The following is a 72,089-nucleotide window of genomic DNA, read 5'->3' on the forward strand; positions in this document are numbered from 1 at the left end:
TGCAGTTTGACCCTTTAACCAAAACTAGAAACAGACCTCCAAGCCCAGGAGGTCACAGAATCATACCCAGTAAAGTAGCTAGCTAGCTTTCAGCTCAGTAAACCATACAATCAAATGTCCACCAAGCATTTAAACCGCAAGCATTTAAACCAGTAGATACAGCTAGTTACCGGCTGCACGGTTAACAGTGCAAAGCCATTACCAAGCTACCTAGCTAGCTAGCTAGCTACTGACTTTGCACTGTTAAAAGTGCTTCCGGTAGCTAGCTAGCTAGCTAGCTAGCTGGCAGCTCAGTAACCGTACAAATTCGCCTGCTGCTGAAAACTGTCAAGTTGTATTTATAGCTTTCGTTTTAGTTCTCTCAGCTTACTTATTTGTTTTTTTTTTTTGTGTGTGTGTTTTTTTAGGGAAGTTCAATAATTTCTTAGAAATTTTGGAACATTTTGCCAGTTGGCATCTAGGAAAGCCTTTCTGCCCACAGACAATAAACACAAGCCAGAATTCCTCAACCAGGAATGAATCTACTAATTTACAACACGGTTTAGTAACATTTCAGGCACATGAGTGGAGGAACTAGCAAATTCTAAATGATGAAATCGAAGCTGATAAAAATCCATGAAAATTTAAGCTGGTCATGAAAAAATGCTTGTGAATTGAAAATGTAAGTGATAGTTATCTGGAAAAGAAAGGATTAAAACAGTCTTGATTTGATATATTTTTAAAAATCAAATATCAAGTTTGATCATTCATGACCAGGGGAGTTTCTATGAGGGTGTAAACAACAAATGCATGTGAACTAAATACTACAGTGGTATATAATTAAATAATTCGAATAACTTTGTGTCACGTCATTTAACGTTTAACTCAAGCCGTTTGTGTTACCGGACTCTTTTATCACTTAACATTAGTAACTGTTTCAGTTGCCTTGTTTATCCAATAACATTCATTAATTAATCAATGGTTTAACCCAAGCAATTTTCGTTACTTCCGCCTCTCGAGGCAAAAATGTCAATCAGAACGTTGCGCCCGCAAACTTCAAATAAACGATAAATAATAATAAGGCAAGTAATAAAAATGGATAAAGTTGAAAGATAAGTTGATTAAACTTGAGTCAAATAAAACTACTTATCAGTCAAAACGTCAATTCATATGCATTTTATTGACCCTAAATTTAATTTACGTGCATTTTAATCAGCCATATTTTTGGTGTATAGACCTGAGTTTTGTCGTTGAAGAGAATAAAAGAATCCGTCGTGTAAACTTACGCCATCTGCAGGCTGAGATGGTGTTGGGGTGACCCGGATGTGACATTTGCCAAGCTGATGACATATCGCGATATTAATTGTGAGATTTCCTTACCATCTTTGCTCTTCGCAGAAGGGCACAGTGCGGCCGAACAGCGTAAGGAGTGGACTCCTTTGGTTAGACGTTTCGATCAGTGTTTCGCCCGATTTTACTGCAGGCATGCTGTCGAGACTTGTACTCGTTTCAGGTTGCTTGACTTTATTAAGAAATTCTCAGCTATATCACTATAGTTTGGACATGTGTGAACAGGAAGATTCGGCAAGTGAAGTTGAAGGGTAAAAGAGCAGGCCTAGCTTTAAATACTGCTTATGATTGTTAAATTAGTCAGATTAGCTAGCTAGGACAGAAGCTCTGGGCCTGGGCACACTTCAGGCCATTTGACCTTTTATATAATGGAAACACCAGACCTCCAGGCCCAAGAGGTCACACAGTCATGCCCAGCAAAGTAGCTCTGGGCCTGGGCACACTTCACGCAGTTTGACCGTTTAAATAAAACTAGAAATAGACTTCCAGGCCCAAGAGGTCACACAGTCATGCCGAGCAAAGTAGCTCTGGGCCTGGGCAGACCATGCAGTTTGACCCTTTAGATAATACTACAACCAGACTTCCAGGCACAAGAGGTCACAGAGTCATGCCCAGCAAGGTTGCTTTAAACGTGGGCACACTTCAGACCGTTTCACTCTTTAAATCATTCAAAGCACCACATTTCAAGGCCTAAGAGGTCACAGAATCATGCCCATCAAAGTAGCTCTGGGCCTGGGCAGACCATGCAGTTTGACCCTTTAGATAATACTACAACCAGACTTCCAGGCCCAAGAGGTCACAGAGTCATGCCCAGCAAGGTTGCTTTAAACGTGGGCACACTTCAGACCGTTTCACTCTTTAAATCATTCAAAGCACCACATTTCAAGGCCCAAGAGGTCACAGAATCATGCCCATCAAAGTAGCTCTGGGCCTGGGCACACTTCATGCAGTTTGACCCTTTAAATAATACTACAACCAGACTTCCAGGCACAAGAGGTCACACAGTAATGCCCAGCAATGTAGCTCTGGGCCTTGGAACACTTCATGCAGTTTGACCTTTTAAATAATACTACAACCAGACTTCCAGGCCCAAGAGGTCACACAGTCATGCCCAGCAAAGTAGCTCTGGGCCTGGGCACACTTCATGCAGTTTGACCCTTTAAATAATACTACAACCAGACTTCCAGGCACAAGAGGTCACACAGTAATGCCCAGCAATGTAGCTCTGGGCCTTGGAACACATCATGCAGTTTGACCCTTTAGATAATACTACAACCAGACTTCCTGGCCCAAGAGGTCTCACAGTCATGCCCAGCAAAGTACGTTTAAACCTGGGAACAAATCAGACCCTTTCTGTCATTCAAAGCAATGGGCCTCCAACTCACAACTACATGCCCAGTGAAGTGCACCCTCACCCAACCACACTACGCCACCTTGCCCCTCCTGGAACAACCACACCTCTAGTGCACCACACACCAATCTCTCATGCCCAGCAAACTGCAACCTCACCCAGCCAGGCCACACACCGTCTCCCCTTATACGGTCCAGGGACACACCCCTCCACAAACCTGGCGCACCAGCCAAACCTTTTGGGCCCAGACTTAAGCACCCCTCCTCAGACAAAACCATTTAAGCCCACCCCGCTCAAGCTGCAGGCCACTGGTACATGTCCAAAGAGTCTAGCCACTGTTTCATTTTGTGAATTGGGTTCTGGCAGGCCCTCCCTTGCTACCACCGTTACATTCGCTCATTGGCAAAAATGGTGGGGAAACTCATCCCACAGGGTTTTGGATTTAAAAACCTGTAGCGTGAAAAGGCTAGGTCCGATATGGATGCCGCTCAGACAGGCTTAAACTCGAGATCCAGACCTTTCCAACGAGCCATCGATCGACTTTCTACTCCAAAGGAGCCCAGAGATATTAACCGATAAAGCGTTATGCTCAAGACAGATGAGCGAGAAGTTGTGTCACCGCGAGTCACACACACACACACACACACACACACACACACACACACACACACACACACACACACTCACACACACACACACACACACACACACACACACTCGACATGCATGCGCAATTACAACGAATTGGAAGAGAACTTTGAAACAAACACGCTGACTCCGAATACTCACATCTAGGCCGGGCCAGGTCCAAATGGCCTGCAACTCGGTGCACATCACCTCCATGACTGTCCCTGACGAACGCCACCTGCCACGCGTTCGTCCCGTCCCTGGCGGTTTTAAAAAATCGTAGCATGAAAACGGTGGGTCCGATCCGCGTGCCACTCGAAGTGGATTACAGGGGACATGGAGCCCTTTCCAAAGAGCCCTGAACAGAATAAAATGCATGTCGGTTTTAAATTCGCAGGCTACCTGCGCTGAAGGCGTGGAAAACGAGCACATGATGGAAAGGCTTTCGTACCCAATGGGTCCAGCTCTCGTGGCCAGTTGGTAGCTCGAAGGCCATGCACATGCGATGCCGCACGTGCTGATGACCGGCAACCTAGCTCCATGCCTGGGCACAATTCGGGCACTTTGACCCCCTTCAAGTGAATGGATAGATGGGAAAAAACATACTTCCAGGCCCACCGTGTCACATCAACCATGCAGGGCAAAGTGGCTTCGTCCCTGGGCACACTTTCATGTGATTTCACCCTTTAAACAATACAGGATCCAGACTTCCAATGCTCTCTAAATCACAACCACATGCCCGGAAAAGTAGCCTTAAACCTGGGCACAAAATTGAGACCATTCGACCCTTTAAATCATACTACAACCAGACTTCCAGGCCCACCAGGTCACATGGTCATGCCCATCAAAATAGCGCTGGGCCTGGGCACACTTCACGAAGTTTGACCCTTTGAATCAAACTAGAAACAGCCTTCCAGGCCCAAGATATCATACGGTCATGCCCAGCAAAGTAGTGCTGGTCCAGGGCACACTTCATGCACTTTGTCCCTTTAAATAATACTACAACCAGACTTCCTGGCCCAAGAGGTCACACAGTCATGCCCAGCAAGGTTGCTTTAAACCTGGGCACACTTCAGACCATTTCACCCTAACCCTAACCCTAAACCTTAAACCCTAACCCTAACCCTAACCAAACCCTAACCCTAACCTTAACCCTAACCCTAACCCTAAACCCAAACCCTAAACCCTAACCCTAACTCCTATCCTTAACCCTAACCCTAACCCGACCCAACCCTAAGCCTAACCTAACCCTAACCCTAACCCCTAACCTAACCATAACCCTAACCCTAACCCAACCCTAACCCTACCCTAAGCTTAACCCTAATCTTAACCCTAACCTAACCCTAACCCTAACCCTAACCTGCATGTGTTTGCGTATATTTGTGTGTTTATATGCGTTTGTGTGCGTGCTTGTGTGTGTATATGTGTGTAAGTGTGTGTGCGCATGTGTGTGCATGTGCATGTGTGTGTGTGTGTGTGTGTGTGTGTTGTATGTGTGTGTGCATGTGTGTGTGTGTGTTTGTATTTGTGTGTGCTTGTCTGCATGTACGTGTGCGTATGTGGCTGGGCGTGTGCGTTTGTGGGTTCGTGTGTATGTGTGTCTGTGCATGCGTGTATATGTGCATGTATATATTTGTGTGCATGTGTATGCGTGTGTATGTGCTTGTCTTTTTGTATGTGTGTGTGCATGTCTGCGCGCATGTATGTGTGTGCGTGCGTGCTTGTGTGCGTATTTGTTTGCGTTCGTGCATGCGTGTCTGCATGCGTGCGTTTGTGTGAGTTTGTGTGTGCGCGCATGCCTGCATGTGTGTGTGTGTTTGCGTGCGTGTGTCTGTGTGTGGATGTGTATGTGCGTGCGTCTGTGTATGTGTGTGTGTGCATGCGTGTGTGAGTAAGTGTATTTGTGTGTGTGTGTGTGTGTGTGCGTGTGTGCATGCGCGTGTGATTGTATAAATGTGTATACGTGCGTTTGTGTGTGCGTGTTTTTGTAAGTTTGTGTATTTGTGACTGTATGTGCGTGTCCATGTGCGTGCATGTGCATGTGTGCGCGAGTGTGTGTGTGTGTGTGTGTGTGTGTGTGATTGTATGTTTATGTATACGTGCGTTTGTGTGTGCATGTATGTGTGTATGCATGTGTGCAGATATGCACGCACACACACGCAATCACACATGCATGCGCACACACACACACACACACGCACAGACACACACAAATGAACATAAACACATATACGTACATATGCATGCACACACGCATGCACACAGACATGCACAAGCACAAACATGCACACACATACACAAATACGCACACACATGCAATCACAGGCATACACGCACATACACACACACACAAATATGCACGCACACACACACACATGCATGCACACAAATACACACACAAGTACACACACATGCACATGCATGCATGCACACACACACACACACGTGCACACACACACGCACTCACACATGCATGCACACACACACACACACACACACACGCACGTACGCACATGTACTCCCTCACAGACACACACATGCACACACCTACACTCACACGTGCAAATGCACGCACTCTCACACACTCATACAGACGAACACATGCTTTTGCATGCACACACACACACACACACGCAAACACACGCGTGCACGCACTCACACACACAGAGACACACGCGCACATACACACACATATACACACACAGGCACACAAATGCATGCGCACACACACACACATGTGCGCGCACACACACACACACACACACACACACACACACACACACACACACACACACACACATATACACACACACACACACAGGCACACAAATGCATGCGCACACACACACACGCAAGCACGCTCACACACATGCACACACAAAACCCATACAGTTTGAGTCTAAAATGAGAAACCCCAGGACCAGTGGCAATGCTTACCAAGCGCCAGCCCGTGCATGACCCTTGACCTTCTTACACAACCATGCCGTCTGATGGACGACTATGGGGGAAGTCATTGAAGATTTACAAAACCTAACCCTAACCTTAACCTAACTCTATCCTAACCCTAACCCAACCATAACCTAACCCTAACCCTTAACTCTAACTCTAACCCTAACCCTAATGCTAGCTCTAACCCTAACCCTAACGCCTAACCCTACTAACCTTAATCCAAACCGTAACCATAAACCCTAACCTAACCCTAAACCCTAACCCTAACCCAACCCGCAACCTAACCCTAACACTAAACCCTTACCCTAACCTAACCCAAGCTAACCCTAACCCTAAACCCTAACCTGACCTAACCCTAAACCCTAAACATAACCTAACTCTAAACCCTGACCCTAACCTAACCTATCCCTAACCAACCCTAACCCCAACCCATCCAATGATTCCGAGGTACACTACTGTCCTACAAATTTCCCATACATTAACTAAAATGACCCCTTGACCCAAACCACAACTTCACACCTGCCCAACTTCTTGTCAAATGAGAGTAGGGAGGATGGGTATGTGAGTGGAAAGTACCCAGACAGGCATGGGTGGTGTCCCGCCAAACCCGGTGGTGCACCTACTCCTTCTGCAAACCTAAAAGCCACCCTGAAATCAGGACACAATTCACCCTAACAATCCAGCAGTGCCTCGTCATTCACTCACACACACACACAAACACACAGACAAACCTTCTAGCTTGTCAAATGAGATTAGGGAGGATGGGTATGTGAGTGGAAAGTACCCAGACAGGCATGGGTGGTGTCCCACCAAACCCGGTGGTGCACCTACTCCTTTTGCAAACTTAAAAGCCACCCTGAAATCATACTGAGTCACCCAAGTCCTTAACTTCTGACAGTCTGTTGAGACACCCCAAGACAAAAACCATTCAGGTTGAGTCAAAAATGAGTCTAAAATGAGAAAAATATGGAAATTCTCTAGCACTCCATATGAAGACTCTGTAAAGGTTCTGCCAGTGTACAGAAAAAAAAAAAAAAAAATTTATCTATAAAGACAAAATACTACATAACACTGCCACTTGGTGGTGAGAAATGAGTCCTGCAACAAAAATATTAAAACACATGAAAATACATAATTATGTCTTCCCTTTAGAAATAATGCATAATTTTCCACTTATGCTGATGTAATTTCTATCATTTATTTTGGTGTACAACACTTGAACAGAGGAGTTATTTAATGTTTACATAAAAAAAACCTTGATTAACCTAATTTTTGTGCCAAATATTAATTTATGACAAAATATTGCTGATATTCTAGTGACATTATGAAATTTTGATGTATACACATAAATCTAACAGAAATTGTCATTGCAGGCCCTCTGTTTTACCACTTGATGGTGCTCTTGGATAAAGAAAAAAAAACATTCATTTTTTTTCCTATTAGACCATAAACCCTGTCAGTACAAATAATGTTATTGAAAAATTACATAAATCTTCTAAAAATTAAACAACTATTCTGTTTATTTACAAGGACACAGATACATTCTGCAAAAGTTCTGTCAGTGAATAGAAAAATGTCAGTTTTCTAGAACTCCATAGAAAGAGTCTGCAAAACATCTGTAATACAAGACCCACCTTTATCTAAGCCCCAAGGTCTCCAATGGGGCAGGTCATACTATCTGGATCCTTCCCAAATATTGCGGGGTAATTAGTTCCCGTTTACAGGAAAAAGGTTTAAACATTAAAAAATATGTATATTTTCTAGAAGTCCATGTAAAGATTTTATAAAAGTTTTGACAGTATATAGAAAAAAATATATGAATTCTCCATCAGGACACTGTAACGGACACTGATCTGAGCTCCTGTTTCTGCAGGTTATCTGTGTTGTACCCAATTTGAGTCAACAGAAAGAAATTACATAAACCTTCTAAGATTGAATTTTACAATATTTCTGGAACTATAAAAAATTATGAAAATGTTAACAACTAAATATAAATTACAGAACAGTTCTATGATTGTAGATCATTTATGTAATTGTTTTTAAACACAATAAAAATAATTAAATATTACTAAGCTTTCTATTCCTGTCAGGCTGGGGCTACAAAGTGAAACTCTTGTTGTGGTTGGAAGGCTAGAGGCTTAATTTTTTGAGTCCCTGGCCATAGATAAGTGAGGTTAGGCTAGCTTAGATCCAATACTAGGGGCAGGATCTCAGTTGGGTTATTTCCTTCCAGTTGGGTTTCATGGATGTGTAGGGGTGCATACTCTCTGGTGCATGTGCATGTGTAGACACACATACACATATTTAAACTAGGGTCTAGTTGGGGTTCCAATAGGTTCTGGAAAGCAGATTAGACTTTGAAGAAACACTGGGTATGGGTGCCCTTATGAGGTCTTCATATGTCATAATGTGCCCCTCTAGAATTTAGATTTTTATATTATTATTTAGTTTTATATCTGTTTATTTTATTTTAGGAATTAATACAATATGAACAAAATATATCTAACAGTGTAAATAAAATATGTTAAACATAACTATTTACAGGAGTCTTCAGTAAAAATCTAAATTAAAAATATTACAAGAAAACCATTAAAAAGTGGGGACTTTTCATATAAGTCCATCCCCAGATCCATTACATTTCTAGCTTGACTTCTTCCTGCTTCATCCTGTCCATTCATATAGACCCTGGGGGAATTCACACTGAAGTTTTTTTAATCCAGTATGGGGTTTTTTGTCTTTTCCTTTTTGTCCAGTTGAGACTGTGGTGCAGTGGCCTTGATGGTGAAGTGGGCTACCAGGTAGGTCTGCCTTTTCTTTTTCTTTTTAATGTTGTAACGGTGTGTATGAAGCTTGGTCTTAATTGAAGTGCCAGTTTCGCCTAAATATTGTTTCCTGCACCAGTGCAAGCTATCAGATAAATATAGTTTTGCCTATTTAAAGGTATTTTTCTGGGCAGGGTGTAGGCAGTTTTGCTCAGGTAGTCTTTTACTATATCTCCAGGAGGTAAACTCCCCCACTGGCGGTTAGGTGGGCCTACCCTGCTTTTGACTAGGAGGTCTTTGAGGTGTTTGTTTCTGACACAGGCTGGCATTACAGGCTGGCATTATTCGATAATCTTGTACCAATTTGGAGTTTGCAAAGGTTAAATCAAAGTTGCTTTTCAGGGCTCTGGTTAGTTTGAAGGATTGTTTGGAGAAGCGAGCTATGAGGGGGATGATCCTGGTTTTTTGTGGATCTTGAAGGATACCTGGCTGGTTTTTGTTTTTATTACAGTCTTGTTTTCTTCTGCGTTTTGGTCTCTATGTTGGTATAAAGTCCATTTATATCTACAGAGAATAGCATGGTTTCCTATTCTAAGGTCATGTTCCTGACCTTTTGTTAGGGTTAGGGTCAAGGTTCTGCTCTTATTATTTCTTCTGTTGTAACTGCAAATTTCCCCAAGACAGAAAAAGGTTATGTTGTTATTTGTTATCTCTTAGCTTAATTTATAGTTCAAAAAAGTTCATTTGGGAGCCACTGATGTACAAATATTTACCCCCCCCCCCCGCAGCACCAAGGCAAATGAATTTAAAAATACATTCTTTTCACAGCACTCTTTACATTAAAAACTGAACCATTAAATCAGTACATTTCTAATGAAATGAAGTAATTTGACAGCGCACATCACACTAACTTTAGAACCATCACTTGACCGTCACAGAAAGTGCAGGTAAACTTTTTAGAATGTATTTTACAATGAATCCAGTATGATTCTATTTTCCACAATTTCTTTATTTTATGTTTGACACCTTACCTTAGACAAGGATATTTGGAACTTTTCAGCTAAAAGCATTTTGTATTCAGATACTGGTCCCTCAAGCATTGTTATAGCTGCTGTATCTAACAGAACAAAGGTGGGACCTTGCTTGGCTACACTATACTGCACTGCCCTCTACTACAAACACAAAACTTGAAGGCTTGTTCTACTGGTTAGTGTCCAGAAATGTCAGAATGCTCATCTCAACTTTGCCACTAGATGGCACAGTAGACCCATAAGTTGTTCTCTGTTCTTGCGATGAACAGAGTGTAGGGTGATGTGCATTGGTGGGGTGGTGTCAATTATTTGTACGTTTTTTAAATTTTTTTTTATAGCATGTTAGATGCTTAAACATTTCGTTTTGCTGTAGAGAGAGACAGTCATAGAGCTTGTTTATCAGTTCATCTTTAGTGATAATGGCCATTTTCCCCTCCATTATCTCCCTACAGCAATGTAGAGAGTATGACTACACAGGTGTAACCATCTATTTAACCCCGACTCTAACCCAGTATTAATAACCAACCAATCCTACTGGGACTGCTTTGTCAGTGTAAACAATAGTAACTTCAGTTTCTCATTGCAGTGCTCTACCTGTCCAGCTGATACAATGTTGAGCACAATGTCAGTGCCAAGGTCGGGGTGGCCAATTTTTAAGTCTCACTACAAACTCTGTCAAATTTTGGAGTCAAACAGTAAAGTCAGATAAAAAAAAAATTTATTACAAAAATATTATTATAACAGCCTTACATGAGCTCCAAATGAAAACTGCAGCATGTGCACAACAGTACATGCGCTTATAATATTTCAATGTGCACATCATAGAGCAGGGCAAAGAATGTGTGGCATCCTGATGCCTTTGCTATTTAGTTTGTCTATTTCACCATGCTTGGTCAAAATGAATGCATTTGTAAAATATTTGTTATGCAAATATTGCAAATAAATGAATATGGCTGTACATTAAACTTTTTTTCAGCATACTGCAGGCATGATGCACTAATACTGCAAAATATCAGTCAAATAAATTCAATACATACTAGACAATAGAACTGATTAGTAATACAAAATAATGCCTTTTAATTTCACCTTTTCTTTGCCATTTCTTGCAGATGTGAATGATCCAGTTTTGGCAAAGTCTTAATAATAATAATAATAATAATAATAATAATAATAATAATAAAATGTAAAAATCATGAACACCACAGTATTTGTTGCTAATATGTAAACAGAACTGCCCATTCTATTCCTATCATTCAATATTCAAACATTTGTAAAGCACATCTGCATTTATTTGCATGGCTTTTTTCATTCTGGTAATGTAAAATTAAATACGATATTATTTTCTGTGTTTTGCTTCATGGTGTTGCCTATATTGTGTACTTGGTTTCCAGGTCCTGTCCTGTTTGATTTATTGTGTGTGATGGATTGTACAGTTTTGCCAATTTTAATACAAAAAACATTTATTTATGCCTATTACAAATACACACGCAAAGACTGTTTCCATCCTGAGAGTTTTTAAAGTGAATGTGATCTGCCAGAACAGGTACAGTCACAAATGCTTGTCCATGCTCTACTTGAAAATGCCATTGTCAAGCTACATATTCATCACTATTTGTGTGTAATGCAGTTCAAACTCAAATGCTCGGTCCACAGTACATCTGTGATCCAAAGCAGAGGCCCTTTGCCCATATGTGGAAGGGCAGCAGCAGTGGCCTAACGTGAAGGTGCAGGTTAACCAGTTAGCCAGTTAGCACTTGTAGTGGAAATGCTGGTGCACTTTCCCCTCCATGTAAGCATGTGAGTATGTGTGTGTATGTGTGTGCATGTCTGTGTACACCTTGGAGTAAATATTTGAGGGACTTCCAAGACCAGCAGCACCCATAGCTAGGTACCTCTGGGTGGGGAACTCAGGATTACAGCTGCCAGGGGATCTTGGGTCTTTGTCAAAGGCAGGGTGGTCCCGCTGGGGCACAGGCCTACGTGGGAGGCCCTGCCGGAGTTGGCTGTGGCACAGCCAGAGTACTATGGTGCCCATCATGAGGAGAGCCACTGCTGGGATCCCAATAATCAGAGGCCAGGGGAGGCCTGAGTTCAAGTGGGGAGGAGACACTGGTTTCTCAGTCTGGGGATCTATACACACACACACACACACACACACACACACACACACACACACACACACATTTTTGAGTCAAATTTATGCTAAGCTATTCACCTTTAGAATCAAGCTTATAATGTGCTTTAAAAATATTTGGAAAAGCAGCAATCACTAGCAACACCCTTAAAACAAAACTGACAAAGGCACATAAAAAACACACACACACACCTGGAAGTACAGTGAGGTAGGCACTGCGGAAACTGTAACCCATGGTGTTTGCGCCGAGGCAGATGTACATTCCTGCATCCTCATCACGGGCCTTTATAATGGCCAGCTTGTTGAGGTAGGAGCCATCGGGCCTTGACCACACATCTCCTGTGGGCAGCACCATGAAATGCTGACCACCGACCTCCAGTGTGGAGTTGTAGTGACCCTCCATGCCTGGCTCCACCCGCTTCAGCCACTGGATGACAGGCTTTACGTCACTGTGGACCTTACACTGGAATGAGGCAGTGGCGCCAAACTCAACTGTGGTGTTGACTGGGTGAGTACCTGTCAGGACAGGCTTGGAGTTTGTGCGTTCTGAAAACAACCAGAACCAACATTCATGCTTTCTATAAAGAGGCTGCATATCTGAAATTTACTGCAAATGAAACTCAACACTCAGACAAAGAATACTGATCTAGGGTCGTCTTTTACCTTATATACAAATTATTATAGAAAGAAAAGGAGAATGGTGAGCCTCTTGGTACTCTAACTTCAGAATGTCTAAGTATGGCCTAGAGTCAAGTCCCATATGTGAGTTAATTTACCAACACACTCACCGATAATGTCCAGCTTGTAGGTGGCATTGATGTGTCCAGCTGCATTCGACACACGGCAAGTGTATCGGCCGCTATCCTGTGGCTGTAGGTTTTTCAATGTGAGTGTCCAAAGTGGGCGACTGCCCCGCTCAGACAGGGACAGTTGCACCTGGTCCTTCCACCATGTGATGACTGGGGTGGGGAAGCCACTGGCCAAACACTTCAGCCGAACTGAGCTGCCCACCGGTTGCTCCAGAACGCGCCGTCTCATCTTCATTGGTTGGCTGAAACGGGGCTTCTCTGTGGATGCAATTCAGTCACATTCAGTACCATTTATCTCATATGAATTTTATTCAGTTCACTTCAGTTAATTTAGTCCATGTCAGTACACTGAAACAGCACAATATACAATGAAATGTAATTAGCTTTTCCCATAGTAGTGAAACATACTACTAATGCCAGCAGGAATGTATGTAAATGAGAAATGTTACACATACAGTATGTAGCAGTGAACATTCTACAGCTAATACACTTTGTAAGATGAAAATATTGATATAACAGCTGTAATCAGTAAAGAGGGAAGTCAGCATCCTCTAAAAGCAGGCAACAAGAAACAGAAAGCCATTCCTTTTGTGAAGCAGAATAAATGATTATGTAACATGTAAACATTAGTGCAGGCACCAAAAGCTGAGTTTCTGCACTTAAGATTCAAGCCCTTCATTGTTACTTCAGCTCTTATAATTTCAACTACCATGTTACTACACACACCTGTCTCATATGTATATTCACAGGTGAATTTAAGTGTTTGGAAAATGTTCTTTTTGCATGATTTTGAACATATGATGGATCTAAGATGCAAGTATTAAAGGCAGTACTTGCTCCAAATGCAATGTGTGTGTGAGGTATAAGTGAGAATGCCACAAACATTTGATGTTGTTTTGAAAAATAAGATTAAAATGAGTAACACCTTTTTGCACCTTATGACTAGGCCTTTAAAATGTGTGGTGCTTCAGTTTTGTCCTCATAAAAGTTAATTCTGAGATTGGGATTTCTTTGCTTAGGGCTTGTTCCACTTACATACATGGTTTGTCTGTCTTATTGGGCTTTATTTAGCTAAACACACTGGACATTGTTACATATTTCATTATGTAGTGAGTGAATTCAGCATAAGTTATTTCTGAAAATCTGAAAATTGGAGCTTCAAGACTTCCAAAAATTTAAGGTTTTGTAATGTTATTTTGATTTTGTATGGTTTGTTTTTCCTGTAAAATTCAGGGAGAAGGGAGAATACATTTTTAAACAAGGCAATGGAAAATTGAATGAGACTGATTGAAAACAGGTACTTTATTTTTGTAAATACTTTCATTTTAATAGTGGATTCTCTACCAATGTGAGGACAGAAGGTTTTTTCAGTGTTGTACTTCTGATTTTGAATAATGAATTAAAATCTTGGCAACTCTGACAGCTGGTTGGCGATATGTTGATGTGCTGAGTACTTAATAGGATGGATACATTCATGTTGAATGTCAGGATGGTTGTTTTGGTCCAGGTAATAAGAGTAGCTGGAGATTTTGAAATATTTTCAAGGTTTTTGGATCTGGTACAGAAAATGAAGGGCTATGAAGAAAGAGTAACCTGTATACAAGCTGATTTTATGCTCTTCAGGTGTCTGAGTATCTTTTGATATTTAGATTTTGGTGTATAGCAGCAGCCAGGAGTAGGGCAAGACTAGACATTCTTGCCTAGTACCTATGTGCAGTGCAGAATTTCTCTTTTTGAAAATTATTTAAGTTTCAAGGTTTTAAAAAAAATAAGCATACAAAAAACCTTTGAGTACTTAAAAATCATGAATTAACTATACTTTACTATTAATTACTGTGGCACATCATTCATTATAAGCAATTACAATGTTTTGAGTTTTTCTTATAAATGAATGTAATGTAATAACATCACCCATCACTCAAGTGAGCAAATGCATACAAATATGCAAACAAGAAATTGTAAAAGTAAATGAAACAGAAAGTAGATCAATGAAAATACATGAAATAAAAATGTGTGCATATATATCTATTCCATGAAAATAATCTATACAAACCAGAATATTAAGTCAAGGAATAATAATAATAATAACAATAATAATAATAATAATAATAATAATAACTATACAACAAACAAGGGTTTGCTAAATTATAATTTACCATCAGTCATTATTTTGGTTGCAAATGTAAAAGATAACCAAGGACCCCTTTTTTTGCTTCTGGTTTGCCTCTCAAATTATGTTATTTTCTCTAAGGATATGCATGCACCCATTTCTACAAAATGGGTGCGTAGAATGTCAGACCTCTATTTGAATAATATACAACATTTTTGAATAATATACAACAGTCACAGCTAGATTAATGAAGTCCCTAGCGCTCTTGCAGAGTTTTGTAATAGCACAATAACTGGAGTCAGTTTTTTGGTATTGTGAAGGAACTCATGATCTGTTCTATGCCTTCCACCAGTTCTGTAGCTTTGGGCTTGCCCACATAATGTCCACAACAGTGGCACAGGATGCCAAACCTTGTAGTGACAAAGTCTGAATCTAGTGTTTATGTATGTATTTTGAGATAAATCACAGGTTTAGTATTATAACTACAGTGTTCTAATAGTAAACAATACACTTCAGATATACACTTCAGATGTTTGGAAGAAGTGGGTTTAATTAATAAAGTCTCAAGGTGAGTAGGGATTAAGGTTTAAGGTTTTTAGGTTTTTCCAAAGTGCCATCTTGTTTTGTACCAATATAGTGTTGAAGATAGAGACACCTGAAAAATGTACAGTCAGAACTTCAATAGCTAAGTTCTTCAAATGAGATCAATCTGGATTCTTAATACAAATATCATATTTGGCTAAACCTTTTTCTGCACACAGAAACTCTCATATTTAATGACTACAAATGGCCACTAGATCTAGCATGATTTAGCATGTTAAGTACATTTTGGGCTTGCACGGCCAAAAAATAAAGCTGTGGGTCTGGAAAATTCAGATGACCCTCTGGTAGGCAGATGAAAAATACAAAAGTTCTTCTCTTGATATTTGGAATATTACCATTCCACAAAAATCTTCCAAAGGTCTGAGAGTTAGGGTGTGTTTGTGCACTGGGTTATGGTGTGTGTATATATATATGAAACGGTGCTCTGTGTTAGGGTGTGTGTATATGTGAGACGGTGCTCTGTGTTAGGGTGTGTGTACATGTGAGACAATGCTCAGTGTTAGGGTGTGTGTGTATATGTGAGACGATGCTATGCGTTAGGGTGTGTGTATATGTGAGATGGTGCTCTGTGTTAGGGTGTGTGTATATGTGAGACGGTGCTCTGTGTTAGGGTGTGTGTATATGTGAGACGGTGCTCTGTGTTAGGGTGTGTGTATATGTGAGATGGTGCTCTGTGTTAGGGTGTGTGTATATGTGAGACGGTGCTCTGTGTTAGGGGGTGTGTATATGTGAGACGGTGCTCTGTGTTAGGGTGTGTGTATATGTGAGATGGTGCTCTGTGTTAGGGTGTGTGTATATGTGAGACGGTGCTCTGTGTTAGGGTGTGTGTATATGTGAGACGGTGCTCTGTGTTAGGGTGTGTGTGTATATGTGAGACGGTACTGTGTTAGGGGGTGTGTATATGTGAGACGGTGCTCTGTGTTAGGGGGTGTGTATATGTGAGACGGTGCTCTGTGTTAGGGTGTGTGTATATGTGAGATGGTGCTCTGTGTTAGGGGGTGTGTATATGTGAGATGGTGCTCTGTGTTAGGGTGTGTATATATGTGAGACGGTAATGTGTTAGGGTGTGTGTATATGTGAGATGGTGCTCTGTGTTAGGGTGTGTGTATATGTGAGAAGGTGCTCTGTGTTAGGGGGTGTGTATATGTGAGATGGTGCTCTGTGTTAGTGGGTGTTTATATGTGAGACGGTGCTCTGTGTTAGGGGGTGTGTATATGTGAGACGTTAATGTGTTAGGGTGTGTGTATATGTGAGATGGTGCTCTGTGTTAGGGGGTGTGTATATGTGAGATGGTGCTCTGTGTTAGGGTGTGTGTATATGTGAGAAGGTGCTCTGTGTTAGAGTGTGTGTATATGTGAGACGTTGCTCTGTGTTAGGGTGTGTGTATATGTGAGAAGGTGCTCTGTGTTAGAGTGTGTGTATATGTGAGACGTTGCTCTGTGTTAGGGTATGTGTATATGTGAGACGGTAATGTGTTAGGGTGTGTGTATATGTGAGATGGTGCTCTGTGTTAGGGTGTGTGTATATATGAGACGGTGCTCTGTGTTATGGGGTGTGTATATGTGAGATGGTGCTCTGTGTTAGGGTGTGTGTATATATGAGACGGTGCTCTGTGTTAGGGTGTGTGTATATGTGAGATGGTGCTCTGGGTGTTTACCCCATGGAGGCCCGGTTGGATCCTGCCCAGTTGGTTGTTTGGCAGCTGGCGGGGGCTTGTTCTGAGCTATTTCTACAGCATCATCTGAAACACCAGAAAGCCTCGTCACTGAGCCTGTGTGTGGAATGCAATTTCAGCTCAGAAAGACTAGATTGTTGGGCGACTGCTGGATAAATCACAAGGCAGATGTTGTTCTTTCATCTACAGAGACTCTTTTAAATGGCCTTGAACAATGTAAATCATGCAGGAGGAGTGGGGCGGTGCAGACAGTCTTCTTTACAGCACAGACAAACTTCTTTACAGCGCAGATAGACTTCTTTACAGCGCAGATAGACTTCTTTACAGAGCAGATAGACTTCTTTACAGAGCTCCAGCAGCTCTTTCCAGTGTGCGAAAGGGTGAGACGCCACTAGGTGCTAGGTGGCCTGGGAGCTTGTCAATTAGGGTTAGAGGTTAGGGGTTAGGCTGAAGAGGCCTGGGAGCTTATAAACGTCTATATTTCTATAGGAATGATAACCAGTCTAAGCCACAGTGTTATTCTAATGCGAATGGTGAGCTAGACGAGAGCAAACACTGCCATATTGTTTTTGCTCCACAGTTTCCACGGTGAATAAGATACAAGGGCTGATCTAACTCTGAGCAGGAAACTAATTAGCTGCATTTAACCCAAATGGCACAGCATGACTTGATGCTTTGTCTGGGCTACTGGAATGCACAGAGCAGCACTAAAAAGTACATTACTGCCAGGACACAGTTTCTCTTTCGCCCTCTCATGTGCACACACTTGCTCATAGACACATATATACACAAACCTTCTCTCTCTCCCTCTCTCACACACACACACACACACACACACACACACACAAACACACACACAAGAAGAGTGTGTAGATTACACACTGGTCTGCAAAAAGTGCTATCTGTAGGGTGTGAGAGTGTGTGTGTGTGCAGCTAATTATAGTGCATTCAGCGCAACACTATCCCTGGAATATTTGGTAGCTATGGAAGAGCTATTCTGACTATTCTGGGGGTCTTCTGGATACAGAGCAAAAGGGACCCCACACCCCCCCAAGCCCTCACACTGCCACACCCTTCACACCCTTCACACCCTTCACGCCCCTCATGCCTTTTTCACGGGGATGGTGTTTAAAAAGCCCTTATATTATTTTTTCCTACTGGGATGAACTTGAAAGTTCTAAATTCAAAAAGCCTCATTCTCCATTCATAGCGGTGTGCAAATACACATGGCAAGGATTACATAACCCATGTGCCTGGGGGCAGGAGCCAAAAATCAACTCTGAACAAGGTACTAAATCAATCCTAATTTTTGTCTTGAAGGTGTGTAATGTTATGATGTTACATAATAACTCAAATAACAACACTCTGCATCACTATCACTCAAACCATGTACAATCAAATCATAATACGTTTTCAGGACAGCTGTGCACTATAATATTTTAAATGATAAATAAGGAACAGAAGGTGCAGCAGCAGCACAGCCAAACTAAACTGGTACCATATTTTTGACAGCAATATTAGAACATTAACATCATGCATTACAGTACTTCAAATATCCTGCCAAACCACCTGGAAAGGGATGAAGGTGAAACATGAAAAACATGAGTGTCCCTGCCAGGCACAATCAGCCACCTAGATCATTTTAAAAGTGAATGTTAAACTATCAGGTAATCTGGGACCGCATAATGACCCCAAAAAGCCCCTCTAATTCATCTTTCTCCATAATTTTCTGAATTTTTCTGAATTTCTGTTAGTGCCTCTTCAGTCCTCATGAGCATTTAAAGTAAACAAGGAAAATTAGAGAGAGGGAGCAGAAGAGAGAGGGAGAGAGGGAGCAGAAGAGAAAGGGAGAGAGGGAGGGACGGTAATTAGAAGCCTGCCCATGTGTGTTACAGAGCTGTCAGTGTAGCAGTAGCAGGCGTGGGGTGGTCCACCATGAAATAGAGCACTGCGTGTACAGGGACAGAATGTCCTCCAAGGACATGGCCCAGGCAATATCTCCCTAATTAGCGCCATCAAAGCCTCTTTAATGTGGCGCTCCCATGAAGGTGGTTAATTTGCATCCCCCCGCCTCTCCCAAGGAAAATTAAAACCTTTGTGCCCTCCCAGAACGAGAGACCATCATATTGCCAAGGCACAGAGTGAATCCTGCACGACCTCAGTACTCTGTACTTTATCTGCACCAGATAAACTATAAAATGGGTGAATATTCTCTCATGTATTCCATGTGTATTCACTGTACTCCCATACCGTCCTGTAAAATGTTAAGCAGTAGAATATGTAATGTTAAAATTTGTGTAGTACAGTAGTAGCAAATATGTTTGCTATAAAAATATTAATAAGGCTCTAAAATATGTTTACTGGAAGTTGATATAATGTGTTGGCAAACTGAGACAAGTTTATTTTTGAAGCAATTTTCATACAGAGGCAATTTAAAGTGCTTAACATAAAAGAGGTACTACATAAATAAATAAAACCATTAAATAAAATGAAAATATAAAATTAAAAGCAATTTAAACAAAAAAATAAAAAAGTAAACTAGTAATTTATATAGATGTTACAGTGCTAAGAGTCAAATTTGAACATTTAAATTGTTGAGATAAAAGAAAGACATAATAAATTAGGAATTAAAAGAAATATAAGTGCATTATAGTGCTGAAAATTAAAAGTGCTAAAAGTGCTGTGCTACAGGAGCTAAGGGAACAGTCTTCATCCAAAAACCTGGTCAAATAAGAAAGTACTGGGACTGTTTAATATCCTCTGTCAACTGGTTTCATGTACAAATAGCATAACAACTAAGCATTGCCTCTGTATGCTTAGTCTTGACCTTGAGCAGGACTAACCAAAGTGTTCCATAAAGATCAGTGACAATCATAGTGACATTTTTTTTGTTTTTCTTTTTCAGTATTTATTCGTCTGCAGCAATGTGAAGCAGTCCTCTGTGTCTCACTTCAGTGTGTGCTTGTGCTTCTTTGCGAATGTAAAAGCCTTCATCTTTGTAGCTTTGAGTTCAGCCTAATCTCATGTGAGGCCTGAATGGTTTCAATTGCTGCAAGCAGCCTTTTATCTTTACTTTTTTTCAGCATCTTTTTTTCTTTCTTCTGCTCCTCACAAGCATGAATTCATTTGTGCCCATATGCGAGTGGCCTTTGAACTCACCTCATCTGCGTTCTCTGCCTTGGGAAACAACAAAAACAAATATGCTCTAGAATTCTTTAGCTGCAGTGCTCAGTGTCACAATACCAGTCATCAGAATTACCAGTTACATTACCGTCACAATGCTAAAAGCATGATCAAAGAAGATATCTCTCTTAGTGTGTTTATTTGTATATAGCAGTTACAGTGACGAGTCAGACAATAAGTAAATACTAAATGTTGTTAGCAGCTAAACCACCTCTGTGTGGTACTGGTACCGTAAATGTACTGATTCACATGTCTGGCCCTTTAGATGAGGTATGAGCTAAAGAAGACCTGTCAAGGAAAATGTTCAAATCAGCCTGAAATGTAAATGCTGGCCTCCTACCTGCTGATTGATGTTAACCAGCCTCTGCTATTGCACTAGAGCTCAAATGCTTAGGTGGCAAAGGTTACGACCATACACATGTTTATTAATATTAATCCTGAAACTCTACTAGTCTAGCAGCTCTGGAGAAGAGATCTACGGTCTAAGCCCTTAACCCTCTGCGCTCCTGCCCTGTGTCAGACCCCTGTCCCCACTGCTCTGATACAATTATATGTTTAGGTGAGGGTGAGGGGTTAGGGATTAGGATTAGGGTGAGGGTTAGCGGTTAGGGTTAGGGTGAGGGTCAGGGGTTAGGGTTAGGGTTTGGGGTTAGGCTTTAGAGTTTAGGGGCTAGGGGTTAGGGTTAGGGGGATGAGGGGGATGTAGGCTAAACTGCAACACATGTAGCTCTCAGCCCACAAAGAACAAAAGGGTTAGGCTTTCTGGAAGCTCTTCAGCAAGGCCTGTAAGAGCTGCAGGTGGTGTCCCCAGTCTCTCCCACTACGTCTCCGTACAGTGGAGGCTCCCAATATAATAGTGAGCAGTGCAGACGCAGAGCTGCAGGGTCTAAAAATATAGCCCAGTGGCTATGTGGCTGCACAAAGTCTCAACATTGAACAAAAACCTAACTAAGGGCTTGTCAGTCTCAAAGTGTTCATGTTTTGTGTTAATGACCAGCTTTAAAGGGGCTGTTTAAAGGGACATTGGTCTTATACCAGACCTGCACCTTGAGGTGAGAGTTAACCCATGGTACAGGGTTAGGCTTAGGGTTAGGGTAATTAGCTCTATTATTAATATTGGATATTATCTTGTAGCACATATTAGGTGTTACCGAACAATAATAGTGTTCATAGCATGTATGAAGAGTATAGAATTGTTGGGTACGGGGACTCTGGACACTATAGGGGTACAGCATGAGAAGAGAAGAGGACAGCGTGGAGAGACAACGACCCAGGTGGTGTCGGTATTAGAGTCACCCCTGTGCTACATAGCAAGCTATAAATGGAAAGAGAGGGTTAACAGGTCATAAAAGCTAAGTGATTCCTCTTGAGCCTCCCTCAGTTACCCTATACATTCCCACACATACCCTATACATTCCCACACGTACCCTATACATTCCCACACATACCTTATACATTCCCACACATACCATATACATTCCTACACATACCCTATACATTCTCACACATACCCCATACATTCTCACAAATACCGTATACATTCTTACAAATACCATATATATTACCACACATACCCTATACGTTACCACACATACCCTATACGTTACCATACATACCCTATACATTACCACACATATCCTATACGTTATTTTCTAAGTAGCATCTTCAACTGCAATAACGTTAGATGTTATTTCCCCATATAAAATCAGCATCTGGAACTGAAATGACAATATGTGACATTATGTGACATTAGAGAGCAAGTTAATGGCTGCATTAAAAACCAAGTTGTACAGCTAATACTTACTTACATATAGCAACTATTTCCATATAATGTGAATAAGTGAGAATGTAATGTGGGGAAAACGTATTTATTTTCACATTTGCATGCCAAATGTAAATGTACAGTGGTTTTTGTAAGACAGGCTGAAAGGTGAAAGATGAAGTTAGGGTCATGACCTCACCCTTGATCAGTGCAAGAAATCACACCAAGCCAAGCTTGATAGGAGCAGAATATTATCTAAGCAGGTAGAATTACCCCTTTATGACAGATGCACATATTTGTTGCTGCTGCTAACCCTAACCAAACCACTCAACAGGAGATGAGCAAGCAAGAGCTCTGCCTGAACATGCAGAGGGTGGAGCTGCACCAATGACGAATGCTATCGAATGACACCAAATTCCTCTTGTCCTTATTTAATCACGTCTGCCCGGAGTTCCCCCCTGCAGTGTGTTTGGGGACATAGATGTGCATAAAGTCTCAGTTTCATAGGAGGGCTGCAAACAGTCTACCTGTTCAGTAATTCTGCAATTCATATCAGCTGAGATCAACTCTTAACAAGATGAGGCTCTACAGATTACAGAGAGGAGAAAAAACTGCTTTGGGTCATTATGATGAGCCTGAGCTCAGCCAGAATTCACACTACATACTGCACCTCTAATAGGCCTTTTGTTCTGAAGCTGCCTATTATCTGGGTTAATGACTTCAGTAAACCCAGGAAGTGTAATCCACAGAGTGCTGTGTGTCCTAACTCTGAGTTCTGCAGTCCTCTAAAGGAGGAACAGGAAAGCAGTGGGTTCCTTGCCTCTGTGTGCAGTAGGCCCAGAACAAGCAGGAGGGTGGAAGACATGTCAGGCCCAGTCAACTAAACAACTCCAGCAGTCAGTAGAGCAATCGGTGCTCATCAGCCCACCACTTTCTCAACTAGCCACAGGGAAAGAACCAGAGGGTGCTGTGTCTCCTCTGTCATTGTGTCCTTTCCCTGCAGAGACGGTTTTGGACAAAAAGCTCCCCTTACTGCACAGTCCCCAGACAACCATCTGGAGAAGCAAACATTCTTATCAGCATCATGTCCCCAACAACCACCCACCAAACTCTACAATCCCATATTCCAAAGAAAAATCCACACAACTCTCCTGATGCTTTACAATGAAAACTGCATTAATTTTGCAGTCTGTCAGGGTTGAAGAAAAACAATCCCCCATTGTTGGGATAAACCAAAGAAACAGCATATTAGATTACAGACTTCATACACGATGGCAGTCAACACAAAACAGAAGGTGCGAGGTAATGAAGTCCTCCTTTGTTCTCTGGCCTGGATAATGAAATTTGGCATTGCAACTGTAAACCACTTCAACAACTAGTTATGCAACCAATGTTGCATAAATGATTCCATACATGTTTAATATGCCATCTCCTGTCAGTCACAGCTGTTGCATCTAATAAAGCTTTTCCTACTCCAGAAGTGTCCAGAACACTTCCTGGGACACAATCAGCCTTGTGTGAAAGCAATGGAATGTGGTCCAGCCGAACAGGCACTGACGGCTCCTACACTGATTGGCTGCCAGCATTAGTTGCTAAAACAACATCTATCTCACACACACACACACACACACACACACACACACACACACACACACACACACACACACACACACACATACACACACACACAGTCTCACTCTTTCTCTCACCCATATACATAATCTTTCAGACACATCCACACACTCTCTCTCTTACACATGCAAACCCATACACTCACTCCCACCCCCACACGCTCTCACATACCCACACACACACTCTCTCTCTCATAACCCCACACACACACTCTCACATACCCACATTCACATACTCCCACACACCCACATCTACCCCCACACACTCTCACATACATCCACATCTACATACACACACACTCCCACACACCTACATCCACACACACTCTCTCTCTCTCACACATCCACACCCTCATACATCCACATCCACACACACAATCTCTCACACACCCACATCCACACACTCTCTCTCACACACCTACACCCTCATATACATCCACATCCACAGACAATCTCTCACACACCCACATCCACACACACACACTCTCTCTCTCACATACCCACACACTCCCACACCCACACACTCTCATACATCCACATCCACACCCACACACACCCACATCCACACACACACTCTCTCTCTCTCTCTCTCTCTCACGTACCCACACACTCTCATCCACATCCACACACACACACTCTCTCACACCCACATCCACACACACACTCTCTCTCTCTCACATACCCACACACTCCCACACACACACACTCTCTCCTGCACCCAGCCACACAGCTAGCCTCACCTATGACAATAAGGGTGAAGTTGAGGGACACACTGCCAAAACCATTAGCTGCATGGCAAGCGTAAATGCCGGAATCTTCCACCTCCACTTCCATGATCCTCAAGCTGTGCCTCCGGACATGGAAACGGCCCCAGCCTGCGTGCACGGTCCGGCCATCCTTCACCCAGACTACCAGTGGTGCAGGCTCTCCCTCTACAGGGCAGGGCAGGCGCACTGTATGGCCCAGCCGAACTGTCTGTCTCTCTGCCACCATGCGACTCACCCATGGAGGATCTAGAGCCAAAAGAAAAAGTCACAGCTGTCATACAATGAGCACAACTTTCCTAACCCAGTTCAACACCCTAATCCATCCACACAAACTAACAATGTCTAACAGTGCAGCAAACTAACCTAACCCTACCCTAACCCCCTAACCCTACCCTACCCCCTAACCCTACCCTAACCCCCTAACCCTACCCTAACCCCCTAACCCAGTTCAACACCCTAACCCATTCACACAAGCTAACAATGTAACAATGACTAACAGTGCAGCAAACTGCCACCAAATAGCAGAACTTCACTGCTCATAACTGATGGGTGCACAGTTTAATTCATTAGCACCAGCAACAGCATTTTACAGTGTGCTCTTCCATTATAAGATATTTCATCCAGAAAGGCTAATGTGTTGATCAGTGACGCCAGCTAGCCATGAAAACCAGCAGAGGGAATATGGCCAGGCTGACTGCCAGCTCCCATGTCTTGTTAGCAATGTTTGCATTTCTGGCTGAATCAGCCCTTTATCCATAAATGAGCATTAAGCTAAATGCTCCATGAATAGTTTAAGTGTCAGGGTCTGCCTGCACAGGGCATGTCTGAATGAGGGCGGGAATACGTCCGCAGACAGAGTCCCCATGCCCATTTACTGAATAACCCTATTGTATACTCATTCCCTAAAAGTGGGGTTAAAAATACATTTCATATCATGGTATCAGCAAAGAGGATTTTTATTTATTCTAGGTCATTTATTTAGAGTGTGGCAAAAACAGTCAGAGAGGTTACAGACATTGGTGAAAGAAATATATGGAGCCCAAAACACTGAATGAACGACCTCGAGTCTGTCAAGGCTCCACACACCCTTTTTGTGAACTGTTCCCTGAAGTGACTATTACAATAGACTACACTTCCTCAATGCTGTCGATGCAGCCTTAACCATAAAATAAGACTTAAATGGGAAAATTTATCTTAATAAATTCTTAATAAATCTTAATAAATTAATAAATCTTAATATCTTTCTCCAACCCTAACCTTTCACCAACCTTAACCTTTCACCAAGCCGAAGATGTCAGAAAGCTTTTTTAGGAACAAAGGCTCCTTGGTCCGTGTGTGTGTGTGAGTGTGAGTGTGTGTGTGTGTGTGTGTGTGTGTGTGTGTGTGTGTGCGCGCATGCCCCAAGTTGTTTTTTTATTATTATTATTGTTGTTGTTGTTGTTGTTGTTGTTGTTACTACTACTAATACTACTACTATACTACATTGTTCCAAACTCCCACTTAAATATCTCTGTTGGAGTGAAGTGTTTTCACCTGGAGCTTCTGGTTGTCATCCAGGAAAATGCCATGAGGGCCATGAGAGGGAAAAAATGGCTGTTTAGGTGCTGGAATTAAATTTCAGCGGATTCCAGAATGTTTCACTAAGACGTCCTCACTGAAAATATTGCTCAATGCTCCAAGAATGCATTAAAAATTCCTCATTGAAAAACAGAGCACAAAAATATTAATTGAAGTTTAATAAATATAAATTACTAAAAAGAAAAGATGTTTAATCTTACCTCTATTACAATAATGCACATTTTCATTATGATCACATTACCATACGAAGAATTTAGAAAAAAGTTGTCAAAACCCCAAAAACTAAAAAACAACACCTGACATGTAGATTTAGAGGTAAGAAACTGTACTATTCTGATTCTCTGTAAGCCTTCGGTATGCAGCCACACTCATGGTAGAAGGCTTATGTCAGATCTCTGGGTATCAGAACCCATAATACAGTGGCAATCAGTGGAACTTTTCTGGTTTAGGTCTGTGCTGGTTTAGTTTGTTGCTAGGCTTTACAATTATGTCCTGGGTTAGTTCAATGGCCTGTCTTAGAATTGTATAAATAGAATAGATAAAAAGGAGTCACACAGAATACTGGCTTACCATCAGTTTAATTTGAAGCTCTGTCTAAGGCGTAGGCTGGGCATAGACTTCCTGAACATTTCATGAGTGTTTTGTGTGTGTGCATGTGTTTGTGCGTGTGAGTGCGTGTGTGTGTGTGTTTGTGCGTGTGTGTGCGTGTGCGTGTGTGTGTGTGTGTGTGTGTGTGCGTGTGTGTGTGTGTGTGTGTGTGTGCACGTGTGTGTGCATGTAAAGAGAGGCTTCCATATGGGTATGGGCATATGGTCTAAAAGAGACTTTAAAGCTGCCAAGCATGCGTGTCTCCTCTCACACCAGCCGCCCCCGGCCTGCCTTGTTTCAGACATCTTGATTTGAGTTTCTGGGGAGGATTTATAGACAGGAGGCCTCTGAGCATTCAGTGCTCAAAGAGCTTTGAAGCACAGGAAGCCTCAGAAAGCCGGTGTCATGGGCCGAGCTTCAAACAGGTCTGACAGCACACGGCTTCACTAAACAATAATGATGGAGGAAGTGGCATGGCCATCAAACACATACCGAGAGAGAGAGAGAGAGAGAGAGAGAGGGAGGAAGAGGGTGTGTGCCAGAGAGAGAGGGAGAGAGAGCCCAGGAGAATGCTTTATAGTGGATGGTTATCACTGGATGCCTATAGCAAAGAGCCCAAAACAAACAGTCCAAAAAATTGGGGGGGTGAAAGTTCTGGCAGGAGGCACATGAATGACCAGCAGTGTAGAAGTAGAAGTGTAGACTGTAGAAAAGTGTAGACTGGAGAAAAGTGTAGACTGGAGATGTGTAGACTGGAGAAAAGTGTAGACTGGAGACGTGTAGACTGGAGAAGTGTGTACTGGAGAAGTGTGTACTGGAGAAGTGTAGACTGGAGAAAAGTGTGTACTGGAGAAGTGTAGACTGGAGAAAAGTGTAGACTGGAGACGTGTAGACTGGAGAAGTGTGTACTGGAGAAGTGTGTACTGGAGAAGTGTAGACTGGAGACGTGTAGACTGGAGAAGTGTGTACTGGAGAAGTGTGTACTGGAGAAGTAAGAGACAGCACCACGCTTTGCGTAAATGTGTTCTATGATTGAACAGGAATTTAAATGCTATGATCTGTGGTTTTACAGAAACAAGGTGTTGACTCTGACACCAGGTGCAATATAAAGCTGTAAAATCAGGTTAGAGATACATTGATACCCAAAAACATTTATAAACAAATAAAAAATGCAATAAGGAAAAAGCAAACACAATCTGAAATCTCCATAGAGTAGCAGGTGATGAGCCAAGAAAATTGCATTAAACCAGGGTTAAGGTCAGGATTAAGTTTAGGGTTATGGTCAGGGTTAAGGTCAGAATTAAATTTGGGGTTAAAGTCAGGATTAAGTTTAGGGTTATGGTCAGGGTTAAGGTCAGGATTAAGTTTAGGGTTATGGTCAGGGTTAAGGTCAGGATTAAATTCAGGGTTAAAGTCAGGATTAAGTTTAGGGTTATGGTCAGGGTTAAGGTCAGGATTAAGTTTAGGGTTATGGTCAGGGTTAAAGTCAGGATTAAGTTTAGGGTTAAGGTCAGGGTTAAGGTCAGGATTATGTTTAGGGTTATGGTCAGGGTTAAGGTCAGGATTAAGTTTAGGGCAGAAGTACAAAATACATAAGGTCTAGGTATCAGCATTGATCCCTGTATTCTAGTTCAGTATTCTAGTTCATTATACAGTATTCTAGTTCATTGGTATGTTGGACTCTAACCTACTGTGCTGTACTAGGATATTCTATGAATAAATGACAAAGCACTTTTGTAAGTCACTCTATTTAAGAGTGTCTGCTAAATGTCATAAATGTAAATGTAAATGTTGTGAGGGTTAAGCTTAGGGTTAAGGTCAGGGTTGAGGTTAGGGTTAAGGTTACTCCTAACTCTACAGGCATACAAAATAAAAAATATTGTAAAGAACACGTACTATAAGATGAACAGTATTAAAAAAGACAACTAAGCTAATAGTACATATAAGTAAAATAACTGTCAGTAGAAACTAGGCTTGTAAATTAAGTACAAAATTAAACATATTATTATAATCTCCAGAATTACAGCATTAAATTATTTTATCATCATGTTGCAAATTCAGTCATGGCCAGGGTCAGGGTCAGGGTTAGGTTAGGGTCAGGGTTTCAGACATGTGACCCTTTTCTTGCAGCTGCTGTGTAAGTGATGTGTTGTCTGTCACTGAGAATGCAATGGAGAATTAAAATCTTAATTCTAGGGAACAATAAACTATGTTAAAGAAAAAAAAAACTTCTTGATTCGTGTATAGGCCCCTAGTATTAACAGTCTTTTATAATGTTTTAAAATGACATTTTGTATAAAAATGTATATTTGTAGTTGGTTGTATAGTTTTGTGTAACCAAACATTAAATACACCCATATTATTATATAACTAACCACAGATTAGTCATCTTGTATTAAGGGAATGGTTAAAGATAAGACATTTAAAAATGATGTGGTCATGGTATTTGACAGATCACAACAGAATTCAACTTTTTTCTATATTGTCACTAATTTAAATTACTACAATATTTTAGAATATTGTTTATTGGCCTAAAGCTAGTAGAAACAATAAAAGTCAGTCTACAGGCAGTGGTAGCTCAGAGGTTAAGGTATGCAACTAATAATCAAAAGGTTTCCTATTCAAGCCCCACCACCACCATACTGCCACTGTTAGGCCCCTGAGCAAGGCCCTTAACCTTCAAGTTGTTTTTCATCATAACTATGAGGGTTTTTTTGGATAATAGTCGTTACATTTCACACATCTTCCACAGAATGTCTTGTCTATACACATGTTCTGTTCCACTGCTGTTTCCTACCAGGTCTTCTAAAGAGGGCAAAGGTCACCAAGTCATCTAGAGCTTAAACTCATGCCATCATGAGGGCTGATATAATAGCCTAACCCTTATCCTCCTGCACCCCTGACTCCCAGTGCAGCAATCCACAGTAGGGTCATGTTTGTTTTTCAGTGACATGACAGTTAGAATAAACACTACTTGTGGTGTGGAATGTGGCTTCTTTATCTAGGAGATGATAATACAAAAGACTGAAGCCTTGATAATACTAAACACTAAACCCTATGGTTGTTTTTGTTGCAGTGATGTTTATGAAACACACTTAGAAGACAATCGTAAATAGGTACCCCTCATACTCCCCTCAATAGCTCCAAAAAACAAACAAACAGCATTTTAACGTAATTTCCCCTCCCTTCGTCCAGGTGGGTCAGTGAATGTTTGCCCGCATTCTCCACAAACATTCACTGACCCACCTGGACGAAGGGAGGGAAAATTATGTTAAAATGCTGTTTGTTGACTACAGTTCAGCATTTAACACCATCATCCCCTCCGTACTCACTACTAACTTGGAGGATCTAGGACTGCATACATCCCTGTGCGACTGGATCTCCTACTTCCTAACAGACAGACCACAATCAGTACGGGTGGGCAACTGTGTCTCATCCACCCTCACCCTCAGCACTGGAGCTCCTCAGGGTTGTCTCCTAAGCCCCCTGCTCTACTCACTGTACACCTACGACTGCACAGCCAATTCCAGCTCCACCATCATTGTCAAGTTTGCTGACGACACCATTGTCATGGGCCTGATCTCGGATAATGATGAGAGGGCCTACCTGGAGGAGATTAAACACCTGGGAAACTGGTGCCAGGAAAATAATCTTCTCCTAAACGTCAGTAAGAAAAAGGAGCTGATCGTGGATTGCAGCAAGAAGCAGGAGCAGCACTACCAACCTGTGAGGATCAGTGGAACCACGGTGGAGAGAGCAGATAGTTTCAGGTACCTTGGTGTTCATATCTCGCAGGACCTATCCTGGTCCCTCCATACCAACTCCCTGGCAAAGAAGGCTCGTCAGTGTCTTTACAACCTCAGACGCCTAAGGGACTTCAGACTGCCCTCCAAGGTACTGTGGAACTTCTACACCTGCACTATCGAGAGCATCCTCACGGGGAACATCACAGTCTGGTTTGGGAATAGCACCAAGCAGGACAGACAAGCACTCCAAAGGGTAGTGCGTTCAGCAGAGCGCATCACTCACACGGAACTTCCTGACCTGCAGACCATCTACTACAAGCGGTGCCAGACCAAGGCCAGGAGGATTGTGAAGGACCCCACCCATCCCAACAATAGGCTCTTCTCTCTGTTGAGGTCAGGGAAGCGCTTTCGCTCCCTGAAGACCAAGACAGAGAGACTGAAGAGGAGCTTCTTCCCACAGGCCATTCGGGCCCTGAATCAGGGAAACTGATAAACTGTGGGGACCACCACCACCACCACCATGTAACATAACTATATATATATAGATATTCTATTCCACCATGTAACATAAAAACTGTAAAAACTGTAAATGCCATTTTACAAATAGATCTGTACATTCTGTACATTGTGTACATATACATACACAACCATATACATTGTACATTGTGCATATAAACATAATATACATATATTGTACATACATTGATAATATATTTTTGTACATATATAGAATATATATTTCTCTATGCACCCCTGTTTTCTTTTTTCTCAGTTTGGACAGAGCACTCTCAACCATTTCACTGTGAGTTGTACTGTGTATGACTGTGTATGTGACAAATAAACCAAACTTGAAACTTGAAACAAAAAAGATCCTGGTACATCTGATTTTTCCAACCTCTTTGATGCTTCTAATGAACTTAATCTGGTTAGCTGTTGGAGCCAAATTGACTAGATTAGCCTGACTAGCTTTAATACATCTTCAGATCACCTGCTGATTACCCCCAGTCCCATTACCCCATACATTATTACCCTGATACCCCATTACCCCAACACCCTATTATCCCACACATTGTTACTTTGACACTCTATTACCCCCATGTCCCCCTACCCCAACATAAGGTAGCTATGTTTACATTTACAGCATTTGGCAGCTATTCTTAGAGAGAGCAGCTTACATATTTATCAATAAAACAGTATGTATGCTCCCTGGGAAATGAACCAGAGATCTTGGATTTAAGCACCTTGCTTGATCAGGTGAGCAACAGGAACCAAAGGAAGAGTTAACAACTGTCCCTTGGATCATGGACATCATCACAGGGGTGCACAACCAGCAAGGCCTGTATCCCCAGCAGGGCTGCTTGTTATGTTATGACCAAACAGTGCTACCCAAAAATGGCATTTGTTTCTGGGACAGTGCAGGGGTGTACACCTCTGCTCTTATGTTTTCAGTACTTGCCTGAAGCTCTTATCCAGAGTGATGTACATATTCATCAGTAATACATTATCTGTGTTTGCAGCTACAACATTGGCATTGTTAACACCTTACTGTACTTGCTCTATCAGGCTTGTTACAGGAGCACTGCTCTGAAACCTGCTAGTCATCTATTCACCTGCCCATGTGTCCATGTGCCCGTGCACATTTGTTGAACATTCCTGCTAAAACTTGGCAACACAAAGCTCAACAGAAGATCTTGCTGCAGAAAATCACTGTGTATCAGTCTAAAGTAAAATAGTCAAACCCAAGTCTGTAAATATCTCCTTTTAACCTTGTCTGGGTAGAATCACAGAGACTCAGGATGCCATGGACTGGGTGTTCAACATTTCAGGCCCACAGCCTCCAGTCAACCAGTGTAGGATCACACCATATATGTTCATCCTGCAAACCACAAGTGGCTGAATCACAGGGAAAGGTCTAACCTGGCCTCACAAAGCACCTCAGCATATCAGGGATTTATGCCAACACTGGCTAACTTGCACTCCACAGCATGAGCACCTGCTATTTAAGATCAAACTTTAGGTCCACAGCTTAGCTGGCAGGCACCACATGCAAGTTCTCTAATGCTGCTTATGCTCCCTTTCTTCTTCACTGTTTTCACCTCCCCTCATGGTCTTTCACTCTTAATGCCTCTCTATCATCGTCCTGGTGTCTCACTCCCTCTCTCTTACTCTCTCTCTTCCTCTTTCATTCTTCTGCCCTACTGCTCTCCCTTTGTGAGTAGAGTTAGAGGGTTAGGGTAAGGGTTAGGGTTAGAGGGTTAGGGTTAGGGTTACAGGGTTAGAGGGTTAGAGGGTTAGAGGGTTAGAGTAAGGGTTAGGATTAGAGGGTTAGGGTTAGAGGGTTAGGGTAAGGGTTAGGGTTAGAGGGTTAGGGTAAGGCTTAGGGTTAGAGGGTTAGGGTAAGGGTTCGGGTTAGGGTTAGGGTTAGGGTTAGAGGGTTAGGGTTAGAGGGTTAGAGGGTTAGGGTTAGAGGGTTAGGGTAAGGGTTAGGGTTAGGGTTAGAGGGTTAGAGGGTTAGGGTAAGGGTTAGGGTTAGAGGGTTAGGGTTAGAGGGTTAGGGTTAGGGTTAGAGGGTTAGGGTAAGGGTTAGGGTTAGAGGGTTAGGCTAAGGGTTAGGGTTAGAGGGTTAGGGTTAGAGGGTTAGGGTAAGGGTTAGGGTTAGGGTTAGAGGGTTAGAGGGTTAGGGTAAGGGTTAGGGTTAGAGGGTTAGATTTAGGGGCTCTGAGTCGGCAGTGTGCCTTAAAGTGGTGTGTGTTCAGTTCCAGTGTGCTTGGACAGCTTTAATCTTCCCACCTATAAAAAGGAGACAAAGGGAGCAGTTCCATAGTTCCTGGGAGAAGGACCCACACCCAGCAGGGTGCTCATGGAGGGCCAGGCCCAACCTGCTCCCACAGGCTTAGCCACCCGAACCAGTAAAAAAAACTGTGGCAGAAAAACAGAAGGAGAGTAGCAGTGATGCACACTGATCACACCTGCGCAAACGTTCCACCCAGCCAGTCATGCAAGTAATGCCCACACACACACAAAGGACGACACACATCTGCACTTGTGGAGCATTTAATATAATTTTTAAAAAAAGGAGGAAAAAGTTCAAAGGCTCATTGCACTCTGGGTTAACCCATACCCTAATCATAACCCTAACACTCAGGGTTAACCCTAACCATAACACACGGGGTTAACCCTAACCCTAACCCTAACACTCAGGGTTAACCCTAACCCTAACTCTCTGGGTTAAACCTAGCCCTAATCCTAACCCTAACACTCAGGGTTAAGCCTAACCCTAACACACGGGGTTAACCCTAACCCTAACACTCAGGGTTAACCCTAACCCTAACTCTGTTGGGTTTAATGCCTCCTCCATAAATTCCAACACTTCTTAAACAGCAGTACAAGAGTCTGACCACACAAGAGCAAAGGCAACATTGTTTATGTCCAGTGTCTTCTTCAGCTGAGACACTGTGGTCAGGGCCTCAGTGAAATGAGTAGGTTTCAGGCAGATCAGAAGTGCCCTTCAAAATAATGTAAAAGGGGCTCCTGATTCAAAACTATAGGGGATTGTTACGTCTGCCAAACTGAACTCATGAAGATTTTAATGAGTTTGATCATAACATGTTCTATGCAGGCACACACACATGCACACACACAAACACACTGCCATCATGAATATAATGTTCAGATGTAATAACTGCTCTATTTCCATTTAAATGTGTTGGTTAACCAGCTCAGCATTTATAATGCCAATGAACACACACACAGTCAGTAAGATCTGCCAAATAATCCTTCCCTATACTACAAATGAAAGAGGAGGAAAAACACAGCATAGGTATACTTTTTCAGAGCACTGAACATATGCCAAGAGTGTTATAAGTCTGCTAATAGTCATGTTGCCTCAAGTAACATTTTAATTGGAGGTTAGGGTTAGGGGTTAGGGTTAGCCTACAGCACATAGCCTAAAGTATGCAGCATAAACAGATGCACACATCTGGGACCGAATTTAACAAGCTGACATCACAGAATGGTGTTCCTAATGAAAGTAGCAGTCATCTGGGAACCTCACATGGAACTTAATATCCATAGCTTTCAGCTACAACAATGAAAAAGGAAACATCAGGTTAACTATACAATGACAAAAAAAAACACTCAGATACAGACACACAGATAGACAAAAAGAGCTACTAACAGACTGACAGACAAGCATATAGAGACAGGAGAGGCTTATGTTATACTTCCTGCCACTTCTGGGCAGCTAAACTAGCTTGGTTACCATAAGGCTACATTAGGGACAGTGCCTTGAAGCTACTAACATTTCACACTGATTAATAACTAACTAACTAAATAAGTACTCCTTTTAATTTGAATTGTGGCTTTTGGACAGACTGTGAAGACTCATTAGAAGACTTTGACAAGCAGTAATCACATACAGCAGTAAAAGCTTCTGTAACCTACTCCTCTCCAGAACAGCCTGTGGTCCGTGTGGAGTTTCTGCACTACAGCAGCAGGTCACACATCCTACCCAGCACCACTGGACTGGTGATTTTATCAGGTCTTTGATTAGCACAAACACCTACAAAGCCCCATTATCTAACTTATGGACCAGAGGCTGGCACCTGCACATGCTAAACAGGGAGTCTGTTTCCTGCACACCAGGTCTGCATGTGCTCAGCCACACCCCCTGCATGTGCTTGGCCACACCCTCTTGCATGTGCTTGCCCACAACCTCCTTCCTCCCTACATAAAGATAAAGCCAGATAATTTTTTTTTCTATGATAACCTAAATTATGTAAATGTACTGACATTAGCCTGCTTAACTATCTGTCAAGTAGTCTCGTAAAATCCACAGTCCCACACAAAAATGCCTCTAGTAATGCAGTTTATAGCTTTAAAGGAGTGTTGTTCAACTGAAAGAATTTGGAACTGAAGAGTCTGGAGTCTGGGAACATGCTGCACTGTGACCATGAACACATCACACTGGGAACATGAACACATCAGACTGGGAACATGTCGAATTAGGAACATGAAAACATCGCACTGGGAACATGAATACATCAGACTGGGAACATGAACACATCACACTGGGAACACTTCACGCTGGGAACATGAACACGATGCACTGGGAACACGTCACATTGGGAAAACGTCGCACTGGGAACACGAACATGCTGCACTGGGAACATGTCGAACTGGGAACATGGTGTTTTTTGTTTTGTGTTTTGCTCCACACGGGACTCTCTGTCTTGTTGTATGCAAAACCAGAAATGTTCATAAGCTAGAGTATAGCCCATTTAACTCTGACACTGGGCGAACACTCTCAGTATGAATCCTGCTGACAGATCTGAGCATGCTTGATAGACCCTGTAGTCACCGCGTGCAGCTGAACTCAGTGCTGTATGTCATCTTTTGTTTAACATGTTAATTTCTTAATCAGAGCTTTGGCAATACAAATGTGAATATTTGTAATGCCAATAAAGCACCAGAGAATTGAACTGAATTGAGATGCTTGGCAGTCGGACTGAGTCAGAATGAACAAGAGCAGATAAACACAGCAGGATTCCTAATGTGTCTAATTATAATGTGTCTAATTATAATGGGGTAACTTGCTAAACTACATACACATACTAAACTACAGACACTAAAATACACACACGCTAAACTACACAGATACACACACACACACACACACACACACACACACACACACACACTACTCTCAAGATCTTTGTGTCAAAGTGTCATTGGAGGGACATGCAGCTACCACTAACTTTCTTGCCTCCAAGCTCTATTTCCCTAAAACAAAAAAGCCACATAATAACCATAGTAACCCCGAGGGAGCACATGCCATGTAGGTCTTCCCTGGCCTGCATACTTATACACAGATTTTCCAGACATAACTAAACATGAGACTAAATATGTAGCTCACCTAGAGGTAGGCAAGTTATTCCAATGTTGACAGTTCAACATTCTGTGCCAAATTCACTATGCACTCTCTGAAAGTTCATACTGACCTTTGCTCATTTTTCTTAGTATTTTCCAGTATCCCCCCCACCCAAGCATGGGTTAGGGTTAGGGTTAGTGTATGGGTTAGTGTAGGTTAGTGTTAGTGGATGGGTTAGGGTATGGGTTAGGGTTAGTGTATGTTAGTGTTAGTTGATGGGTTAGGGTTAGTGTATGTGTCAGTGTTAGTGGATGGGTTAGGATTAGTGTTAGTGGATGGGTCAGTGTTAGTGGATTGGTTAGGGTTAGTGTAGGTGTATGGGTTAGGGTTGGGTTAGTGGATGGGTCAGTGTTAGTGGATGAGTCAGTGTTAGTGGATAGGTCAGTGTTAGTGGATGAGTCAGTGTTAGTGGATGAGTCAGTGTTAGTGGATGGGTTAGGATTAGTGTTAGTGGATGGGTCAGTGTTAGTGGATGGGTCAGTGTTAGTGGATGGGTCAGTGTTAGTGGATGAGTCAGTGTTAGTGTATGGGTTAGGATTAGTGTTAGTGGATGGGTCAGTGTTAGTGGATTGGTTAGGGTTAGTGTAGGTGTATGGGTTAGGGTTGGGTTAGTGGATGGGTCAGTGTTAGTGGATGAGTCAGTGTTAGTGGATAGGTCAGTGTTAGTGTATGGGTTAGGGTTGCTTCCCCTTTCCACCAACATGTGGAAGTGAGAGTCAGTAGGCGAGAATTATTCTCAGGTGAGAGTTGTGTGTGTGTGTGTGTGTGTGTGTGTGTGTGTGTGTGTGTGTGTGTGTGTGTGTGTGAAAGAGAGAGAGAGAGAGAGAGAGAGAGAGAGAGAGAGACAGAATTTGGCCAGCAAGTGTCATCAGAACTATTCTGGTTTTATCTAAACCTCTTTTCATCTAAGCAGGGGTCACAAACTTCTGCCCCTTAATAAATGCTGCCAATGTTACAGGGACAGGGAAGAAGTGTTTCGTAAATGTCCTGAGAAACTTTACCCACATTAAACGTCTAATGGAGGAATGAACCATCTACTTGATGGTACAATAGTTCAAACACACACACACACAAACACACAGACACACACACACACACACACACACACACACACACACACACACACACACACACACACACACACACACACACACAAATTACATCTCTCTGGGTGCAATGCGAGGTGATTAAGGAATAATAGTATTACAATAGCAATCTTGTGCCTAACTTCAACTGTAGCTATGTCTAAAGACAAATTATTATTTTTTATCTATTTTGCAAATTTAACTAATGTGAGTTATAACTGCACTAAAATCCATTAAATCTTCAGAACAAATGTATATAAACTTTAGATTTTGTTAATGCATTCCATACTACCTATAAATTGAATTTGAGCCTAGCAACAACTCCGTGTTGGTCATTAGAGCTCCTACAAACAAACCTGTAGTGTCCGACATCCTTTCATGCAAGTGGAGAGTTCAATTACAGCAATTAATCATTTACAGCAATTCATCTGCAATTAATCATATGGACATGTGGACTAATGATCACATTAATTACCTCCAGCTTCACATGCTGTTGCCATGATCAATATCCCAGCAAGAAAAATAAGGTTTTCTCCGTCCGGAAACATTCTAATGTAGGCTGTCACTGAGAGAGAAATAAGGTAACAAGGACAGCAAGTTAGCCACCGTTTGTGCGAGGCACCACGAACGCGCAACTAGAAGAAAAACTGGACGGAGAGACTAGAAAAATAACCGACTGATCAGCAAAACGCAAATTTACGCGACGGGGTACGACAGCTAACGTCTTGTTCGACGCAGACTAGTTTTTACAGGGAAAAAAAATGCAGAAGAACTATACGAACGAGAAGGTCCAGGATTAGCCGAGTTAGGTTTCGCTTGGCTCTTCTTCCTTGACATAGTCCGTCAGCATCCCTGGCCATGGAAAAGCCAACTCAGCTGAACAGCCGAGAAACTCAATCCCGGAGCATCCGTGCGCTTCGCAACAGAATCAGAACAGAATCTCCAGCGCCATCTGGCGAGCAAGAAATATAACTCTAACTCTAATCTGTTGCGTTTCTGTTCGGAGACTGAATGTAACTTTCTTTTCGTAAAAATCGGTCTTTACGATGTTGATTAATTAGACGACTTAACACTAATCATTAATACTAGTAACTAAGTAACTAATCATTAATACTACAATCTAAGATATAATATGAATCTGTTATTACTCTTCATGCCGTCCGCTAGTTCTCATACTATATAAATCCTTTGCACAGTGGAGTTTTCTAATAACTCAGTTTACTGAATAATAAACACAATTACTGTCAAAGCTAGAGTCAGATAATCACTCATTTACACCTTCAGTGCTAGAGACTTTCTTGGTTGTATTAAACTGAAGTGCAACCTCTTAGGGTCAGGATTAGGGTTAGGGTTAGGGTTAACCCTTTTCAAAGGGCACGTCAAGCATTCCCAATGCTATTGGGTGATCACTTATTCTTCACTCAATAATCTCACTCCTCAGGTGTAAATTAATCAACCATACAAAAAATTTCTTCCATATAGTTCAGACATATGTCTTACGTTGTCATACTAAAATCAGAATCTCAGGAAAAGCATGTTCGGACAATTTATATATATATATATATATATATATATATATATATATATATATATATATATATATATATATATATATATATAATTGTCACTAAACTGGGCACAAATACAGGGGACTAACATAGTCCTACTAATTAATTAAAGAGTTATCATGTGACCTGATAAGATGGCAGCCTAAAAATGTTCACTTTTCTAACCCTATTATTTTTACTCTATATCCCTTCAATTCACACTTTTAAAATAGCTACTCACTTGTGCAATAATGTTGGACACTCAGAACAACAGAGATTTGCTAGTCTACAGCTACTGTAGCAACCATACTGAGATGCTAATCTTCAACCTACCAAGGCAACCATACTAACCAAGATGCTATTCTACAACATACCATTGCATCCATTCTAGACAACATTATCTGGTGATAATGTTGCTTGTTGGAAGGAATTTGGGTACCAAGAATCGATTGAAAAACTCGATTCTTGACATTGTTGACATGGCTGGCACTCGATCATCTGAACTAGCCACACTAGAAAAGAAAATAGACCAGTTACAGGCTAAAACCATGATTTCAAAAATCTTGGTCATCAAAAAAATGTCAAAAACGAATCATGGGTCCATCTGAAAATGCTGAAAGCAACACCCTGTTTATGAAGTTGTAAAGTCTTTCAGGAACATACCAAATTGGGTGGGTCTGCCAGCAGCTACCAGGTTGATCAAAATTTCAGGGGTCCACAGATCTCTCATTTGTCATATTCCTAATGCTAACCTTCCATGAAGCATAAAGGTAAAGATGTGATTCTCCACAGAGTACCAGTGCTGCCCAGGCCAGCTTTTCAAGGACTGTACTAGTGCACTTACTGTGATTTAAAGACATGCAATAAATTCTGGGAGCTGCAATGAAAAAACCAGGACATCTTGCATAAAAGTTCTCATCTGTGGTTCTAATCTTATGTCAGTAGATGCCCCGTGGAAGTGTCATCAGTTTAAAGTTGTGAGCATGGTATTCACTTTTGATGTACCATGGCTTAGCCTAATTTTATGTACCATTAGCCTAATTTGCTAGGCTCTGGTGTCTGCATGAGGAAAATATTCGATGACCCGTAAAAGCCTGCAGACCGTGATTTCGTGATCATTTGAAACACTTAATTTGGACCCAAGCACATGATCTATTATAGCATTCTCTTTATTTTTCCAAGATAAACATTTCCAAATGAACCATTTTATATTCCTATAAGGTTTTAACTGGAAACTTAGGTTATGTTGAGGCAGTCTCAACATGTTTGTTTACCACTACATGCTTGTTTACCACTACATTTGTTTTTATGAACCAGTTCAAGAGAGACTGCTGCTCAACCAGTATGAGAGAGAGAGAGGGAGAGAGAGAGAGGGAGAGAGAGAGAGAGAGAGAGAGAGAGAGAGAGAGGAGAGCACTGATGGACCAGTATGAGAGAGAGAGAGGGAGAGAGAGAGGGAGAGGGAGAGAGAGAGAGAGAGAGAGAGAGAGAGAGAGAGGGAGAGAGAGAGAGAGAGAGAGAGTGAGTGAGTGTGCACTGATGGACCAGTATGAGAGAGAGAGAGGGAGAGAGAGAGAGTGAGTGAGTGTGCACTGATGGACCAGTATGAGAGAGAGAGAGAGAGAGAGAGAGAGAGAGAGAGAGAGAGAGAGAGAGAGAGAGAGAGTGAGTGAGTGTGCACTGATGGACCAGTATGAGAGAGTGAGAGGGAGAGAGAGAGAGTGAGTGAGTGTGCACTGATGGACCAGTATAAGAGAGAGAGAGAGAGAGAGAGAGAGAGAGAGAGAGAGAGAGAGAGAGAGAGAGAGAGAGAGAGAGAGAGAGAGATCTCCTGGACCAGTATAAGAGCGAGACAGCTGCTATATTGCTGGACAATATGCAGAGTTCATATATTTAGTTTATATCCCTCTTGTTCTTTTCCACCTATATTTCTATGTATAAATTTATGGTCTAAGGTTCCATTTTTTTTTTCTTGAGAACAAATATCCCAATACTGTCAAAATAATCATAATCCACGTACATTTTCTGCAATCAAATAGGACATTCTTTATTGATTAACTGCCTAAGAGTTTTGTAACACCGTTCCCCTACAGTAAATACATGGTTTTGTTATAAATGCTTATAAATGAGACAAAGTCTAATAAACTCATGCTTTTACAGGTTTTTACTGAAGATTGAAGGATTTTATTCTCTGTCCACAGCTACAGACTTCAATACACAATAAGTTAATTAATAAAGGGGTAGGGTTTATTATTAATTAACAAAGGGGTGGGGTTAATTATTGATTAATAAAGGGGTAGGGTTAATTATTAATTAACAAAGGGTTAGGGTCAGTTATTAATTGATAAAGGGTTAAGTTCAGTTATTAATAAAGGTTTAGGATTCATTATTAATTAATAATGGGGTAGGGTTAATTATTCATGAATAAAGTGTTAGGATCAGTTATCAATTAATAATGGGTTAGGGTTAGTTATTAATTAATAAAGGTTTAGGAATAGTTATTAATTAATAAAGGGTTAGGGTAAATTGTTAATTAATAAAGGTTCAGAATCACAATGAATCTATTTTTCTACTAAATGTTCATATTCACAGAAAGCCTATATAAATCCTATATATTTGTATTCATATTGTGGCGAAGGATAGCTCTGTCACATTCTCTAAAAACAAGTTATAGACTCATTATACTCATGCCAAACACAATAAGCAATTCTACAAAAATTAATTAGTAATAAACAAATACCTGTAAATACAAAAAACTATATACAGACCGATTTAATCATGGTTATTATTTTATTTTGGAATTTATTGAACCTGACCAATACATTTCAGGCTCACCTGGTAGAGGAGGCAGTGTGTGATGCTATTAACATCAAGGTCATGGATTTGATTCCCAGGGAGTGCAAGTACCATCATATACCCAAATGCCAGCTGCACCCATCAGATTTAAAACCTTGATGCATGCCTACAAAGTCAAAAATGGACCAGGCCCTCCATACATGAGGCCAATGGTCAAAGCCCGATCCGTACCTTGAGTACTTCAAACCTCAAGTATGGCTCAGCTTGAAATACCATGCTTCAAGTGTCATGGAAGGCAAACATTGAGACTATTTTCTGTCCTGGCTCCCAGATGGTGGAAAGAATGTCCACTGACTGTCTGGACAGCAGAGTCCCTTGCAGTCTTCAAACACAGACTGAAGACTCATCTAGTCATGGAGTATTTAAATGACCACTGACCCTGCTCCTATATTGACTAACTAAATTAGTACTTATTGTATGGTATTGTTTATTACACTGATGTTGTCTAACAAACTTCAGTAACTATTGTTTATTGCACTTATTGTTCAAGATAGACCTTATGTATTTTGTACTTCTAGGCAACAGCAGTGATTCCTGTATTTCTGCAGTATTCTAGATCATTGGTATATTGGACTCTAACCTACTCTACTAGGATGTATTCTATGAGTAAATGACAAAGCACGTTGGAAGTCACTCTGGATAAGAGCGTCTGTTAAATGCTGTAAATATAAATGCCATAGATATTTAAAAAGTCCCACTGCACTCTGCCACTAGATGGTGGTGTGTTTGCATTTATCAAGGATGATTTGCAGTTGAAGACTTCCACATACTGCTTGTGATGTACAAAACACAGCATTTAGAGGTGCACAAGATCTCAGATTTTTGAGCATAGGATTCGCTTAGGTATTTAAATACATTGTACATAAACATTTTGACGTGATTGTGGAAACAGGAAGCAAAGTATATTGAATCAAGCTCAAAACGTCATATGTACAGGTAGCCAGCAGCATTAAAATTTTACCTATTGGCACTTTAATAAAAAATTGTGCACTCTACTATGAACACTATAAACACCCTATAAATATCAGAAATCTGAGAAATTATAAAGATCACAGTACAGAGTGTTAGGGTTAGGGTTAAGTACAATACTGGAGGGTTGGGGTTAGATGCCCTAAAGTAAATTCATGGTTTTATTATAAATGCTTACAAATGAGACAATATCTAAAACTCATGCCTTTACCATCTGCACATAATTATTATGTTAATCTCAAACTACACTCATAAAGGACATAGATCTTCCTCTAACCACTTAACAGTTACATGCTATATGAAACTGATACTGGATAAATTGCTTGGCAAAACAGCTTTTCTCCATGTATCAGCAAATATATTACTACTGCTACTGCGCTTAAGCAATCAAAAATATATATTTTTTCATTTCATAAAGTGTATTTTTCTTCCTTTAAAGGACTGGCAGAGCACATTCACTGTAGCTAATCAAACGTATGTCTTGTCATTTGAACATTGAAATGCCTTGTGCTAGTAATTACAGTACAGTTCACAGAAATTACATCTGCATACATCTGTAAGGAGTTCTGAGATGTGGAAGAGCACTGGATGAGTGTAATTCCCAAGCCTCATGGTAGAAGCTAATCCGTAGTCTGGTAGTCGTTGACTTCACTAACCTTAATCCTGACCCTAAACCTAGTCCTTGACTTACTCCTGTAGCGTCTGCTAGATTATAGAAATGTGAAGGGGCTGTTGTGAGGAGGTCGATTCTGGATGATGATATGGGTGTTATTTGACCTCCAGGGGTGTGAGAGCCACTGGGGTTTCTTGACCACCCATTGCAGATGCTTGTGGTCTTGAGGTTTTCAGACCATGAGAGATCATCATGATAGATCTGTTCAGAATGATGCTCTTGCTGCACCTGTAGGGTTAGAGGTTATGGTTAGGGTTCTTCAGAACCCTGGCTGATATGCCATGTCAGGTACACCCTTTGCTTTCCTGACCAGATAAGTTGTATTGTGAGACCAGGTGAATTTCTCACTAATGTTTTTGCTGAGAAACTTTAAGGTGGTTATTCTTTCCACCTCTATTTTCCTCATGAAGAATAATGTGTGCTGCTGCACCAGATTTCAGTGGTCCACAGTCATCTAACACCCACTCTCAGAAATGAAAGCACTCCTGAACAACTCCCAAAAAGATTTGTATGCTGGACATTTTTGTGTTTTCTCTCATCCAGATCATTACTGAATGTGGTAGAAAACAAGTTTAACAGCAATGGATAGTTCAAGTTTCAAGTTTGGTTTATTTGTCACATACATAGTCATACACAGTATAACTCGCAGTGAAATGGTTGAGAGCGGTCTGTCCAAACTGAGGAAAAAGAAAACGGGTGCATAGAGAAATATATATTCTATATATGTACAAAAATATATTAACAATGTATGTACAATATATGTATATTATGTTTATATACACAGTGTACAATGTATATGGTTGTGTGTATATATGTACACAGTGTACAGAATGTACAGATCCATTTTGTAAAATGACATATTTACAGTTTTTTTTGTCTCTGCAGTACAACAGTTGCTGCTTTTGTTGTATTATATTTAACATCTGTCCCCATCATTTCAGAGATTTACATTAACATGTACGGCATTTCAGAGATTAGCCTCATGCAAATGCAGACTGGGTCTACAAGCTGCTCCATCTCCCCCTTGTGGGCTCCAACAGTCAGCTGGCACAGGACTAGAAACCTGCTGTTCCTCACCTCTGCCCACATGAAGGCATGGCTGTTAGCCTGGTTCAGACACAGAGGACTGGACACGTGCACTTGGCTGGATGATGGTGGGAGGTAATTTAGGAGTGTCTCATAGTGAGAGAAATGGCTCCACTGCTTGCTCTGATTCCTTCACTTCTCTCTCTCAATCTGACATGGATGTTATCCAGATGCTACCTTCATATTTGAAAGTAAGGACGGCACTGTCTTGAAGTGTGAGGCATGAAAATTGTTGCACACACATGTATGCACCCACCCTGCCCACACAGGCATAAACCCTCAACAATATTTTTGTGAACGTTTTATTGGAACCAACAGTATTAGATAAGTAAATAGAGTCCTACAAGTAACCAACACATGGTAGCAAAGACGGTCCCCTTCTTTACTGTTGTCAGTATATTTAACTGAAACTCATGCAACCCAGCCTGCTGTGATAAGCTGAGCTGGAAAAAAAGTTAGAGGTCTGAAAGATTCTTTATTTTGGCCACAAGAAGGTCACAACAGTTAGTCTGAAGGATCATGAATACCTTGACATGTGATTAAATTTGCTCTGACAGTTGGGATAAATAAACATTGTCCCCAAGCGTACTCTTGTACATTACTGCTGATTTTCTAAAGGAGTGCTAACCTTAACTTTAGTCTCTAAACCTCACCCCTAACCCTAGTCCCTAATCCTAACCTCTAACCTTAGACCCTAACACCTACCCCTAAGACTAGGTCTGTGTTTAGAGAAGATCAATAGATAAATGCAGAAGTGCCTTGGGAGGGCCAGAGAAAGACATGAAGATAGCAGAGAAGGAATAAGAGAAAGAGGAGAGACAGAGTAGCGTTTACAAGGTTACGGCCGCTGGTTCTGCATGTGTGAGAACAGAAGGTAAACAGATGCTGATGCATTACTCTTGAGGCTTGAGCGAAAAATGGCCAAAAATGACTTAACACCACGTTTTTATCCTGTCATGTTTGTAACCTGTCATGTCTTTATCCTGTCACGTCTTTATCCTGTCATGTTTGTAACCTGTCATGTCTTTATCCTGTCACGTCTTTATCCTGTCATGTCTTTATCCTGTCATGTTTGTAACCTGTCATGTCCTTATCCTGTCACGTCTTTATCCTGTCATATCATCAACCTAACGTCATATATTCAACCCAACACCAAGTCTGTGGCCTAACATAATGTCTTCACCACAATGTTAGGTTTTCTGCCTACCATTATGACTTTGGCCTTACATTGCATCTTTGGTTAAATTTAACATCATCAGTCTCAAACAACATTTCCAATGTTTCATAAAAAGCATTTATAAAAAAAAATTATAAAAACATTTTTTCATTAAAAACTCACATTCAGCATGCATGAACAAGGGATTTTTATAATGGAAAAATTATCCATCCTCCAGGCCTCTGGCAACTGTCTATTTAAAATAAAATCTTCACACTAAACATAATAAAGGACTGCTTACCATTCTGTATTTGGCCTGAGATACCAGGCTGAGGCACTCTGAGTTAAGAGCTTGGGAGAATGCACCTGTCAGTGTTCAGGAGCCACCGTGAGCCAGCACCTGCTCCCACTCCTCGACAGAAACAAATGAACAAAGACCAGAGTGAAAGAAGAGATGAGGCCAAATTCACACTACCTGTGAACCATAACTGTGGAAGTTCATTTTTAAAAGGTCACATAAATGGTCTGTGTACACCTGAAAATGAGACAGAAGATTTCAAATAATAGCCTTCTGAACTGTCAACTGAAATCTACGGAGGAGAAAAAACTGAACTGTCTAACAACAAAAAAGAGCATATGGAAAGTTGATGGCCCAGTGGGTCAGATCCATTAGTTCATGTGGCTGGTGTTTACACTGCTGTTCCCAGGACAGTGGGTTCTGTTGACACTTTTCACCAACATCAAAACACTGTGGGATACAGAGAAGAAGAAAAGGAATAACACACTTATAATCTACACACATCTACAGACAACAAAGCCAGTTGGTTGGTGAAGAAGTCAGTGGCAGTATCAACATATGTGTCCTTTTGTGTGTATGTTGAACTCAGATATTCTAGGCTCTGTAGGAATCACAGGTTATGGGTGTTTTTGCCTCTGACACAGATGGAAAGAGCTTGCTGTAAAACAAATGTGTCAGCACACCTATAGCAAGCTGTTTTTTAGCAAGACTCCTCTCCCACAACTGGATTGTTTAGTACTGAATGCACAGTATAGGGTATTGAATATATAATGCAGAATATAGAGTAGAGAGCATGCGGCATATAAAATAGGATAAAGAGCATAGGGTATAGGGTACAGATTATAGGATGTAAACTATAGGATATAAAATATAGGGTATAGGGTATAGACTATAAGACAGAGTATAAAGAATCGGGCATAGAGTATATGGTATAGACAATACAGTATAGAGCAGTGGTCAGCAAACAATTGATCGTGTTCATCAGATCAAACCAACCCTAGGGTAGCTAGGGTAAGGGTTAACTCCAACAAAGCGTAGTTGTTCTCAAGCATGACTGCCTGTGGTAGAATCTATTTGAAGGTTTTGTTATTTTGGCCTTTACATTTCTATGACACTTGCTTGATAACAGAAGACAGAAGAGGAAGTTTTTGGGTGTGTGCTGCTCCTGATGATGTTGTGGGCCCTCCTAATGACCCTGGTGTGGTAAATGCCCTGTAGAGCATGGATGACTGTTCCAGAAATTAGCTGTGCAGTTTTTAATCACACGTAGGAGTGCCTTCCTGTCCTGGGCTGTACAGTTTCCACACTAGACTGAGAAGGCGCTGGTAAGAACACTTTCTCTGGATGTTGCTGATGATTTTGCATGCCAAATTTTCTCAGGCCTCTTTTAAAGGTTTTTTTTAAAGTTCTTTTAAAGGCTCTAGCTGGGACTTCATAACCAGGTGATGTCCTCACTGTTGTACACACCAAGGAGTTTGAAGTTTTTCACCCTCTCCACCACATATGTACAGTAATGTGTGCAGCTCTTCCCTCCTACGTAAGTCAACAATCAACATCTTGTTTGTGTTCAAGGAGAGATTATTGTCCTGGTCCCAAGATGTAGATGAAAAAATGACAAACAGATGATAGTATTTTTGCAGCAGGAGGGCACAGAGGCCTACATAAGATACAGGTTGATTATGTCTGCAAACACATCAACCAACTCTGATGAGCAAACCCGTATTGTACATCCAGGAATTTTGTCTGAGCCAGCTGCCCTCTTAGGTTTCAATCCTCTGCCAAAGACAGTGTGCCCTGTGTTCTCTGTACCCTCTATGTCTGGGACACCTCTCTGAGGTTTAGTGTTGAAGGGCTCAGAGTGAGTGTGGAACTCCTTCAGCTCATCTGGCAATGAGGGTGCTGGTTGTGATCTCCCTGTTCCTCTGCTGGAGATCTGTGATGTGGTCCAGTCCTTGCCACATGCGCCTACATTGCTCTCTTGACAGAAGTGTGCGGTAGTGCTTAATCAAGCTTCTAACGTTGCTTACTTTTACATGTTTAGTAGATAAAAAGCTACAGTGTCACACGTTGGAGTGCAGCACTGGTTGGTAATAAAAAGGTCTAACAAAATTTAAAGCCAGAAAATGTCATTTTGTTTATTTATGGCCAACAATGCCATGTCGTCCATGTGTTTGGTATAGTTAGCCATCGTGTGTGGTAATGTAAGCTATATTGTCTGACCATGTCGGCCATGTGTTTGGCATAGTTTTCCATCGTGTGTGGTGATGTAAGCTATATTGTCTGACCATGTCGGCCATGTGTTTGGTATAGTTAGCCATCGTGTGTGGTGATGTAAGCTATATTGTCTGACCATGTCGGCCATGTGTTTGGCATAGTTTTCCATCGTGTGTGGTGATGTAAGCTATATTGTCTGACCATGTCGTCCATGTGTTTGGCATAGTTAGCCATCGTGTGTGGTGATGTAAGCTATATTGTCTGACCATGTCGTCCATGTGTTTGGCATAGTTATCCATCGTGTGTGGTGATGTAAGCTATATTGTCTGACCATGCCGTCCATGTGTTTGGTATAGTTAGCCATCGTGTGTGGTGATGTAAGCTATATTGTCTGACCATGTCGTCCATGTGTTTGGTATAGTTATCCATCGTGTGTGGTGATGTAAGCTATATTGTCTGACCATGTCGTCCATGTGTTTGGTATAGTTATCCATCGTGTGTGGTAATGTAAGCTATATTGTGCAACCCTCTCTGCAGCACTGGGACATTAGAGACGCGCCGCTATACCTGAACCAATAAGTGTCAGTAAAACATGCAAAGAACACTCAGTTATTTCATAAGACAAAGAACCACATTTGGAGAAAATCGCTTATTGCTCCTTTAAAAACTATAGTTTAAATGGCGTTCTTGGATCTTTACATAAATATTTGTGTGTGCATGCATGTATGTATGCCTGTGCATGAAAGATCAGATGACCAGCCGTAATGTCCTATACATATGCAGAATGTAACAAACCACCATAATGATAAGCAGAATCAAACAACATTGCAGCAACTGACAAGGAGGTGAATGTTTGTTTTGAATAAAATAGACCTGTAGGTGGGAGTGTTGGTCTATATGCTGCTTGCTTAGACAACAAGCAACTTTTCAGACACACTTGACAATATGCACAGGGATGCAGTCATACCTTCAGTTTCATAAGGAGAACAGTCTTAAGCAGCAGACTGCACAACAGCATTTGGATGCTCCTACAGCAAAGCAGTTCCAATAAAAGCACAGTGATCTGAAAATGCTTCTCTTAAATAGCAGATTATTTAAGAGCTCATTTCACACCCCCACACAAATACTGGATAGTTACAATCTCCCATTTTATTAAACACAGAGAAATGCTTTGCTCTCAAATGTACTGATTTAATTAGCAAATAAACATTTACTTCTCAGTTTCCTTGTGTGAAAGTATAAAGAGATGGTTCTGGTTCTTGGAACATTCTACAGATATAAAGTATCTGTCTGGTTAAATATTGTCATATGTATTGGCTGTATTGAACATCCATTGTAAAACAGATCAGAAGTGCTACAAAGCAAGTGGGAAAAAATCCACATGAACAAGAAACCTAACTGGGTTTGCATTCCTCTTCAAAACCTCACTGCAGGACATTATTTTGGATATTTGCAACATGTACCCAGGAGCTGTTTCTCTCCCTCTCTCTCTCTCATATACACACACAATCATGCTGTGCAAGCATTTCTCTCCCCATGAAAGAGAAATCTGTTTAAAAGGCATCTGTGCATGTCTTCGTGTAATTCTGTGCAGAGTACAAAACAGCTTGCAGAAAAAGAATCAGAAATCAGTGAAGCAGTGTGCAAAGGTGCAGAAGTACAACTATTAGGCTACCCCTTATCCCCTATCGCCCTAACCCTAATATGCACACAAGTGTGTATGTGCACATGGGTGTTAATATGGTGTATTCAGATATTCTCTGCAACAACGGAGAAACAGGAGGCATACGGGGAACAGGAGACACAGACCAGGGCAGGACAGGCGGGAACCCAGGGGTGGAGGCAGCAGAAGTCTAGCACAAGGCACAGGTGCTCGCGGAGTGGCTTCTTCCATTCCAGGAACAGAAACTGGTGGGTCCATGGGCGCGGCTGCGGCGTACAGCGGCGGAGAAAACGAAACTATGTAATGGAACTAAAAAACACAAGACCAGGGAAAACATGGAACACAGAAGCTTGGAGGGACTGATCGTGACAGCGAGGATCCATACCCACTCCATGTAGACTCCACTGGTGTGTCTTAGGGCTTTGTACTAGGTCCTCTTCTTTCTTTACACTCACACTCTTGGAGATATCATATCTTCTGATGGTTTCTGCTACCATTGCTGTGCTGACGACACTCAACTAATCCCATCCTTCCGACCTTCCCATCTCAAGTTTCCAGTTGTATCTCTGCATGCTTGGCTGACATCGCTTTATGGATGATGGCTCACAACTTGAAGCTCAACCACAGCAAGACTGAGTTTCTTCCTCGGAGTTCCTAGTCCTCAACATGCCTCTCTGGTCAGCCCGTCTGAAGCTGCTCAAAGCCTTGGTGTAACTGTGGATTATCAGTTATCCATCTCAACTCTTGTTTCAACCTTGACCCAGTTGACTACTCAACTTGCTACTTCCTAGCTTTCCTCTACATGCCAACAAACTCTACATTTGATCCAGAATACAGCAATACAACTGTCCGAAGTTCACCCATGTTTCACTCCTGCGCACTCTTCACTGGCTTCCTGTAGCTGCTTACTTCAGATTTAAATCCCTGTTCTTCCCCAACAAAGCCTAGAATGGACCAGCTAATCCATATTATGATGGCAACGGTCAAAGCCTGAACTGTGCCTTGAACATTTCAAGTATGGCACTATCCTTCAAGTCTCAGGAAAGACAAGCTGGTTCCCACTGGCTGTCCAAACAGTTGAGTCTCTTGCTGTCTTCAAATGCAGACTGAAGATTCTTCTATTTGTGACAAATTTAAATGAGTCTCTGGTCAAATGCTGCTGATTCATTTGATAAATTCTCTCATTTCCAGCCGTTAAGTTCCCCACCCTAACCCTGTCCAGCTCACTAACCTTTGTCGCAGAAGCCAAGAGGATTAAGAAGCTCACATTCCTTCAAGGACCTTATCTTGGGGATCCATCAAATAGTACTTCAGTGCACTCTTTATGAAATGGAATTATAACTGTGGATGACACCCATGGATCATGGTGGGCTATAAATGCAGCAAATGTCACAATGTCTCCCTTAAGTAAAATGTCTGTCCAATCTTGAAAGATCTGCATGTCTGTAGACGTCTGAAGCCTATTAACCTATCGGGTAATAGGTTGAATTAGTCTAAAATTCAGTACTTAGTAGTACCATTTTACAATGTCTAATATATCTTTCTTCTCATGTTTCCTCCTGGTTTCATGGACATCTCCTGTCCTTATTCATTTGTGAACTTTGAACCTGATGTTGAGAATAGGAGATGTTGACAGCTGAAATCTGTATCTCTCCTCAACTTCCTCAACTTTCCTCCATTTGAAAGATGACTGACCACAGCTGACTGGCTGTACTACTTAAAACTACATTTTTTAAATTTATGACATTTATCTGATGGCTTTATCCAAAGCGAATTACAATTATGATTGAGTACAACTTCAGCAATTGAGGGTTATAAGGGGCTTCTTCAGGGGCCCAACAGTGCAAACTTGGCAATGGTGGGGCTTGAACTAGCAACTTACCGATTACCTTAACCACTGAGGTACTAATGGCAACTTCAGTTCATGAAAAACACAATGCAGGTTTACAGTATGTAGTGGAACAACCAAAGCAGTGGATAAAACAAACAAATGAATCAATCAAACAAATAACAACAAACACACTAGAACCACTAGATTCAAAGTTAATGCAAAGCAATATCAAATAAAGATTACAAAAGAATATGAATTCATAGTGCAATTCAAGTCCAATGTACTCAGTTCCATGATCATGTCCTAGAATGTGATTTCTTCTGTCTGATGTCATTATTTACTTTGTCTGGGGTATAATCAAGTTATATATGTATATACCTTGGTATTATGGCTGTCCTGCTCAGAACAGAGACTAATTTCTCTGCCTTGTATAACTGTCTCCTTCACACACACACACACACACACACACACACACACACACACACACACACACACACACACACACACAGAGTCTCATTTATTATTTGAATCATCAGTGTAATGACTCGATTGGGCAGTTTGCCTGAGCTACTGTCTTTATTAAGCTGTCTTTATTACTGTCTTTATTAAGACTCCCCATTACTGAAGCCAGTGGTTTTGCCTCATCCATTTCATGCCTCCTCTCTGCACCATTTCACCCCCATCAGATAGCACCTAACCCTAACCCTAACCTAACCCTCACCCTAACCTAACCCTCACCCTAACCCTCACCCTAACCTAAACCTCACCCTAACCCTAACCCTAACCTAACCCTCACCCTAACCTAACCCTCACCCTAACCCTAACCTAACCCTAACCCTCCATGCTCTCCACAATTCAGTTCATTTAATGTCAGTCTGCACACAGCAGAATTATGCTACAGTTGGTATGCGTGTGGTGTTTTACTAAGTATGGAGCAACAATCATTTTCACTGCAACCAGTCCTGAAGAAGCACAGCACAGTTAAGTGTTATTGTACATATCAGTTTAAGTCCTCAAGGCTTTTGTGGCATACATCATCTGTGTTGTAGCGGCATGAATGGGGTGTGGGCCTTGGTGAGTGAGCCAGCAACTACAGGCAGAGCCAACCATGTACACATCAAGGAACAAAAGCAAAAACAAATAATCAATAAATAAAAGAAAGCCAGTGGCAATTTATAAAACCTTAAAAAGATTGAATTCAAACTTTACTTTTTCATTCTTTTAATTGTTACATCTATATGTATATACTTATGCTAAATAGCCAAAAGTGAGCTAAAGAGGCCAGAAATTCTTGAGATTAACCCAAAAGTTCATTGTAATCAAAATTACTAGCTAGATATGAGTTAACACAAGTTAACTCAGTTAACTCAAGCCCAGGCATCAACCAAAACCAAAAGCCATCCTTAAGTAGGCCTTGTCACAGGTTATACAGTTCTCTCTCTCCTTTCGGAAGCAGAATCAGATGTTGCAGGGTGCCCAACAGCTTGGCATCAGCTGTTAAAACATCTTGGAAACGTTCAAAGTCTTACACTTCAAATTACCAGTTAATCCCACTTTAACATCAATATTTTTTAAAATTGTGCTTGTCAGGGCCATGTAATTGTAAAAATAATTTGTAAAAAATCTTCTGTAACTCACAAGCAACTCACATGATCTTACCCTGTTTATAGTCATATGATCATATGATCGTACCCTGTTTATGGTCATATTATCTGAACATGGCGATCACCAGAGGAATGGCCTGTGCTATGCATTTTAGGGAAGCCTATAATATTGTCTCTATCTATAATACCTGGTTATGATCTTGGCACTAAAACCTCCTCATAGCAACACATTGCCCTGAGCGTGGAAATTGGCCCTTTCTGTGTGGAGATTGTGTAAGAACTCATTACAGTAGGGGCATTCTGCAGGATGTGTATATGCTGCTCATATATAACAACATATACTGCTAAACACCAGTAGGAACTGGCATTTTATATGTACTGTTTCTTACAAAGAAATTACACTGTACATTCCAGTAAATACATGATAAATCACAGGAAATTATGCTGTAGAACATGGTCTGTCTTATATTGTTATTATTCTATTCTATTCTATTCTATTCTATTCTGTTATTATCATAACATCACCTATTGCGCTTACTGTTTTTATTACTTATTTTATATTCTTTGCAATTGCACTTGTAAGTGTATACATCCAAAAAAGTGACTGAACCTGACACATGATGAAAGGGTAGGGTTAGCCTAACCCTAATAACATGGTGAAGGGGTAGGGTTACCCTAACCCCAGTAACATGGTGAAGTGGTAAGGTTACACTAACTCTAGTAACATGGTGAAGTGGTAGGGTACCCTATCCCTAGTAACATGGTAAAGGGGTAGGGTTACCCTAACCCTAGTAACATGGTAAAGGGTTAGTATACCCTAACCCTAGTAACATGGTGAAGGGTTAGTATACCCTAACCCTAGTAACATGGTGAAGGGGTAGGGTTACCCTAACTCTAGTAATATGTTGAAGTGGCAGGGTACCCTATCCCTAGTAACATGGTAAAGGGGTAGGGTTACCCTAACCCTAGTAATATGTTGAAGTGGTAGGGTACCCTATCCCTAGTAACATGGTAAAGGGGTAGGGTTACCCTAACCCTAGTAATATGTTGAAGTGGTAGGGTACCCTATCCCTAGTAACATGGTGAAGTGGTAGGGTACCCTAACCCTAGTAACATGGTGAAGTGGTAGGGTACCCTATCCCTAGTAACATGGTAAAGGGGTAGGGTTACCCTAACCCTAGTAACATGGTGAAGTGGTAGGGTACCCTATCCCTAGTAACATGGTAAAGGGTTAGGGTTACCCTAACCCTAGTAACATGGTAAAGGGTTAGTATACCCTAACCCTAGTAACATGGTAAAGGGTTAGTATACCCTAACCCTAGTAACATGGTAAAGGGTTAGTATACCCTAACCCTAGTAACATGGTAAAGGGTTAGTATACCCTAACCCTAGTAACATGGTGAAGGGTTAGTATACCCTAACCCTAGTAACATGGTGAAGGGTTAGTATACCCTAACCCTAGTAACATGGTGACAGAAGCAGCAGGACATGAATGGTATTGGTGCTTTGAGTAGTTTTAATTTAAAAAGGGCAGCAACAACAAAATTCAAAACATGTGCCTTTATTAAAGTTTGTAGTGCTGATCATTGAGAGACACCTAAAGGACCACGGTCCTGTATCCTAACCCTAACCCAATCTCTCACCTTTTTTTATCTAGAGGAAAAATATCAGACAAGCACAAAGAGCTTGAGGATGGTAATGGGCTTGTGAGCTTGAACATTATCCCTGAGCCACTGTGTCACTGCGGTGGTGATACCGCACATTGGAAATGCTCCCTCGTTTTTTTTAATTGTTTTGTTTTTTTTTGTGTGTGTGTGTGTGTGTGTGTGTGCCTGTGTGAGTGTCATTCTCCCTCTGGTGTGTGTGTGTGTGTGTGTGTGTGGGAGGCAGGGAATGGAGTTTGACTTGGGAAATGATGTACGACCCTAAAATGATAAAATCACTCTATAAACCAAATCTGTCACACGGTACAGCTTTTTCAGAACCTCCCCACACCACTGACAACCAACAGCATTATTTCAGTGTCAGAAGACACACACACACACACAGAGAGTGATTAATTTCTCTGACAGTAAGATCTAATCATATGTGTGCCTTGATATGCAAATTATTGGAGAAGACTGACGTAATTGTCTCACTCTCACAATCTCTCTCTTTAATTGTCTCACTCTCACCATTTATCTCTTTAATTCTGTGCAATGTTTTACCTCACAAAGAAGCTGAGATATGTGAAGAGAAACATTTTATTATGCTGTACACATGTATATGTATATATGACTGAATAAAACCATTCCATATGGCTGAGATCTTAATATAATATATATGATTCCAGTTAAACAACACACTAATGCACACATTTTTGTATTATGTTACCCTCATTCACAAATGAAGAGTTGGTTTTAATTTGAGTTGGTTTTGATTTATGAGCATGCAATTCCTTTTATCTCTCAAATATCCTCTCTTTGTCACTCTGAAACACGAAGCTGTCATCTATTCTGTGTCTTTGAGCATGTTTTGGTAACACTACATTACACCACTACTGCTGCAGTGTAAATATTACATTCTATATTAATGATATACGATTTACAGTGTAATTCTCTCACCATCTCTTTCTTCCATTTAAACTTAACACACACTGCTTTTTTTTTTAGCTTGTCCTGTAGCTCACCTCTAATAATTCCTTTTTTCAGGACTCCAAAGGCAGAGGTGCCATCATCCCTCGCACCTCTTCTCCCCTCTCTGTTCTTAAACCGCTTTCCATTTATTCCCTTTCTGGCCGGTGAGTCAGAGGTGTCCTATTATCCATCGAGGGTGAGCGAGATGAAAAAAGGTGAGAGCATAGAATTCACTTAGAGAACGAGAAGAGGACATCATGTCTTCTCTTTCTTTTATATCTGTTCCTCTCTTCCTTTCTCTCCCTCCCTCTGGTCTAACTTAATCGAGTCTTGCTGGATAGACTGGCAGGGAAATAAGGTTGGGGTGCTTGTACTCGTTTCAAAACAGAATGAGGTCTTTTCACCCGCTGCCTGTCCGTGAGCCCTGCCAGAGGTGTTCTGCCTTTCTGTCCAGTTAAAGGAGAGATGATGACCGAGCAGGAGAGGGCAGGCCGCGGCTACCTCTATTCCGAAGTTTTAGCCCTCCATTTTAAGGAAAGAGGTAAGGGAGAAAGTAAGAAATAAAGAAAGAATGAATGAATGTGCCACAGGTTAATGCCTACAGTGTACCCATATCTCCCAGTGTGCTGGTGTGTTCGACTAACACAATCCTCCCTGTTCTTCAGATTAAAGCACATTTATTTTAATAGCAGATACTTTAATACAGTGGACACCATTCTGCTTCTCTTCAGAGCAGAGGGTCATGAGCAGGAAAAGGGCTGGTGTGCCATAAAGAGATCAGGGAGGTAAGACAGCTCTAACTGCCCAGTGGAGCGAGAGAGAACGATAGAGGGGGAGAAAGAAAGACAGAAAGATATAGAGAGAGGAACCTCAACAATCCTTATCAAAGATGAACACATGCATTCACAGGAACAAGCAAGCACACACACGGCATTTTTTTCAATGTAATAACACACCTATAACCTCTTTATCTAACTCAGATTTTAATGCATATATGTGAGTGAGAAATAGAGGGAAGAAGTAGAGTAAAAGAAAAGAAAGGGAGTGAGGGAGGAGAGTAAAAAAAGAGAGAGAGAGAGAGAGAAAGACAAAAGAAGCTGTTTTTGGCTTGTCAATGCCTTTCTCTTTCCTCCTTCTCATTCAGACACTGTGATCCTACAGTAGTGGAAACCGTAATACTCATAAATGTAGAGAGAGGGCTCAAAACATTACACTTTTATAAGGATGCAGAATTTCAAGGTCTCCAGCACTAATGAGAAAAAAAGAGATTCCCCAAACAAGCTGACCATCACTTTAATGGTTGCAGCGCTGTGTGTGCTGCTGTCTCTACCTCACGCTGGTTCTAGCTATGCCTTCTTTATTTTTACAAAGAGCTGAATTAAGCTTCATTAATAAGGGTCAATCTAATTTTGTTTTCTACTATTCTCTTTAAGACCTTTATTTCACTGGCTATTTCAGAGGGACAAAATTAAAAGTTCTTCTTTCGAAGAAGTGTTTTGATCCTTCCCTAGTTTCTAGTAAACATGGTATAACACTTAACTCTAGACCTCATCATCACCTTGTGGAATGGACCTCTGTGCCTCCTGTTCGAAGGTGAGACATTATGCACCTGGAATCACAACTATTACAGCTAGTGGTCAGTACTGATTTGCCATGAAATAGTACAATTAATCAGATATTAGTGTTCATGCCTGCTAATGTCTGCTGTGTATTTTAACTCTCATAATTCATTCAACATTTCATGCAACAATAATGCAACATTTAGCAAATAATAGTCTAGATCAAAGCAGAATGGTAGTCTCGTGTGTGTGTGTGTGTGTGTGTGTGTGTGTGTGTGTGGTAGGGGGTGTGTTCACAGATAGATAGGAGTGTGTTCATTAACTATTGTAATAGGAAAATCAAACCTTTCTTTCAAAATGTAGTTGTTAACAAATTTAACACAACAAATTTGATGTATATTAAACATTGTCTATGCAAATGAAACAGAGTCGTTGAAATGTAAAAGAAGGGAGTCCAGCCTGCCTTGAGTGGAATAATTAAAGCAAACAATAAACTATTAGGGTTACATTTAGCAGTGGGGTTTTATTTAGGGTTAGCAATTGGGCTTTATATAGGGTTTCTCTAATTTTAAATACAATGTTTAATGCATGTGATTTGAAACATGTCAGATTTCTATATGTGTACTTCACAACTGAGGCATTCAGTTTAGGACATCCAGTTTGCATACGCACTATAAATAAATGAAGTGAAATTTGTAGGCCCCCTTCTCTTCTTTTTGTATACTCCTTCTCTTGGTGATGGAATATCTTCTCATGGTTTCTCTGACCACTGCTATGCCGATGACACTTTCTTTTACACCCTCTGACACGCAGGTCTCCAGGCATATCTCAGCATGCTTGACTGACATTGCATCATGGATGACAGCCCACTACTTGAAGCTCAACCGAGCTTCTGTACATCCCAGGAACTCCCAACCCTTACCATGACCTCACAGTTTCCTTTGAGAACTCCCTGGTATCACCATCTGAAACTGCTCGTAGCCTAGACAACCAGTTGTCGTTCTCAACTCATGTTTCTAATCTAACCGGGTCTTGCAGATTCCTCCTTTGTAACATATGAAGAATTCGGCCCTTTCTCTCACAGGAAGCTGTCCGGGTGCTTGCGTAGTCTCTTGTGATCTCAAAGCTAGACTACTGCAACTCTCTACTTGCAGGTCTTCCTCTAAGAGCCATCACACCTCTACAACTTGTCCAGAATGCAGCAGCACAACTGGTCTTAAATCTTTCGAAGTTCAGACACGTCACTCCACTGCAGCGTTCCCTTCAGTGGCTTCCAGTAGCTGCATGCATCAGATTTAAAACCTTGATATTTGCCTACAAAGCCAAAAATGGACCAGGCCCTTCATACATGAGGTCAATGGTCAAAGCCATTTCCGTACCTCGAGTACATTGAACCTCAAATGCGCCTCGGCTTAAAACACCATGCTTCACGTCTCATGGAAGACAAGCATGGAGACTATTCTCTGTCCTGGCTCACAGATGGTGGAACAAACTTCTGACTGCTCTCTGGATAGCAGAGTCCCTTGCAGTCTTCAAACGCAATATTTAAATGACAACTGACCCTGCTCCAACATTGACCGACTAAATTAGTACTTATTATTTATTACACTGATGTTGTCTAACAAACTCTAGCACTTATTATTTATTGCCCTTATCAATGTTTAACATATTCCTTATGTATTTTGTACTTCTAGGCATCAGCAGTAATCTCTGTATTTCTACAGTATTCTAGAACATTGGTATGTTTGATTCTAACCTACTGTATTGTACTAGGATGTATTCTATGAGGAAATGACAAAGCACTTTTGTAAGTAGCTCTGGATAAGCGCATCTACTAAATGCCATGAATGTAAATGTAGGTATCTAAACCACAAGGCACAGTAAAAACAGGAGAATTACCACTCAACACCTGTAGGGGGCATTGTTGGTATTTGAATGAGACTGGGTGAGCTGGTAGGAAAAGAAGATGAAGAATATGAAAGAAAGAGGGAGAGAAACTTAATATTGACTGTCTATTACAACTGACTGAAGGGGAAACGATATGCATTTAGACCTCCCTGCAGTCTTTACACAGACACACCCATACTTAATGTGCTAAAACACACGCATGCAAATACACACATACTTGCATGCAGATATACACACACACACACACACACACACGTGCACTCAAACATATGCACACATATGCATGCACACACTCACACACATTTGCACACACCCACTCACACTCATGCACACACACATTCAAACACACATGCAAGGCTGCTCAGAGTGGCTTACTTATTGCACTCTAGCAGCACAAAAACGTGTGTGTGTGTGTGTGTGTGTGTGTGTGTGTGTGTGTGTGTGTGTGTGTGTGTGTGTGTGTGGTGGGGAGGACAGGAAGAGAATGAGCTAGATCAAAACTAGATCAAATACTGGTAAAACTAGATCAAATACTGGGAGCCCTAGATCAAATACTGGGAGCCCTAGATCAAATACTGGTAAAACTAGATCAAATACTGGGAGCCCTAGATCAAATACTGGGAGCCCTAGATGAAATACTGGTAAAACTAGATCAAATACTGGGAGCCCTAAATTAAATACTGGGAGCCCTAGATCAAATACTGGGAGCCCCAGATCAAATACTGGCAGGGGGACAGATTACAGGAGAAGCCCAAACATATGGACATAAGCACTCCCTTCAGGAGAACTGCACAGAATGCAGACTTTTTAAATAAACTGAACTGAAGAGATAAGTTATATGAAGATATAGAGAACAATGTGAGGAAAACAAGAGAGAGTGGGGGACATGGGAAAGTAAGTAGAGAGAGGACAGAAAGAAAGAGAAGAGAGAAGGATGAGAAGGAGAGAAAGAGAGAAGGAGGGAGAAAGAGAGAAGAGGGAGAGACGATGACGATATTTTGACACAACCGATAATGTAGTAATAAAAAAGCATTGTCACGTACTCCACCTGTACGCCAGCGACTACCGCTCCATGCCTCCCCTGTGATCTTTCTCTCTCTCTACCTCACTGTCAGCATTAACATGGCACTCTGTAATAAAACAGAACAACATGTGGTGCTACATTATGTTCATACACCTTACATGTGAGCCAGTGTTGCTGAGCTAGACTGGTCAATGGGTGTGTGTGTGTGTGTGTGTGTGTGTATGTGTGTGTGTGTTGCAATGTTAAATACAGAGGCACTTTTGTTTTAAATCGTATGTTTAAAAGTCACACATCTTTACTTCTGTTCCATAATGAAGCATATAGAACAATACTTTGTTCTTTGTATTTGCATGGTTTGTGCATGCATGTGTGAGTATGGATATGAGCACACAAGAGTGTGTGAGTATGTGATGTGTGTGTTTGGGCTTGGCAGTGCTGCTGTGGAGTAAGTGAGTGTATGCAGATGTATAAATGACAAAAAAATGTTCTGGTCAGCTAGGTAACACAATTACAGGCTATTTACCTCATGAGGTGGGAGGTGTGCTCCCAGGGGCTTCTGGGTAATGGGACTTAGTGTGACTGACATCACCAGTTACTTAAGATGACACCGGCTCAGGAAGTCATTGTTTGTATCCTCTGAACAGGCTTATAAGTATTAGTGACTATGACAATTAATTAACCCCTTAGAACAGAGTGATATGATGGATTCACCAGTCCCTATTAATATACCAATCCCTACTAAACACCTCTCTAATACACCAGTCCCTATTAAACACCTCTCTAATACACCAGTCCCTATTAAACACCTATTTAATACACCAGTCCCTATTAAACACCTCTCTAATTCACCAGTCCCTATTGAACACCTATCTAAGACACTAGCCCCTATTAAACACCTATCTAATACCCTAGTCCGTATTAAATATCAAATACCCTGACCCCTATTACATATTACATTGTTCTGTCGTACAGTGTTTTCTATTTGTGTTTCATTCCAGCATCTTACTTATTACAGATTATGAACAGCAACAATCCTAACCCAACTCTGTAAATAGCCAGTGCATAAAGAATAGGTATGCTGTTCTTTATTTCACCTTATTGTTTGTTTCCCATCACTTATAACCAGCAACAGCACACCCAATGACAGAACTAGTGCTGAGAAATGTAACAGTCCTCTGCCACTTCTTACTGAGACTAAATTCAGCCCAACTGCCCATTTCAAAGTGTGTCAGAAGGCCATGTTTTTCAGCATTCTTCAGGGGATTTTATGAAGGTTAATTTATGGAGGTTAAAACTCATTTGGCTTTATTTGTGCAGTTGCTTACAAACAGTTGGAATTTAAAATGTTCTGAAATGTTCTGGGGCAACTGCCAGTAATCCTGCAAACCAAATGTAATATTAATGATGTAATTCAAAACATCTTCTTTTATACCCCTAACCCTTCACTTACTGGTCACCTCTGATTTAGCTGATAAGAAATCAAGCTTTTACAAAGACACAGCAGCACATCTTCACTCAACCCACACAAGTTACATGCTGTTTATTCTTTAACCCTCATCTCCAACTACTGAGGACTTTGTCACTTACCTTAAGGAGAAAATTAACAAGATCCCCCAGTCCTTAACCCTATCCTCCACACCCTTAACCACACCCTCCACCACACCCCCAGTCCTTAACCCTATCCTCCACACCCTTAACCACACCCTCCACCACACCCCCAGTCCTTAACCCTATCCTCCACACCCTTAACCACACCCTCCACCACACCCCCAGTCCTTAACCCTATCCTCCACACCCTTAACCACACCCTCCACCACACCCCCAGTCCTTAACCCTATCCTCCACACCCTTAACCACACCCTCCACCACACCCCCAGTCCTTAACCCTATCCTCCACACCCTTAACCACACCCTCCACCACACCCCAGTCCTTAACCCTATCCTCCACACCCTTATCCACACCCTCAACACCATTAACCACACCCCCCAGTCCTTAACTTTATCCTCCACAACCTTAACCACACCCTCCACATTCTTATCCACATCTCCAGCCCCGTAACAACACCCTCAGCCTTTATCCACACCCTCCCCTCCGTTACTATTGGCTCTTCACTCTTCCTCCAGAAGAGTTTTTGCAGTCACTACTGGCTATTAACTTCACCTCCTGAGCACCTGAAACCACCCTTTCCAGTATATCTTGCCCCATTATTGCATCTATTATAAATGGCTCTGTAACACTGGGTCACATACCAATCACTTTCAAGTCCCCCAGGGTGACACCCTCATCCATCCTGTGTCATTTAAACCTCTCTGCTGCCTTTGACAAGGTCAACTACAATATTATTCTATCCATCCATCAACATGTTCAACACCATTTACTCAGCAGGGCAGTGGTTTGCATCCTACCTAAAGGGTCATTCATATTAGGAACAAGTAACATCTGTTTCTTGCAGGTTCTCCATAGACGTACCACATGGCACAGTGCTTGGACTTCTTCTCTTTTTTTATACCCAGTCTAGAAAGGTTATATGCCCATTTGGTTTATCTTATCGCCATTACACTGACAACACTCAACTCATCCTCACCATCCTTTACTAACTTCAATTCAAATGTATTTGTATTGTACTTACAACAGTGTTCTCACAAAGCAGCTATAATGTTTTACAGAGAATATAGGTGAAGTAGTTATAATCCCACAAAGTCCACACAAAGTACACACTTGTGGGTCAGAGGCACACACACTGGTGACTTCACAGTGGTCACACTGGTGCAGGGGGCAGATGAGTAGGAACTCTTCTTCAATTTCAAGATTATATCAGCCATCAGAACAGAAAAGAAGGGCAGTTGTATATCTTAGCAGAGAAATAAACAATGAGGTTGTTAGTTCAGTTAGTATTTCACTGTATGTAGATTACATATGTATATGATAGAGTGTAGTAGAGACTGACAGATCTAGCCATCACATCTTAGTTCAAATGTGAGAGGCTAAAGGTATCACAGTTAGAAGGACTCTCTGTGACATCAGCAACCATCTGATGTACCATCAACAAACTTGGGTGACTGCACAGCGGGACAGCATCACCTTACTCCTCCAATCCATTCACTTTAATCCTCTAATCCATTTAATTTACTCCTCTAATCCATTCACCTTAATTCTCTAATCCATTTACCTTACTCCTCTAATCCATTCAATATAATCCTCTAATCCATTTACCTTGATCCTCTAATCCATTCAATTTACTCCTCTAATCCATTCCCCTTATTCCTCTAATCCATTCAATTTACTCTTCTAATCCATTCACTTTAATCCTCTAATCCATTCACCTTGATCCTCTAATTCATTCACTTTAATTGTATAACTCATGCAACTTAATTGACCTGGGTTCAAGCGTGTATCGTTCCCATGAGCATGTCTGACAGAGGGGGCCCACAGTGCATACGACTTTTACCAGAACCTGCTAAATATCACACCCACATAGACACAGTTCACTGGTCCACTCTTATTAGCAGGACTCGTCAAATATGAAGTGCTCATTGAGAAACAAGTGTTTTGTGACTATTTCCACTGCAGGGCCTCTGAATGTCATTACACACATGTCTGTGCATTTCTGTGACCAACATTTCCTTACTTCCGACCTTAAGCCTAGTGAGGCTGTTTGTTTATGGTGAACATAAATTATAGAGTCAGGGTTTCTCAAGAGGCCTCCATATGTCATTACTGATGATAAGAATCCTTCCTCAAAGATGTTTGTCAGGTTTTGTAAAGATTGGCCTTTTGACAAGGCACTGTATTTTTGGAAGAAATAAGTCTAAATACCAAAGAAACAAAACTGATTTTTAATATAATTTGTAATAGTGAAGTTATTCAGCTCAGAAAACAATCATAAGGAGCCTATTATGTATCTGTAATGTGCATACAATAATTATTTGATTTTGATTCCATAAAATACATCTTAACAACACCTTCAGAGCTTGCTAGCATATCACCGGTGCTAATGAACACACAAAGGACAACAAGCTTTCCTTGGATGCCTCTGCTGCCTCTAAAGATACGCCGGCAGCATAGGGAAAGAAAACAGAAGTGAGGAAAGTGAGTGAGAGTTCAGGCTGAGCTACGCTGTGCTCCCCACAGACGTCCTCTCCCAGGTTTATTCCCCTCCCACACGCCATCCCTCATCAACAAAATGGACTATCTTCAGCTTTCCATCGCCTCTAAGGGAAACCTACAAGATTCTTTCACTCTGATTCTCAGAGAAACATGGGTACACATGGTTCCAGACTCAGTTCTCGAGCTAGCAGGCCACACCCTACACTGTGGTGATAAGACCTTAGACTACAGTAAGAACAAAGGTGGAGGTCTCTGAATACACAAACGCACTTGTACAGTTGGTGTGCATACACAAAGACTATCGACACTGTTCACCTCACCTGGAATATTTGATGCTGAAATGTAGACCATTCTACTTGCCTAGAGACTTCACTGCTGCGATTATTACCACCATCTACATGCCACCAAAAGTGAACACTAAGCGAGCACTGGATGAGCTACTACCAGCCATAACACAACAACAGAACAAGCATCTGGATGGTGATTCCATCATCACTGGAGACTTCATTGTTAACCTTAAGACTGCACTGCCAAAATTTCAGCAATATGTTGATTTCCCCACCAGAGGCAGAAACGCACTAGCCCTGATATATTCAGACATTAAAGGTGCTTACAAAGCCTCATCTTCCCCTCATCTGGGGCAGTCTGTCTCACTCATTCCCAATCACACATCTGTCATAAACAGGGTCAGGCCATCGATGATTCAGGGTTGTACAGACATGACCAAAGAACACACTGAAGTGTGAACTGTAGGAAGACAGCAGACTCTGCTGGAATTTCTGGAATGTAGTGTAGGTCAGCTGGCAGAGCTTTTCACCAACATCCTCAATATGTCTGTTAGCTTTGAATTATGTTTTGAATTACATCATTGTCCCTAAATGCTTCGAGACCATAACCATTGTTTCTGTACCAAAGAAAACCATCATTAAAGACCTCAGTGACTTCTGCCTGGTTGCACTCACCCCTATCGTCATGAAGTGTTTCAAGTGATGGGTCTAGACTCACATTAAATCCCTCATGCCAGTCACCCTTAACCCTCACCAGTATGAATTCCATGCCAGGCATTCCGCAGAGGATGCAATCCCTACATCTCTTCACATTTACAAATGCTGTTTATTGATTACTGTGCAAAATGTATGCAAAAAGGTATACATTTATAAAAAGTTATATACTTTTGAGTATAACTGCAGTCGTTAGGACTATTACAAAGAATCAGTTGATCCCAATTTTATGATCAAAGTGAAAATATGTAGAAGATGTATTTGATTTTCATGAATATAATATCCTAGTAGCCAAATGCTTTAAAATGTCACAGGATTGCAGAGAATCCTTACATAAACATAGCATTTAAGTTTCATCGTGATTGATTAATGGTAAGCCTGTCAAATGCCTGCTGTTTGGCTAATGGAGATCACAATGTTTTACATATAATGTAACTCAAAAAATGCCAATGCCGCACTGTGCGGGCTACAGAGTACATTACACTGTGCATGCTGCGTCCAGTGATCTTAACTCAGAACCAAAGATAATCACATGCGATGCACAATTTGGTCTATGACAATAGAATCAGGCTGATTATGGCACAGTGTGAGCCTGACTTAACAGCCCTCCCCACAGAGACTTGTAAGACAGATGATATACACAATCACACAGGTCCATCAGGACTGTCTGCTAGTAGAGAACCAATGACATCTAATTAAAAATAAAATCTCATAACAAACTTTATGACACACAAGTTATCTGGAACCAAGGCATGATTCAACCCACCACAGGATAAATCCAGCAAATGCATGAAAAAGTTGTGTTTTTGTGCCAAACAGATGATGATGTAGCCTTGCATTCTGCACTTTTGATATTTACACTCTTTCCTGCCACAGACCTCTCTCTGATGACTCTCTCTCTCTTACTGTACAGGCAGGCTTATTTGATCTGTGTAAATACAAAAATACATAAATACCTAAAAATACATAATCACAGAAACATGTGATATGTCCAAATCACATTCTATCAGGCCTCAGAAATGAAAACGGGTTCTGGGGGGTTTTGCTTGTTTTGATATTTGCCCACCTGAGACTCCATTCAAAGGACTAAATAGTTTATGGTTTAACACAGTACAAACAACAGGGAACCTCTCAGTGACACACGACACCCCCCCACCACATACACCAACCTACACAGACCCACATCCACAGAGGTAAGTGCACAGAGTCCTTCCTTATCTGCGTTTCTAGAACTGTGTGTGTGTGTGTGTGTGTGTGTGTGTGTGTGTGTGTGTACCTCTGCTTATTGCTTTCTATACCTTCTTATATAACTGCAGCCATTTTCATTGAGCTGATTCCAGATGCAACATGTAAAATCTACAGCACAGACAGAACTGGAAAAGCAGAAACAGTTAGCAGCGTTTCCACTGAAAATGTTTCTATAGTGAGCATCACTATAGTAACCTAAACCTAGTTTCCTTATAGTAAATCTCTAGATCACTATAGTAGCTCTAACCCTCTCAAACCCAACTGATGTAGATCTCCACCTTTTAAAGATTCTTAGAATGAAATCCAATCGAATTACTCTCTCTCTTTACCACGCTTTACCTTTACTTTCTTTTCAGTCATATAAAAGTTTTTTGTTTTTTCTAGTAAAAAATTTAGGCAAAGCAATGTGTGTACCTAAACTGACAGATTTTGTTAAGTGATTGACAATATAAAAGATGTCTTATTAAATATTAATATAATTTTTGAAGTGGAACATAGCTGCAATACAATATATACAAATAGTTTTTCAGAGTCAGAAAAGGAATTCCAGTAACTAAGTTTTCAGATTTTTGAAAGAATGTTTCTCTTATTAATTTATTGTCGTGGCAATAGACGAGAACATATTTAATCACAATTTGCATTAGACTACAATGTCTACAATTGTTGTTTCTTTCTCTGCTGAGTTTTGTGGTGTCTTCCTCTCCAGATCCCAGAGTGCTGACTGCAGTAACTCAGACCCTTTCATATGTTGAAAGCTTAGACAACGCTCTCTAATAAAACAAATAACAGGGGGGAGAGAGAGACATTGACAGAGACAACAAGAACGAAAGAAAGAAAGAGACAGCGAGAGACACAGCAAGAACGAGCATAAGAGAGAGGATCATCTAATTTATATACGAGGAAGAGTTTGGGATGACTGGGGTGAAGAACACAACTCTAACCCAAACCTCTACCCTAACCCTAGCCCCAACCCAAACCTCTACCCTAACCCTAGCCTTAACCCTAACCTCTACCCTAACCCTAGCCCCAACCCTAACCTCTACCCTAACCCTAGCCCCAACCCAAACCTCTACCCTAACCCTAGCCCCAACCCTAACCTCTACCCTAACCCTAGCCGCAACCCTAACCTCTACCCTAACCCTAGCCCTAACCTTAGCCCCAACCCTAACCTCTACCCTAACCCTAGCCCCAACCCAAACCTCTACCCTAACCCCAGCCCCAACCCAAACCTTTACCCTAACCCTAGCCCCAACCCTAACCCTAGCCCTAACCCTAACCTCTACCCTAACCCTAGCCCCAACCCTAACCTCTACCCTAACCCTAGCCCCAACCCTAACCTTTACCCTAACCCTAGCCCCAACCCTAACCTTTACCCTAACCCTAGCCCTAACCTTAGCCCCAACCCTAACCTCTACCCTAACCCTAGCCCCAACCCAAACCTCTACCCTAACCCCAGCCCCAAACCAAACCTTTACCCTAACCCTAGCCCCAACCCTAACCCTAGCCCTAACCCTAACATCTACCCTAACCCTAGCCCCAACCCTAACCTCTACCCTAACCCTAGCCCCAACCCTAACCTTTACCCTAACCCTAGCCCCAACCCTAACCTTTACCCTAACCCTAGCCCCAACCCTAACCCTAGCCCCAACCCTAATCCTAGCCCCAACCCTAACCTCTACCCTAACCCTAGCCCCAACCATAACCTCTACCCTAACCCTAACCTCTACCCTAACCCTAGCCCCAACCCTAAACTCTACCCTAACCCTAGCCCCAACCCTAACCTTTACCCTAACCCTAGCCCCAACCCTAACCTTTACCCTAACCCTAGCCCCAACCCTAACCTTTACCCTAACCCTAGCCCCAACCCTAACCCTAGCCCCAACCCTAATCCTAGCCCCAACCCTAACCTCTACGCTAACCCTAGCCCCAACCCTAACCTCTACCCTAACCCTAACCTCTACCCTAACCCTAGCCCCAACCCTAAACTCTACCCTAACCCTAGCCCCAACCCTAACCTTTACCCTAACCCTAGCCCCAACCCTAACCTTTACCCTAACCCTAGCCCCAACCCTAACCCTAGCCCCAACCCTAATCCTAACCCCAACCCTAACCTCTACGCTAACCCTAGCCCCAACCCTAACCTCTACCCTAACCCTAACCTCTACCCTAACCCTAGCCCCAACCCTAAACTCTACCCTAACCCTAGCCCCAACCCTAACCTTTACCCTAACCCTAGCCCCAACCCTAACCTTTACCCTAACCCTAGCCCCAACCCTAACCCTAGCCCCAACCCTAATCCTAGCCCCAACCCTAACCTCTACGCTAACCCTAGCCCCAACCCTAACCTCTACCCTAACCCTAGCCCCAACCCTAACCTCTACCCTAACCCTAACCCTAACCCTAGCCCCAACCCTAACCTTAACCCTAGCCCCAACCCAACCTTTACCCTAACTGTGCCACAACATGAAGGAGGGACTGGAGGCAAACTGGAGTTACTCTTTTTTTTTTTGGCTGGAGGAGTATATCCACTCTCAAGAGGTGCTGTGAACGTTCATCATAAGTCTTTCAGTGATGTTCAGAAACCAGCAAAGAGCCTCACATAGGCATCTGAGGCTCACACAGGGATCAGACGCTTACACGGGTGCCAGAGAGGCTATGTTTCCCCAGTGTCAGGCCACTCCCAGAAAATGGGAGGAGTGAAAGAACAAAAATGCAGAGGGTGATGGAGACAGAGAGAAGGAGAGAGATGGAGAGAGATGGAGAGAGAGAGAGCAAGAGAGGGTGAGATATGGAGAGACATAGGGAGAGAGATGGAGAGAGAGAGGTAGAGAGGTAGAGAGAGATGAAGAGAGAGAGGTGGAGAGAGATAGAGAGGGTGGAGAGAGAAGGAGAGAGGGAGAGAAGGAGAGAGGTAGAGAGAGGGAGAGAGGTGGATATGTGGTTTGATTTGTGCCTCCCTAGGAGCCTTAATGAAAGAACAAATTTCAAATGTTAACAGCTGCAGTACAGGGGGAGTCAATCCAAACCAAATCAGCACCTGGCAGCCACCATCACACTGACTGTCACACATAGGCAGCACAGCCCTCCTTCTGTAACACGATTGGCCAATACTCAGCTTAGCAATTATGTGTGAGGTGGGCACGGTGAGGTCATTCAATTTGAAGCAAGAGTCGATTGCTACATGAGGAGACCACATCAGATGGAGAGTCAGAGAGAGAGAGAGAGAGAGAGAGAGAAAATAAGTGTATGTACATGTGTGTGTGTGTGTGTGTGTGTTTCCCTCCTAATCAATCCTGTGCTGTTACAGCCTGAAGACCAAGAGTTAACTTTGTAACTTTTCCTCTGATGTTATTCACATGTTGATCAGTTCATCTTACAGTCAACAAACAAACTAATAGCATTAACATTATTGTGGATCCTGCATCAAATAATGGCAATAATGGTGTTTCCTTAGGGGGTGTATAGTTTAGAGTGTATAATGAAGTGTTTAGCTACTGGCATTTGGTTAAGAGCACTATGTGTCAGACACACAAACATACCTCACTGTCCACATTCACTCATTCACTCTCACACACATGCATGCACATGTGCACACACCTGCACACAAACACCCACACAAAACAATGATGCTTGTGTTCCTCTTATTTAGACTGTCTAACCTTAAACCAGTCTAACCTTAACCCAGTCTAAATGCTTCTTCCTGAAAAGAGTGACGTGTGGAGATTAACAGACCATAGATGAGTGTATTACACTGGTCTTACACTGGGATTTTAGAACATCTCCAAGCCCAGCTGGAGAGCACCACACATAAAGTCATATAGGAATATTACGACCACTTCTAGTTTGGAATGAACTCAGCCCGAGATGTCACAGATGCCACATGACTTTGGTTTGCTGCATATAAATAAGTATAAATATCAGCAAGGGTAAAGGAGACGATTTGACTGGTGTCCATTTGTGCGTGATGGTAGGGTACTGGGCAGAGGCTGGTAGTCTCTCAGGAACCGCCAACTTCTAGAGCTGATGACTCTAGTGAGTAGTATGGAGCAATCAACACCATAGTGGAGCAGTTAACCTCTGTAACAAATACAGGAACGCATCAGGGATCACCACAGAGCGAATACCATTCCATCTGGGCCTGGGAAACAGACGCACTGTTAAGGTTCATCATTAACATCGCCCCAGTTTGCATGGCAGTGATGTAACTGGACACTGGAGGATTATTAAACCATTCTTCTCGGATGAGTCCAGGTTCACGCTGCATAAAGTGGATAGAAATTGGCGTGTATGCTGCCAAACACATGAGAACCACCTCCAAGAGACGACTGTGGGCTAAACGCAGGGTTCATGTGTGCAGGAATGTGGGTCAAAGGCAGGGTGGCTACCAATCCACAGACCATTAAAACAGTCCTATGTGACCTGCTAACCCAGCACTAAACTACTTGTGTACTTGAGTACACCAGCGCCAGCAGGGGCACTGTGGAGTCCATGCTTCCAGGATCTGACTGGAGTGAGGAGGAAGTGCAAGTTATAGGATGGATCCATGACCTTCCTCTCATCCCCTCATCCTCTCTTCTTCTCTTCTCATGCTCTCTTCCGTTGCTGTAACATCTGTGACATGTACTGGCATGTCTCTGAACTGTCTGCTTTGTCCCTCATGCTCTATCAGAGTGATTATTGCCTCCCTCCATCTTATTGACTCTACTGCAGAGTTCTATGCTGTCCTCCATGCACCTTCCTCCAAAACGTATTACCGCTCCCACAAACACTGAGCAAGCCAGTGCACATGTAGATACAGTTCTGCTGGACAAAAGATGACAAAACCTTCCCCACATGAGTTCATTCTATGATTAAGAGCAAACATTTATATTCAGTGTATCCGATGTTCCCTTGTTCTTAAGACACATGTGCAGATAAGTCAGATTCACCCCATCCCCTCCCCCCTCTATCAGGAAACACTCACACTCCTGAAAGCTCTCACATGTTTTACTGAACCATAAACCAGAGCTTCACGTATAGATGTGTTTCATATAACTCCAGGGCTGAAGAATATCAGGAAACCTAAAACCAATTTGAAAAT

General features: G+C 41.7%; 1 protein-coding gene across 2 annotated transcripts; it reads right to left on the reverse strand.

Annotated features, from left to right (window-relative positions):
- Positions 1-10,796: 10,796 nt before the first annotated feature.
- Positions 10,797-38,518, reverse strand: fgfrl1b (fibroblast growth factor receptor like 1b). Of its 2 annotated transcripts, XM_035532331.2 has the most exons (7): positions 38,432-38,518; positions 38,125-38,214; positions 24,697-24,969; positions 17,363-17,446; positions 12,972-13,250; positions 12,376-12,729; positions 10,797-12,179 (listed from the first exon to the last, which is right to left on the reverse strand). In XM_035532331.2, the coding sequence occupies exons 1-7, from the start codon at positions 38,484-38,486 to the stop codon at positions 11,797-11,799; spliced, it is 1,518 nt and encodes a 505-aa protein (XP_035388224.2). In that variant the 5' UTR covers positions 38,487-38,518; the 3' UTR covers positions 10,797-11,796. The 2 variants fall into 2 exon arrangements, with proteins under 2 accessions (XP_035388224.2, XP_081555633.1); XM_081699507.1 differs by lacking the exon at positions 17,363-17,446.
- Positions 38,519-72,089: the final 33,571 nt, after the last annotated feature.

The sequence above is a fragment of the Electrophorus electricus genome, chromosome 16 (assembly GCF_041902795.1).
Source record: "Electrophorus electricus isolate QZ-2024a chromosome 16, ASM4190279v1, whole genome shotgun sequence".
In the NCBI taxonomy this organism is placed as follows: domain Eukaryota; kingdom Metazoa; phylum Chordata; class Actinopteri; order Gymnotiformes; family Gymnotidae; genus Electrophorus; species Electrophorus electricus.

Excerpts from the sequence above, each read along its gene's own strand:
- fgfrl1b (XM_035532331.2), bottom strand. The coding sequence starts at position 38,486 with ATGTCAAGGAAGAAGAGCCAAGCGAAACCTAACTCGGCTAATCCTGGA. Across the intron at positions 24,970-38,124 it reads AACAGCATGTGAAGCTGGAG|ATCCTCCATGGGTGAGTCGC; the intron begins GTAATTAATGTG and ends TTTTGGCTCTAG. Across the intron at positions 13,251-17,362 it reads TCCAACCGGGCCTCCATGGG|AGAAGCCCCGTTTCAGCCAA; the intron begins GTAAACACCCAG and ends TTGCATCCACAG.